At 38.0% G+C, this 72,089-nt stretch overlaps 1 protein-coding gene across 1 annotated transcript; it reads left to right on the forward strand.

Annotated features, from left to right (window-relative positions):
• Positions 1–4,094: 4,094 nt before the first annotated feature.
• LOC149302973 (E3 ubiquitin-protein ligase TRIM36-like) lies at positions 4,095–17,689 on the forward strand. Its single transcript, XM_089481803.1, has 9 exons — positions 4,095–4,323; positions 8,409–8,734; positions 12,352–12,498; positions 12,628–12,723; positions 13,596–13,849; positions 14,933–15,054; positions 15,560–15,850; positions 16,518–16,815; positions 17,335–17,689. The coding sequence occupies exons 1-9, from the start codon at positions 4,212–4,214 to the stop codon at positions 17,687–17,689; spliced, it is 2,001 nt and encodes a 666-aa protein (XP_089337929.1). The 5' UTR covers positions 4,095–4,211.
• The last annotated feature ends 54,400 nt before the right edge of the window (positions 17,690–72,089 follow it).

The raw sequence follows: 72,089 nt of genomic DNA on the forward strand, positions 1-72,089 counted from the left end.
ATCTGATTTGGCAAAAGTGTCGTACGGCCATGCCGCCTCCTGTCAAAGAAGCCAGCGTAGTATGGTGTGAGTCCAAGTGGCCCGATATTAGATTCCTCTAAAAGATACATGAATTCTTTTATTTTATTTATTTTTTTTTGTTTTGTTTATGCTGCTATATATACATATACATTGTTTGCCTGTATTATGTTATCTTCCGTCTATAAAACAGAAGAGTGTTAGCTCTATGGGTCAGGGACCTCCTTTCATACGTAATGTACCTAGATCAGAATATCTATAGACGACTTATAAGGACTCCCTAATTGTACTTCCCCCTACTATCATTCTGTGAAGTGTGAAGTGAATCCAACACATAATAAATAAAAAAAAAAAAAAAAAAATTGGCTGCCGAGTATCTTTCCCACTTTTTCCTGGGTTTAAGTGACATGGTGAGGAGGGTATGTTGATGTAATCACAGAAACTTTTTTTTTAACCTTTTGAAGTAATGGCGCTGGAGTGTAATGGCGCTGGAGTGTAATGGCGCTGGAGTGTAATGGCGCTGGAGTGTAATGGCGCTGGAGTGTAATGGCGCTGGAGTGTAATGGCGCTGGAGTGTAATGGCGCTGGAGTGTAATGGCGCTGGGTTCTGTTTAAATAATGTTTTGTTTTTTTTCCACTAAGTTTTTACAATATTAATGTTCTATCCACTGGGTACCGACAAGCCCCAGTTTCCTGTCGGATCCCATTAACTGCTGGAATGAAACCGGCACGGATGCGCTCCCTTGGTGCTGCTGCGGTCTCTGGCATCCTCACTTCATGAAAATTTTATTATAATTAATGCAAATCTTGGGACAGCGTGGCCGTCCAAGAACAATGCATTACGCCTCATTTCATTTGCATGCTGTGCTTTAAAAGGAAGGCAGGGAGGGCAAGCTTAATAATGACCCCCCATTCCTGCGATCCTCATCGGCCTTTTTTCTCGCATTCTAATACAATTAAGTACGTAGCTTTTTAAGGCTCTAAAAAATCAAATTGGAGACGCTGATAGAACAACAGATTTAAGTCTAATACTGAGCTCCTAAGCGGCCGAGTACCTCTCCTCCGAGCATAGTGTAATTTGGTGGGCATATGTATGGTCTGTATTTGTACGGTTGACTCTGCTCCGTGAATGTGCCCCATCTCCTTCTGGTTTGTAGGAGACGAAGAAGGTGCGTGTTCAGATTTTGGCATGTGTGCCCATTTGATAAGCAGTATCAATAGATAATAGTAATCCATAATACACAGTAGAGTGCTTTTTTTTTTTATATTGTTTTATGTAGCGCCATCATATTCCACAGCATTGTACAAACAGGACATAAGTTGTGTATATAACCTAACAATTTGGCTTACAGAAACAATAGTTGAAGCCTACTCAATTGAGCTTATGTTCTAGAAGAAGCTTTAGCAGTTGAAGTGGCGGAGATTCTCTCCTTGGGTTCCTATGATTTAAGAATTACGGGCGTAATTATAAGTTATATGTCTGTTAAATCCTGGCTCGGAGCGACAGTTTGTGGCATTGGCTCATATCCTCAGGCAGAGGTAGACTGACATCTGCTGCTGTCTCACACTTGTACGTAGTTTTTTCACACCCGGTTCTGGGTGAAGAATGAGAATGTCGTGCTGCTCACTGCTCATTGAACCCTTTTTATAGGTTTATGTAGTGTCATCGTATTCCGGGGAGCTGTACAATGGGTATAAGGGGTTGGCTTGGGTCTATTTACCTCCAGGCCAGATGACATTTTGGGGAAAAAAGGGTCAAGATATTAAATATAAATGTATAGCAGCGTTTATTTTAATGTGGGTGTTTGGTGTCCTCCCTGCGCTCATTCTCTGCTCTGTAAGCTGTTTAAAAGTAAACCCAGCTGAGTTGATGACCCCATATTTACATGTAAGGCTCTGACTGTATGGAGAGTGACTGAGGGGGGGGGCACCCCCATGTGTAACTCAATTTTTCCTCTTTTGTTTTATTGTATGTCATTTAAATTCAGATTTGTTTTTGAGCAGGTGACCTAAAAAAACCTTCATAAACCTGGCTAGGCATACTTAGAGCTGTCCAGCATCTGCAGATTAGTCTATTTGACGTCCTACTAATTAATAGCTGTATAGGTGAGGTCTTTGCAGTAAGCCATGTCACACAGCAATATCCCTTCAATCCATACAATCTAAGTGCCCCCCCCCCCCCCCCCCCGACAGCCCATAAGGTTAGCAGCCATGACTGCTTCTTCTTCCCATGGGATTAGATTGGAAGCCATGCGTTGTTCGCCTGTGGCTTTGTGTTTCTAAACCATTGCTTCGTGCTCCCATTAGCCCTCTAGTCGAGTGTTCTGCGCTGTCTGGTATCCTTTTATTAAACCAATATCATCCAGAGGCTGTTGGGGATACAAGGAATGGAGTCATGTTTCTTATAGAAGCATTGGAGAATAAAACTCCTTTTTAAAGCCTATTTTGTGTCTTGGATCACTTATGATTAAAAGCATTTAGGGCAAGTTAAACTCCCCATAACCCGGTATAACTTTGTATTTTTTAAATTTTGACTAAGCCCAAACTTTCCCACAGAAACCTGAAATGTGCAGACAAAACGCCCTTTCCAAGTGATTAACTGCGGTCCCAAGCTTTCTCCTAATTTATTCAGCCAGACGCTAATTCAGTGTGATCGGTACATCTGTGTAATTGCAGGAGACAGTCCGCCTTGCTGCAGCCACTGAGTCATTCGGATTATCACGGCAAGGCTTGGCACTCACAGTCCTGATTGCCCGTAGCATTGTAACGGTTCCTATTGATCAGTAAAAAGAAAAGTCAGTAGCCAATACTGTTGTCATGAATGTGCCATGGAATATATAGGCTGTGGCCAAAATGGGCTTCAAGCCAGAATGGTACTGTTTTATAGATCTTACACACACCCATACCAATGACTCCTGTGCTTTTATCCATCTGACCCACCCATCTACTCTGGAAACCTCTGACATGTTCGTTCCGTCTTAGATGAGGCGCGGTTATAGCCCGTAACTAAGTATTCCAGCCAGAGTTTCATTTCTTGGGTATGCTCTGGAGATTGCCGAAATGCTAGAAAATCTTTAGCTAGCCAATGTCTGTGTAGTAGGGCCTGAAAGGGTTAATGTAGCTTTGGGAAGGAACTTTAATGCCCAATCCCCCTTTATTTATTTTTTTCTTTTCCTAACAGCTGGTATGAAAATGATATCCTATTGTACAAATGCGATCGTGGCCACTTAAGATGAAGTCGTTTTAGGACCTCTCATGAAAAATGCAGACTGTGATGGACCATTATTTAATAGACCATATGCTCTTTTTTTTTTGTTTGTTTTTTTTAGAATTATAGAATATTAATATATACTATTGGGGAAAAAAGTAGTCATTTTTATACAAATGGATTCCGAGATCATTTTATCATTAATATTACTATCTACCCCCCATCTGCAATTCTTAGCTCCCAGATGGTAGACTTTTTTTTTTAGTTTTGTATAAAAGCAGCTATATTCTGGGAGAATGTCTGCTTGTGTACTGGAAGAGCATCATCTGGATGAATAAAACACAAGGGGCCTTCTGAAGACATGACATCAGCCTTTCACCAGCCACCTGTCTTGAAAGATCACATGTAGTTGTAAAAATGCAAAAATATAAACAGAATAATTATAAATCTGCTTATTCATCTCTATGCTGTCTGCCGTAGTTAATATTTATTCATTGTCCTGCCTTATTGTAGAGTTACATTTTTTTTATTGTTTTACAGAATATATTAATGTTAAGCAGAACATAATTTAACCCCTAAGGGACTATCAATGCTGTTAAGGCGATATGGTTAGAGCCCAGCCGACTATATGGCCTTTTAAGGCTGAATTATTACAAGTATTTTTTGATTGCGGATATGTTTAGTTTATTGTGTACAGTTTTCTTACTGCCCATACAAAGTGAAATATTTGTAGAATAGTCTTAACCTTGAAGGCCACCATTTGTTTGTTTGTTCTGTTAATACCATTACTTTGAATTGTATAGAATATCCCTTGGGTAGGTGTACCATTTTTGTTAATTCTCTTTTTTCATCTTTCTTCAAGGTGACTATAAAAAATATAGAACGGGAACTTATTTGTCCTGCTTGCAAGGAGTTATATACGCATCCGCTGATCCTGCCCTGTCAGCACAGTATCTGTCACAAGTGTGTTAAAGAGCTTCTCTTCATGACACTTGAAGACTCGACTGATGTCAGCTCTGAAGCATCTACTCCGGGAAGCCCACGTGGTCGCATACAGTCTCCTAGTGTTGAACGGATTGACCGACTCCTACGATCAGGTTGGTTCTAATAAGAGTGCTTTTTTTAAGGGATTCACTTGTGCTTATATGAAGAGGATGAAATCCCTTTCAAGGTATCTGGAGTTTGCGATGATATATAAAATTATTGTATCGATTCTCCTGAGGTTGCTCCATGTAGCGGCCATGTTTCATTAAATCACGATGCAATCCATTCTTAACCATATCTGTTACTAGGTATTTACGAAAGTTTTCTTTTCTGCAACATGTGAAAGTTAGCCAAGAAAAGTAAAGAATGGCTAATTCCAAGTACACAGTGTTAAAAAATATAATACAATCTTATGTCAATGGCTTCTTGTGTGTTACAAAGTAAATGTTGCTTTAAATCTAATCAAATTTAGATTGTTTTATATTAAAATAAGTTAACCTGAGCAACAAGGTATTATGCCAGTGTGTTAGATGGATTCCGACGGTGTTCAGCCATGAAGAGATTGCTTGTGCTTGTCCAGGAGACCATCAGTTTTGCCTGCAAGTGTCAAGCGGTAACCACTAGTGAAACAGAACAAGCAGTGATCCTGTATGAGATACCACCAAAAGTAGGGCTACAGTAAGAGTTGTTGGTGCCTCTAAAATTGTGATTTGGATACTATGAAATAACTAAGTGTTTACCAAAGAACATGATCATTCAATTAAATTAATCCATGAAATCTAAAACGAGTTATAAAAATACCTCAATAGTTCAGGTCTTGGTTTTGCACATTCTAACATATTTATTGAAAGAATTTCCCCCCAAGAATTGTGTGTTGTGTGAACAGTTCCATTTGTGCTGTAACCCGAGATGTCTAAAATGTAAATGTTGATTACTTGCAGCCTCACAACGGAGGTATTTTCCACCAAGAAGTCGAGGTGATTTATTTGGTGTCTCTCTAGATCTTCTAGTCTGCGTGTGCTTCTGTGTGCAGTTACTTTATTTTAATTTTTTTGTGTGTATATTACAATAAGGATTTCATTCTGTTGGAGAAGCAGTAAAATATGTAAAAAGCCGATGTAAAGAAAAATCGAGCATGTATACTATTAAACAAAAGGGAGAGGGTGAAACATGCTGCAGGTGCACCACTGACAAAACAATGTTTCCTGCTCTTCTGTTGATAAAGGATCCTTCATGAATTACCATATCTGCTCGATTATAAGATGACCCCCTCCCCCAAATCAGAATATAAGACTACCCTATATGAAAAATGTTTTACTAGTAAATAGTTTACACGTGAATTATCTTTCATATTTAATAAAAACTGATTACAATTTGAAAACTTTTATTTCCTTTTATTTGCCAACCTGCCCCCAGATATGTCTTATCCCCCCCCCCCCCCATATGCCACTCTGCCCCCCGACTTACCAATGCTTCCCCAGACTCCCGTACTTCAGACTCCCTGGTGTCTAGTGGGGGCAGCCGGTGGACGTCTGCACGCATTGCGTATACAACCTCTGCTGCCCGTTAGTTCCACCGGGGCTTCTATGATTGAACACCGGAAGGTCACGTCACGCCGGTGCTCAGTCATAGAAGCCCCCAAAGGAAGTGTCAGCAGCAGCGGAGGTTACCAGTGAGGAGGCAGGTCCCCTGCAGCGCTGCGGGGGATCTGGATCTTAGGCTTATAGTGAGACCTCCTATTTAAGGTCTGATTATGGGACGGCCTCTAATATAAGACAAGGAGCGTTTTCTCTGGGGGGGGAACCTTGTCTTCTAATTGAGCAAATATGGTATATTGGCAAGATATTGCCTAATTGAGAAAGGATCTGACTTTGCTTTGTAGGCCTACATTATGGAGTACATATCCTGTAACTGGATATGTAAGGGTACGCCGCTTGTTGGTCCATTTATTACTGATGGTCAAGCCTAGTTTTAAATTTGTCTTTAGTCCTTTACTCTCCCCCACTTCCTAAGGCATCGGTGTGGCATTCTCTGACCCTTCAGTAGCAGTACTTGCAAAAAACAAATCTTTTAAAGATATTTTTTTCCAGCAACCAGAAAGAGTGATGTTTTTAGCAGTAAAATGATTACTGCTATCATATTCCACAGGCCTTATAGTGGGCAAAGAGAACAATAGTTGTACATCACTTTTATTATTGAATTCAATAGCGCCATCATATTCTGCAAAGCTGTACAAAACACGTTGGACTTAAACAAATGTTTAGCAGTTCCCTACTCAAAGGAACTAAAAATGTTATGTTAAAAAAACTTGTATGCGACAGCAGTAGCGTTGGGAGCTTCAGTTCCCTCTAGGGCTTGTGAAGACCTGTATTAAAATGTTTGATACACATGTGCTTAGCCACTTAACCCTTGTGTAGCATGTTATATTTTTTGCTTTGGTTTTTTTTTTTTTTTTTTTTATGTCTTTGTTTTATGTGTACATGGTTTGGGGGAACATAAGATTTCACAGAGCAATCTATAGCTTTTGTCTGTGTATGTTCTCAACATTGTTTGCGTGTTCAAAGAATATAAAATATCGGGGATTTATCCTTTGCAGAGTGCTTTTTGCACATATCCCACGGGGTTTCTAAAATTACATATTATGCACAAAGTTCAAGGAATGTTATCCTGCTTATCACAAGATTCCCACAACCTGTAATTGGTAGCAGACCAACCTTTTTATTCTTAAAAAAAAAAAAAATAAAAAAAAAAAAATAAAAATCGCTAGTTTATCGGTTACTCAGGGTTAGGTCTTTTTAATTTTGTGAAGATACGTGACAGGCGTCTGCTATATTGTCTGGTGTATTGCTTTTAAGAGGAGTATACATGAAGTTAGACTGCCGTTATAGTCGTACTAATTATCCCTTAATTCATAGCATTTCATGTTTTCTGAAAACTTACCTGATGGCGCATCCTCTGTCCTCTCCAATGCCAGTAATTTAAATTATATTATATTCCCATTTTCTTGCACAGATAGCTTTCATTGTTTAAACTGTTCATCATCATTCTCCAGTGTCGGTGGCCATGCTTGCACTTTGTTTCATTTTAAGTCTTCCAACAGAATGAATTGTTCGTTTTTTTTTTTTCACATTTCTTGTGAAATCACTGTGTGTATTTCATAATTTAATTTGCTAAATGCAGTTCTGTTTTTGCTGTGGTTCAAAACTGTATGTAAGCTCTCAGAATGCTATACATGGGATGTTTTAAAATGATTTATTCTAAATTTAATAAAAACATTTTAGTATGAAACTATCCTTTTACACTCAGTGGCCATTTTATTACGTACACCTACTTGTGAGTGGAACCGCCAAATAGTGTAGGGTGCAACTCAATCTATGAAGCACGTGGAGAGCTTTAGATGTTTACTGAACAGTAAGTTGTAGAAGAAGCTTGATAAAAGTGGCCAGTGTCTGGTGTGATGTGGTTGGCACAACATCTAATATACAGCAGGCTTCCGGAGGTTCTTCAGCTCTTCAGTCTCAATGGAGTGTGCCAATAATGGTGTGATCAAAAATTTAGCAAGCGGCATCCCTGTTTATAAAAATGCTTTAATGAGGTGGAGAGCAGAGTGGTTGGACTTGCGTTGAACTCTGGGATTTCAGTAAATTCCTTCTTTCAACACAAGTGACCGGTATTTTATTCTGTTTCAATCATTTTGATTTAGCTATCAGTGCTAAAGCAGGAATATCCAATATTCCTGGCCTGGGGATTACTCTGTAGACCTGAAGTTTTGACAACTGGGTTAGATTTGTTGAAATGACAAGCGCACAAAATTGCAAGTGGATATCTCTGAACACACAATGCATTAAACCTTTAACCCCTTAAGGACAATGGGTGGTCATTGCATTTTGATGCATGTACGGGCTTTGCCATTAAGGGGTTAAAGAAGCAGAAATCCAGGCATTAGATGGGTGTACCTAATAATAAGGTGGTCACTGAGTGTTATTCATTGGAGTATTAAAAGTATCAGTTTTGATTAAATACTGGCTCGTGGCTGGTAATGGTTGTATTTTTTTTTTTTTTTTGGTGGCTATTGAGCATTAGCTTTTTTTATTTTTATTTAACAAAGCTAAACTGTAACTGCAATCCCTACTGTTAGATTGCTGTGTGTGTGAGAATTAATGTGAAGCGCTTAATTAACCTTTTATTATTTCCTTAGGCTCCAAACGCAATTCGTTGACCCCCAAGTTGACCACTTTATCCTGCCCAGGATGCCTGCACGATATAGAGCTCGGGGATCGGGGCATCAGTGGACTTTTCAGGAATTTCACCCTAGAAACAATTGTGGAACGGTACAGACAGGCAGCTCGTGCTGCCACTGCTATCATGTGTGATTATTGCAAACCTCCAGCCCAGGAATCCACCAAAAGCTGCATGGACTGTAATGCCAGCTTCTGCAATGAATGCTTTAAAATCCACCATCCCTGGGGAACCATAAAAGCCCAGCATGAATATGTAGGACCAACTACAAACTTCAGACCAAAGGTAGGTTTCATTCATGTTTCTCGTTAACAAAGTGAATGATATAGGGCTGAAACAACTAATCGATAAAATCAATAATAATCTATTGGTCGAATTGATTTTTATCGATTATAAAAGTTTTTTTTCAGAGGACCTGGATTCCCCTGACTGTTAGCCGGTGGGTGTCCGTGCGATGCGCACAGACAACTTCCGCCCCTCCACTTCCGCTCCTACGATGCAGTGGCAGCATCACATGATGTAGAAGCCCCAGCGGAAGTGAAGGTGAGTAACGGAGGCTGTCTGTGCGGATCGTGCAGACCCCCACTGGCTGACAGAGAATCGAGGTCTCCTGCAGAGCATCATCCTCTGTCAGTCGGTGGGGGTCTGCATCGCACAGACAGCCTCCGTTACTGCCCTTCACTTACGCTGAGGCTTCTATGAAGCTGCAGTGAAAGTGCCTGTCGGCAACGGAGGTTTGCAAGACACCAGGGAGTCGGGAGAGAGGCATAGTGGTGTATGGGAGGGGGGGAGGAGGCAGAGTGGTGTATGGGAGGGGGAGGAGGAGGCAGAGTGGTGTATGGGTGAGTTATAGTGGTGTATGGGGGGTATAATGAATTTCAGGGTAGCAGAGTGGTGTATGGGGGTGCAATGAATTTCAGGGAGGCAGAGTGGTGTATGGGGGTGCAATGAATTTCAGGGAGGCAGAATGGCATATCTGGGGGAGTTAGAGTGGTGTATGGGGGGTATAATGAATTTCAGAGTGGCATATCTGGGGGAGGCAGAGTGGTGAATCAGCGAGTAGAATTTCAGGGTGGTGCAGGGCATTTATGGGGGGCGGAGTGGCATATCGGGGTACACAGTGACATATAGGGAGGTATAAGGCATAAATGGGGGCGAGTGGCATATTGGAAGTTATAAGGCATATCAGGGGGCACAGTGGCATATAGGGGGTATAAGGTATATCAGGGGGCTCAGTTGCATATCACTGGCATATAAGGAGTATAAGGCATATTGGGGGCACAGTGGCATATGGGGCACAGTGGAATCTCTGGCATTTACTTTTAACTTTGTATTAAAACCTAGTTTGAGAAACACTGTTTGGGTTCTTGTAGCTTTTATTATTATGTCAGTAAAATAAGAAGGTGAATAGAGAGAGGCCATTGTGATAAAGAGATGAAAGTGTAAATTGTACGTTTTTTTTTTTTTATTATATATTTTTTTTATCCGATTAATCGGCCAACTAATCGATTTATTAAAATCGTTAGTTGCAGCCCTAGAATGATACGCTCCAAAATCTTCCCATTTGTCTATATCTGGGGGGGGGGGGTTAAAACTATATATATAATTGTCACACTTTGTAAGCTTACAAATCCCTATAGTTTTTGTTCCATCTTTGTCTTTAATCCTTATGTATTGCCCACACTTTTATGGGAGAATTATGATTTGTTTGCTTCCCTGTCTACAAGGCTCTTTGCACTTTCAGTTAACCCCTTCAGGCCTGGGGTTTTTCATAACCAAAGGACCAACAAATGTTTCATAACCCATGACTCCCATCTTCCACATTTGATGAACCCACAACAAATTATACATGATTTTGTTCAGGAGAAGTAGGGAATTCCTTTAAAAATCATAGAAATACATAAAACATAATTGGTGTTAATGTAAGAAGCTTTTTTATTATTAAATCCTGCTTACATTTTCTTGTATACTGTAAGTGCAAAACTACTAGCGAGTGAAAAAGTGAACGTGTTGAGATAGCTAAGCTCTTTATTCTCATGCTACCGTGCATGGAGTTTCTTGGCACTACATGTACAGACACCCACTAGCTGCCATGCTTTTTATTAACTCTGGGGTCAGCGCAGAGACAAAGTATCTGCATACAGAACTTTAATTATAATATTGAATTTATACATTTTTGTAGCACAATGTATAGACATAAGTACCACCATTGTATTTCTTATGACAGATACAGTGTCCAGTACTCATCATTGTTGGCTTTACAGGAGAGGAGAGCATCTAGCAGGCACCGAGCTGCCTTAAAAACGCTTCCTCCCTTCCGGTTTGTCTTTGCCCGTGACTCTAGAGGGCTGTATATGTAAGTTTGCTTGATGGGCCAGATAGGGCTTTTAGCAGTAAGTGGTGTAGAGGAGAGACTTGATCTTGATGAACTTTGAGACAATGAAATGATTGATGGTACAATGCTAGAGAAGGAAACAGAGAATATGTGATTGGATATTTATGGCTTTGGCCAAGTATTGAGCTTTTTCACAGCCATCTTTTTGACCAGTGTGTCAACAATAATGTGGCCATCAGCAGATATTCTAGAAGAATCATCACGGAGGAGTATTCTTTGCAGATGGCAGTTTTTCCGCAGCGCTGTTGTCAGCATGCATAGGTCATTAGGAGATGGAGGACGAATAAAAAAACAAAAAAAAAATCTGGTCTTTTCACTGTGTGGGTAAAAAATATAACGTGTAACAAGTAAACATTTTGTTTGGGTTCTTATAGAGAAAGCAATGTTGAAATATTTTTTATGTTTATCTCTTTGTACCTCCATGATCTGGTGTTGTTGGATATATAGTTCTAAATTGAATGATGTGTTAAGTTAATTAAGAACTCTGTAAAGGTCTCTTTAGTAGAGCGCCGGCGCGGTGTGTATGTTGCAGCACATTCCTGTCTAACCCTCAGCAGAATTGAGGCTAATTTTAGAATGAGGAGCGATGGTATAGATATGCTGAGCCATACATGGCAGTGAAGGAGCATTAACTAATAATGTTCAGGCCATATTGTAACACCTATAAGCTGCAATTGGGAGAAAGACAATCTGGTCACTTTGGGGGTATAAGTATTGCAACTGATTGTTTTTGTAATGAATTATATCATTTTTAAATTATGGGGAAACGGCTTCTTGATCCAAGGAGAAATCTCCCATTCTGGGGTCAAGAAGGAATTTTTTTCCCTAGTTTGTTGTAAAACTGGAAAGGACTGCAAACTGGATTTTTTTTTTGCCTTCTATTGGATCCACAGCAATTAACAGATGTGGGAAAGGCTGGTCTTGATGGACGCATGTCTTTTTTTCAGCCTATGTAACTATGTATTATTACAAACGTATTGCAGACAAAATGTATGCATAAAAACCACATGTGTTGGCTGTTAAGGAGCAGTAATGTGTATATATTTGTTGCTGTGGCTGGCATGCAGCACTCCTGGTTGCCCTGAGTATGATAACTAAATGCATATTCCTTACCTCACTTTTAGGTAGCCAGAATCAGACACCTTTGGGGGGGGGGTGGGGTGTAGGCAGACTAGGGGTTAAAGACTTGGCCATAGGCAAGACCACCTCTTGATGCGTATTCAGAGTACTTTAATATGCATCCTGCGTTAGAGGGGGTCTTTGGGACATTAGACTGTCCCTTTAATCACTCAGACACTGACACACGCAGACACCGAAGGGTTCTTTATCATGGACTTGTATGAAAACACCATTAAATAAAGCCCCCATTGTCTGCAATGCAATTACATTAGTGTATACCACTATTACCATTTAATTCTGAAACCAAAATGTTTTTTTTTTTTTTGTTTTTTTTCCCATGGACCCTTTTTTTTTTTTTTTTTTTTATTCCTGTTCTATTTTCCTCCAGGTACTCATGTGTCCAGAACATGAAACAGAGAAAGTAAACATGTACTGTGAAATCTGCAGGAGGCCCGTGTGTCATCTGTGTAAATTAGCAGGTGCACACGCAAACCACAGAGTGACCACGATGAGTACTGCATATAAAACGCTGAAGGTAACATCATGAGACACTAGCACATTCTTATTTTCTTGCTCGTAAAATATTCGCAGTTTTGTACTCTTGCCCATATTCCCCCCCCCCCCCCATACATGTTTTTCATACATGTCAATTTTATACTTTCAGGAAAAGCTTACAAAGGGTATAAGCTATTTAATTAGTAAAGAAAGTCAAGTAAGGAACCAGATCTGTGAACTGGAACTACTCATTCAACGGACGGAGGTAAGAATGTGCGCCATAAATCTGTGGTGTGATATGTCGTGTGTATTGTGTAGCTGTTACCTGTCACCTGTGGAGTGTAGTAACCTGCTCAGTCCCACTAGTGGATAACCCCCATCCACTGGCACAGCTTGACCCCTTTCCTTTTACTTAAGTCTCTTTTTGCTTTAGGAGGAGATAGTGTCCCGTAAACTGCCCTCTAATATTTGACATTTCTAGATATGCTTATACTCGCTCTGTCTTATCACATATCAGATCCTGGCTTTTTTTTTTAATTTTTTTTTTTTTTTTGTGTTTTTCAGGCGCGTTTAATAGGCTTTGTTTTGTTACCTTTTCTTATTTCTAGTCACTAGCCCTGATTTGACACGAAAAGTGACATAAGGCATCCCACTAGTGACATTGTAGGACCTCTGGAAGCTCCAAATTAGCATGGCATCATTTATTAGCATGGCATCATTATCCATAAACCCAACTGTCCCAAATTCTTCAGAGTTGGAGCACTTTACTTGCAATTTGTGTAAATAACTGGCAAGATATATCCAGGAGAACGTATAAACACCCCTTTATTTTTTTGGTAGGAAGTGGGTGGCAAGCATAACTTCTCATAGATACCAAATTGTGCATTCCATCTCATAATATAACAGTACACTTACAATAAAAACATGTTTTGTTTTCCTCCATGTTCCAAAACTTTAAAAAAAAAAACAAAAAACCTTGTCCCCTCTTAATAATAAATCTTTGCTTCGGCAGAGCTTGATGGAGATTGTGGTCCACAAGCTGATCGAACCTTACAAGCAGTAAGATCAGTTTTTGACTTATGACTGTGATTGCTGTTTTAGGGCATTTTTGGTTATGCTACATTTTAATTGTTTCAGAGCCACAGTGAGAGAGCGAAAGAAGAGGCAACATACAACTTTGAAAAGTTGTATAACATTTTAGAGGACCGGAAATCTTTTGTCTTGAAATCCATAGCGAATTCAAAGACTACAAGACTGGAGAAACTGCAGAATCAGTTGGAGGAGTACCAGGGCCTCTTGGAAAACAATGGCCTTGTTGGCTATGCACAGGAGGTACTAAAGGAAACTGATCAATCCTGCTTTGTGCAAATTGCAAAACAGCTGCATACCAGGTATGTGTGTTTCACCTGATATCTAGTAGGAACAAGCCATTCATCTGATCTTCTGTTGAATCAGTAGTAGCATTTGATTCTTTTATGTAACCGTGGATGTAATGATCTGGGCTACAATACACACTCATGCTTAGTTTAGAAGTACCGTTGTGTGAAATAAAGTACACCCTCTTTGCATTTTATGGTTTTACATACCAGGACATAACAATTATCTGTTCTTTAGCAGGTCTAAAAAATAGTTAAATACAACCTCAGGACATATTACACTGTCATGATCTATTAAACAAGAATAAAGCCAAAATGGAGAAGCCACCCTTACTGCTTCCAAAGGAAATAAGATGCTAAGTAGCAGATAGGTGCTGCTTATCAAATGCCCTTGATTAAGTGATCATCAGCAAGTGTGACCGCCTCTATAAACGTCTCAGCAGTTTGCTGGTCTGGAGCAGAGGCATCCTTAAAAAAACAACAAAAAACAAGCGTTTGCGAGTTTAATGATTCCCAGTAAGGTGGATTAATACTTGGATGATTTAAAATGTGGCTGTTTATTACGTGATCTTATTTATCGGTCTAGCAAATCGAATACTATACTTTTACTTGTCACTTAACTGAGAAGGTGATACCGAAGCCTCCCAGCTGAAATGGTCGAGGTTAAAACAGTTAGGAACTTAAACATGCATAGCGTAGCTTTATGGCTATTTTTTTTTTATCTAAGACGAGACTGTGGAATGATTAAGGTTTGAGTCTTTACAGCAGAAAAACATTCTGAGTTTTTATACAGTTTCTCAACAGTATTTCCCTGAGACCAAAGGTATTGAGTATTATGTCAAGTGGACCTTTTTGTAATATACATTAACTGGCAAAATAAATTAGTTTTCTTACTTTTGGATTATAGCTGATGCGTCTGATGTGGATGTTAAATAAGCGTGTATTCGGGTGACCTCTGTGAAAGGTCCCTTTTCGTAATCGGCCATTGGCTGGTTGTTTAAGGCCCACCTTTTGGAGGAGTGCATTGGTAGTGTGCAGCTGAAGTGTTTTTTCCTCTGTTACTCTTGGCTTTAATATTTTGCTTTTAATTTTTAACAGAATTCAAAAAGCAAGTGAGTCTCTGAAGATATTTTGCCCAGCAGCAGATTGTAGTTTTGAAGAATATTTAATTGATGTCTCTAGGGAAGAAGAGCTACTGAATGATCTTGCCTTCTCCAAAGGTAGGAACAAACTTATACCCTGGCAATAAATAAATAAGCTTGCACCCTGTTCTGCTACTGAGAAAACTGGAAAGGTGCAAAATTGCCTATTACTTCAAGCCATCATCTATTTTGCATAGACCACGAGTCATGATGTAGAACATATTTTTATTGTTTATATAGCGCCATCAAACTCCATAGCACAATACAATGGGTAGACAGGACATAAGTAGTATGTAACGTAACACTTTGACTTACAGAGACAACAGGTGGGGAGGGTCCTGCTCAAATGAGCTTACAACATAATGCAAAGCTTGTCAGATTTGAGAGAATTGTCCGATTTTAGTGCAGTCCAGCTAATCTTGGGAATTGGCCCTTGGGAGAATAGGCATCATGATGTGTTTAATACCCCAACAATATAACAACCTTTATTTGCACTTGATTCCGCCCCCCCCCCCCCCCTACAGTTTTAACATGTAACAACCAATGTTTTATTAAGGCGATTTGGTTCTGTTTATATTTGTAGCTCTTGATGTACCGGAAATCAATACAGAACAGAGCAAGATTTATAACAAAGCCAAGATTTGCTGGCAGCAGCCCAGCGATGCTGGTAGAGCAGACGGATATGTCCTAGAATATCGAAAACTTGACAAGAGTGAGGATCTCTTGTGGAAGGAGGTTGAAACCTCCTCTACTAGCAAAATAATTTCTGACCTTGAAATAAACAGTGCGTATGCATTCAGAGTCCGTGGATATAGAGATTCAGCCTGCAGCGCCCAAAGCAAGGAAGTCCTCCTCCATACACCGCCCGCCCCAGGTAAACCTAAAATGTATTGTCATATCTTGTTTTCTTTTATGCCCACTCCCTAATTATGGTGCACTGAATATTATGGTTTTTTTCTCTATTCTTTAAGGGAAGGGCAATTTTGACCCTCTTGCTGTAAGTGTAGTCCATTGTATTTTGTGATATTAAAGGTTACATATTGACTATGTACTCCTGTCAGGAGTGATTGCTGTGTCTCCCAGTGCTTTTCTCCCTTGCCATGGGGAGTAAGCCCAGTGTTGCCCCTTTATGCCGTCTGTGCAGTAGCGAAAAGATTGGCTTAGGAGCAAAGTCTTAGACGCGTTGTGCAGTATACATGGTTCCTTTCAAACAGTCTGTGTCCCAGAAGAATTAAGTTGTTTATTGGGCTAAAAGAGAAAAACACTTAGAGATTTTTAAACCCATAAAAATATAAACCATTCATATTTACCCAGTTGTCAACAAGTGGGTATTACGATTGTTTGAGTTATGTAGGAGCATCATGTTCTGCAGTGCTGTACAATAAGAAAACAGGGCAAGTATCGTGAACAATTAAGCTTACTGTTAAATGTTTATTCTTAGCTTTTAATTAAATGGTTTTGCTTTGTATTTCAACTTGTATTCCTTTTAAATCACTGACCATTAAGACCCAAATGTAACTTTTTTCTCCCCCCATTTCTAGTGTTTAATTTTCTGTTTGATGACAAATGTGGCTATAACAAAGAACATCTTCAGCTTAATGACAGAAGGGACTCTGTGGAAAGTGTGGCTGGCTTCCCGCTGCTGCTTGGGGCCGAAAGAGTTCAAGTTGGCTGCTACATGTGTCTTGATTACATCATTGGAGATTCTGGGATCACTAAAGGAAGGCATTTCTGGTCCTTTTCTGTTGAGCCCTTTTCATACCTGGTGAAAGTTGGAGTGGCATCAGACATTAAATTGCAGGAATGGCTTCATAACCCCCGTGATATAAGCAGTCCAAGGTACGGTATCAAAGTGCACACTTCACTTTATTAACATACTTTCATTACGTGTAACTTCATTAATATATATATTATATAAAAGATAATCTAAAATGACACCATTTAACATCCCACAAATCTAACTTGTGAACATGTCAACAGCCCTGAACATATTTTTATATATCTGACTGTACTTGGGGAAGGGGTAGTTCTAAAACAAATGTAAATTATTGTGATATACAGGGCAAGTACAATGCTACAAAACCCATATCCAAGCAAGCACTGGATTACTCAAACATTGAATAGCTTTAGTTTACTTGCCCTGTACTGAAGTTTTCTAGGTAGATACTGGTGAGAATGTGTGTGTATGTATATGTATATATAATATATATATATATATATATATATATATATATAATGTATATGTGTGTGTGTGTATGTATATATGTATGTGTTCTTTTAGTTAAACTGTTGGCAGGTAAATATTTGCACACCTCTTACACTGACGGCTATAGAACCATTTGTTTTTGTCCTTTGCAGATATGATCAGGACAGTGGTCATGATAGCGGGAGTGAGGATGTTACGTTTGATTCTTCACAGCCTTTCACTCTGGCTACTATAGGAATGAAAAGTTTTTCATCCCAAAAGCTTCAAAATGTCTTGAGTACCTATAATGAACGGATTCTCCCTCTCCCAACCCGGGTAGGAGTCTGTCTGGACTATGACAAAGGCATAGTTGGTTTCTACGATGCCAATAACATGCAATGTTTGTATGAGCGTGAAGTCGACTGCGTTGGAACAATGTACCCAGCTTTCGCATTAATGGGTGGAGGAGAAATTCGTCTGGAGGAATTCATTACTGCGAATCACCTGGATTATTCTCATGAAATGTAACTGCAGTATCGTGGTCATTTTTGCACTGAGAAGCATGTTCATGGCAATTTCTCATACTACGAAAATTAATACAATGGGTCCTTTTTTTTTTTTTTTTTCTCATCGTCTGTACCCCCCCCCCCCTTTTTTCTTTTTCTCATTTCATGGTCTCATTTAGATGTCGGTTTTCTCGGCGAACCTTTCACAGTTTCCTTGTTTGTGTGTGAGCTTTCTGTGACCCATGAAACATCTTTTCTCTTAAAGGGTTAGCCTGTCTTCGCACAAAAAAGATATCCTTCTCTTTTAATGTCAGTACTTTGGGGCCCTCTGAGCTCGGTTGTAAAGTACTGGTTTATTTTACTGTACAATACAGAAAATAGAATGCATTACCTATGACTACAACCCTTTTAAAGCTACTTAACAAAGGAGTTTGCTGTAATGGTAGACTACATACAGTTTTTTATTTATTTTTGTTTTCTTCTAAAGTGATTAACCTTTAGTGCCATGAAGACTAACAGCAAATGTTCACATCTCCCTGGTTAACAAAGGGTTAAAATGAACCTTTAAGAATGTATTCAGCTCTGGGCTGAACAAATTTTTGCTTTTAAACCCAACGAATAGAAATGTTTTCTGAAGCGTACATTTTGTCATTGTTTGTTTTTACGTAATATTTATGTTGTATGGGGAAAAAAAATACAATAATTACTCCCGGCACAGAAATACTAAACCAAAAAAGCCGCAGAGCACACAGTTTCATTAGTTTTCAACACTGGGTGGCAGTTTTTATGTATTTTAGGTTACAGGCTGAACACTAAAGTCACAATTTGTATTTTAGCAAACACCTCTTACCAACACTGCTCTGGTTTATTTCCATAATCTGTTTAGGGAAGACGTATATTAACACATTTTAACATTTTGGTAGTAAATGCATATTGATGTCTTCACGTCACGCTTAGTCTGGGCATATCCAACATTATAAAATCATACACCTAGGTAATAATATACACGCAGAATTGCTTGGTTTAATACAATGCTGAAATATTGGCGTTGAGGTACACTTTCCACCCCCCCCCATTGGTTATATTGCACTTTATAGTACTTAGACACTTAGCTAAATCCTATGCAATGTTACAATAATTTCAGAATGAAGCTGCTATAAAAAAAATATATTGGGTACTACTGCTATGAAAATAATGTAAACCTTATGTGGTTCTTGATTGACTAGGAAAGCTTTAAGACATATGGGAGTAAAACAATACTGTTTTGTTTGTTTTGTGTGTATGTGTTTGTTTTTTTAAATAAAATATTAAAATTGTGGAATTTTTTTTTTATAAACCTGTTTTTATTATAGACTCCAATAACCCCAATAACAAAATTTATGGCTTATAACACCCGTCATAACACATTTCAACAGCAAGACTTAGGGGTGAATGCAGCTTTGAGACCCTCTTCTCCAGCATCATCCAATAGTACATCCCTGATGGTCAAGAGTATAGATACTGTGTCAAGTGTTTTATTACAGGTCTAGGTATTAAATGGTAATTAAGTAGTAGTTATGCTACTTCCGGACCTATAAGGCCAGAGGCACTGGATAGATGCACTCTAGAACCTTGTGCAATTCAGTCTGAAAGCACTGTTAAGAATTCCTGCAAGCTGGGAGGACTTGGCCCTAGGAAGTGACCTTTCATAACACTCTTAAATAAAACTTCTGTAATATACGTCGTACCCACGTCGTCTGGTTCAAATGAATCACGCAACTCGTCAGAGGTTTGTTGCCAAAAGCTGGCGTTTGCAGGAAAGTAACAGTTTTGACACTGACTTGTTTGTAACTAATTTAACGATGCATGATACGGGCCAATCAAGCACTTTTTGCGTGAAAAAAATGGATGGGTTGGGGTTTCACGATACATAGAGAAGTCGGGGAGCTGAAACTTCATACATCTGCTTTTGTGAATAAACCTTAGCATTTTAGTTGGAAGGGTTACAAAAATAAGACCATGTTACAAAACGGTAAAGTTACAGTTAATCCCTTAATAATGAGTACTATACATTCTACACATTTTTGTAAAATAAATTTCCTCTGTTATAGGAATCTTATTTTGGTTCTCTTTAATTCTATCAGAAGAGGTTCAAACGCTGTATTTATAATCTGCTGTCCTGGGAACATGAAGTGCATGATGTAATCGAGCAAAAATTGTAAATGTCATCCTTGTTTTAGATCCTTGGCGTCTGGCATTGCCGTTTCTGGGAGGCCTGGGGTAGACTAGGGAGGTATGGAATTTCAGGTTTCATACAGCTTATGAACATGTGATGACCTTTTCATACTTTCTAAATGAAAACCTTCCTGTGAAACCCCACTTAGGGGGTCCCATACCACCACTAACTGCCTTCACACACATTCAGGGACTTATGCTATCTATTGCATTATCTGGATATGCTTCTATTTTGGCGTGGAAGGGATTTTTGAATGTATGGTAGCTTTACATTTCAACTATTGGAAAGATGAATTTGAATAACCGCTTGTGACTGATAAGTAAAACAAAAGCGGAAGACCGCGTAAAGTCACTGAATGGGGTCACCGAGTGCTGAGAGGCGCATGGTGTGTAAAAGTCGCCAACGCTCTGCTGATTCCATGGCTGAAAAGTTCCAAGCTTCAGTACCATCAATATCAGCACAAAAACTGTTCGGCAGGAGCTTCATGGACTGGGTTTTTATGGCCGTGCTTCCATGCTGTCTTAACAGCATGTAGAAGTTGGCTTAAGTAGTCTAACTTTTTTCATATGATCTTTTGCAGCCAATTTACTCTGATGAACAACCCCCCCCAGGTCTGTCTATTCTTGAAGCTCAGCATATACTTGTAGTGTTCTGAAACGTTACTATTAAGATAATACTAACTGCAATCAATTCATTTTGAGCCAATAAATTCAGCATTGCAAATTTCTCCGTTTTATGCCTGAATGCAGCCGGTTGACTTTTGTCACTATTTGGTAGTTGTAGTTAAAAACAAGAAGTTACATCATACTTACGGAAGTAGACCAGCCAGCCCATATATGAATAATGCAAGCTTGCGAGCAGGGCTCTCTCCACCTAATGTATCGGTTTGTCTTAGCCTTTCAATTCTCATCTTGTCATACCCCTTGAATATATGTATTGTGTTAAGCGCTGTGTAGATTGTTGGTGCTATGTAAATAAGATAATAATAATGCATGTTGGTGGCCACAACAAAAACTATTTCATTTCCCTGAAAGTCCATTTTAAAGAAATGAAAAAGACCTCATTGTGAGGTCGAAACGTTTTTTTTCTTTTCTTCCTCTAATAAACCTGCCTGATGCTGGAACCCTTGAGTGCCTGGAGCCTTATTTATCTTTTAAAGAAATTTTGTCATAAATAAGTATACCTTTTGCATTTAAGTAGTTTGTATCATAAAAAAGTTTGGTGCATAAATTAGTACTTTTTTTTTTTTTTTCTTACCTTCTAAGTTATCATGGGATCCCTCCTGTCGTCTTCTCTGTACTAAAATCATTAAATCTTATTTTAGGCTTTGCTTTATTTATTTACTTTACAGCTTAAAATATAAACATCTATCAATCTTTGTGGACCTGCAATTGTTAAATGAGTGATGGAAAGAGGCCAGGAAGCCCTGGAGGAAAGCATGGAGACCTGTGCTCCACTGGGAGAACCACCAGGAGTTTCTCTAAACTAGGGGGAACAATATCAAGAATTCTGGTCGTAAAGAGCTGAATATACCTGTGATGTCATGCTTGAAAGTTTATATGAGAATTTTTACATTGTAACAGATTGCTCAGTAGTTTGGAAAATAGAGTTTTTCTAAAATTGCAGCACTGGATGTATGAGTATGAGAGAGCACGAGCTAGCGCCGTCCTGTGTATCATGGGGCAACTGGAATCTATGGCACCTTATGAAATAAGATTTCTGTATAAAGCATTCATACATCTGTATACACTGAGAACAAACCCTGTATGAGGACCAGTATGCATATGCATTATCCTTTACATTAGGAAATGATATTGTACATATCCCATTGAGCATCAAATAAAATCATTGATTTATATAGCGGCATTATATTCTGTGATCTGTACAATGTAAATGTAGGCAAAAAATAGACTTTTTTAAATTTAAAGGATCAACCAGTAACAGGGTCAGCTGCAGATACAGTTGTGTGTCCAGTGCAAAATGTCTGAATTGTATGAAATGTGGAAGATATTTAAAGAATATTAAGGCACAGCATTCTGAATAAAATAGATGTGTGGAGGTGGAGATTAATCTCAAATCAACAGCACTGATCATCAAACATTTTGTGGGCATTCTATGTATTGCACCAACTTTCATTTACTGTCTGTTATTGCGCGCCATACTTCCCTCTAGTGGGAAAATATAAGAAGCCAGGACACAATACTGATAAATGTATTTTTTCCATCTGGAGAATAATATGGCAATATTAACAAAATATCTTGTAATCTAAGTAAATATTAAACCATAACATATATTTTGTTTTTCCTTGATATACAATATTTATTGTTTAACAAACTAACAAGCATTATTAAGAGTTAATGTCAATTTCAATCATGTTAAGGAAATCCCTCTGAAAATGTAATAATAGATGAGCCGATGGAACCATTTATTAAGATGCAAGTGTAATTCACTAGGTGCATACGGCGTTATAAAGGAATATTTTGACACCTGTGGCTTTGATGAACTGATCATTGTAAACTCGGATTTCCCCTCTTCTCTACAATTCAGAAACGTTATATTTTAATATCTCAATGCTATCAGAGAAAATATTTTAAAAAGAAATGAAGTAACACAAACACTGAATTACTAGCAGTCTGTAATCCTAATCAGCTTTGGTTATAAAACAACAGCTTCTTAATTTAGAACATAATAACGTATAGATTAAATCTATCTACAGTCGTAAAAAGGAAAGTACACCCTCTTTGAATTCTATGGTTTTACATATCAGAACATAATAACAATTATCTGTTCCGTAGCAGGTCTAAAAATTAGGTAAATACAACCTCAGATGAACAACACATGATATATTACAGTGTCATGATTTATTCAACATACACTAACCATACACTAACACATGCACACTCACTATAACACAATACACTTACACACACACACACACACACTGTAACACATACTTACACACAATCTGTAACCCAAAGCATTAATGCACACTCATTCTAACACCATTCACTATGACTCTAACCCTTGTTTACCTTAATTCAGAGCAGCTGTATGAGCTATTACCGAAGGGTCACATAACCCACCATTACGTGATCCAACTGGGCACCTTAGTTACCAGGGCTCTGCTACACTTGCCTTAGTGTATCCCTGCACCTATTTCTGATTTACAAGGCTTATTACCGTATTATGAGTTTATCAGTAATATAACAGTAAATGGCATACCTATTTATTATAATATATTAGAAAAACCATGGAATTTGTTCACTATACTGTTGAGATACAGGTGAATTAGGTGAGATAAACAGCCTGCTTTCTACTATCTGAAGCCAAGCTCTAACACAACCTCCTCCACCACCCCTTTGTTCATTTTATTTATACATCCTCTTTTCCACGCTGAAACCATTTCATTACTACTACAAGAGAGCTGCTATGCCCTCTTTTCTCATGACATTTCTCATAAACCCATTCATTCTATCAGCAGTAGGTCAGCATCATGGTCCATATGAATGGCGTATGAATGAAGTTCTCAGGTATGCTCATATTGTATGGTGTAGTGAAATACTAGTAGAACAAAGAAAAAATGATATTGCACATTATGTTATTTTACATTTATATGTTCAGCATTTCAAGCACCCTGTTCATGGAACATTAGTGTATTTAGTAACTCAGACTTCTTAATACAAATATTATCCAACACTAAAATTCCAGTATTTTCACAGATGGTTTGCACATCACATTCATGAAAATGGATTTACAAATGTTCAAATAAAAACAGCATGTATGGAACGCATGGAGATAAAGCAAATTCCGTATAATTACACAGTAAAAAGATCAGACATTTCTGTTTTAGAGTACAGCAGAGTACGGCACATCAACATAGTACAGCCACATTATAGTGTGCAGTTATTATTAAAGGCGCTGTATCACTTAAAGAATTTAACACTTTATAGGCAACACTAAAACAGGCACTGATAGGCTGTTGCCATTAAAACTGAAAAAGTTTATAAGATACCTTATATTTTGTTATATTTTCATATATGCCCCCCCCCTAAATTTTCAGATGCCCGATGTGAGATATCTTCTTTTGGTGGCATTGGTTTGAGTGGCATCTACCTATCTTACCTGTCCAGATGTACTTTTCTTAAAAACATTGTGAATTGTATATGAAGGCACGGGAGAACCTTGAAGAAGCGGCAGTGGCGCATTATGTCCAAGGCCATTTAGACCTAGCATGACACATCCAGAGGACTGCAGCCCCTATGCCTCATAAATGGAGCGGGTCACCAGCCAATCACTGACTGTACCAGTTGGGGTTTTTAGAAATCTACCTTATAGCTAACTTATTGTACTACAGATGTCAGGCCTAATCAGAACAGCCTCTATAGTATGCTGTATCCTGTGCTGTGCATCATCATAAAGTAAGAGGCTGAAATATAACATCATTATAGTGGAGCGTAAGCTTGAGTGGACATAAGCTAGGTAGGTAGAGGGCATGACAAATAGCTACTCCTTAGCCCAGAGGCTGACAATAGTAACCCTGCGCTTCAGGAAAGCAGCATTTCACCCTGAGACTCCATCTGAAACTTGGCAAGAACCCAAGTATGCTTATGCAAGTACCATGGAAGCAGCCATCTTAACTTCCTATTCCCATAGTCTGTATTATTATTCCCATACTTGGGAACTCTCCGGGTTTGACCCAGAGATTGCCGGGGGAGCACTGCCTCGCTGGTTCTCCGGGTCGCGGGAGCTGGGTCTTGACACGCCCAACGACGTCAGAGTGACCGCCCACCGATGTCAGCGGGACCGCCCACCGACGTGTGCAGTCCTGGCCGCAAGGGAAGGCTCCGGGTAGCCGGAGCCCAGAAGTTCCCAGGTATGATTATTCCTCCCTATTCAGTTTATACTCTACTTTTGCCAAGCTGCAAATTGTTGTTCTCTGGTTCAAGTCCTCAAGTTGAGGAAAAGAGAGAAAACATCAGGACAGGAAGTTCATTTGTATGTTAATTGGGACCTTTTACTGCAAATCCCAGGTTCCTTGAGATAAAACCATATTTAAATTTTAAACGATATATATTTTAAGCAACTAAGAAATAAGGAGTACAAGCTACACGTAGGTTTAATAAACAAATGTTATTATTCCAATTTGTTAGTGTAGTTCTCCATAGCCAGTGTTTCTAAAACAACGGCATGCGATTTTCTTTTCTTTTATTACTGTGTAATAGGGCAGGGTGCTGCTTAACTCGTACTCAAAAAACATTTATGATTTCAGCTCTGGCTGTGCTTTAGCAAATTGCTCCTTTGCTATTTATACTATTTAAAAATGACATGAATTACAGAAAATGTCACTATTTAAAGGTTATCACTGTAATAAAGCTAAATCATTAGCATCATAAATGTTTCCTTGGTGGAATATAAGTGATGGCCAATTTCCTCCCATCAGACCATAGGCGACAGAAGTGCTGCTCTTGAGATTCGGAATCTGATAGCAATTCTTTGGGTGGCAGAGAGTTCATTACCTACACTGCTACATGAAAGGCATAAAGTAATTTGAAGATATTTTTCTAACAAATTCAGCTTTATGTCTAAAAAAATATTCTCATTACAGGTTTGCTGACAGTGGTCATACTTGGCCATGTGCTGCTCCACCCTTGGCCACTTTAACCCCTTAAGGACAATGGGCAGTCCCTAAACCCATTGAAAACAATGCATTTTGAGCCCGTACATGTATGGGCTAACAAAAATATATGTCAGAGGTACATAAAATGCTGTTTTATTAGCAGTGTTGCTTTTAGGTTCTGCTGTTATTGTTAAAATTTTAGTTTTTTTAACAAATTGAAGTCTCTAATAGGAAAGCGAAATACTATAACATAGCTGTCAGCAGTATTTTGTCGGGGATCTCATTACATGTGGACAGACCAACGAGGAAAACAACATCAAATTCTCTCTCAAAGAAGGTGAAGGACCCATTTGTTTTGTCATAGCCCGTGTACGCGATTCCCGTAGAGCTCTACCCGCTGCCCGGACTAAGCACCGGGGACAGAGATGCAGGGGACCTGGATCCTCCTGTGTTATCCCCCCCCTAACTTACCGGTGCTTCTGAGTACCCGGTGCTTAGTCCGGACAGCGTGTAGAGCTCTACGCGATTCACGTAGACAACGTCCGCTCAAGCGGAAGTTGTCTATGTGAATCGCGTAGACCTCTACACGCTGCCCCGACTAAGCACCGGGGACTCAGAAGCACCGGTAAGTTTGGAGGAGGGAGGGAGTGTTAAAGCATTAAGGCATTTCTGGAGGCAGAGTGCTCTGTGAAATGCCTTTTAACCCCCTTAATGCCACTCTGCCTCCAGAAATGCCTTTTAACCCTCTATACGCCACTCTGCCTCCTGAAATGCCTTATACCTCCCTATATGCCACTCTGTCCCATAATATGCCTTTTAACCCCCTAAATGCCAGAGTGGCATATAAGGGTATACGTGCAGAGTGGCACATAGGGGGTCAAAAGGCATATCATGGGACACAGTGGCATTTAGAGGGTTAAAAGGCATATCATGGGGCACAGTGGCATATAGAGGGTATAAGGCATTTCTGGAGCAGAGTGGCAAGCCAGAGGGCAGATGTGCATAACTGGGGGGGGCAGGTTGAAAAAAAGGAAATAAAAACAAAATATTTTTCTCAATCATAGCTTTTATTAACAAACAATTGTTCACATAGTTTACATGAATTAACATTTACTGGTAAAACTTTTTTCCTATAGGGTCGTCTTATATTCAGGCTTTTTCTTTTTTTCATAATTTAATATTCAGATTTTGGTGGGTCGTCTTATAATCAGGGTCGTCTTATAATCGAGCAAATACGGTATATGCCTGTCCATACACACATACATTTTACAGAGCCTCATTAAATTTCTACTGTGTCCATGTAATCATGCACTTTGCCCACTAGATCTTACAATCAAGTTGTGGTGGTTGTTACATTATATAGTGTAGCTGAAGTTACATTATGTAGTCTAACTAACCTTCTTTTATAACACTGTATGATAATTAACATCATACCTTTATGTCATGAACAAACTATAGCAAGCAAAGAACTACAAAACACCTTTCATAAACAATACTACAGTGAACACAGACATTTGACTTATGATCCTCTTATTAATCTAGTCCCTTATGTCTAGTCCCTTTTGTCAGGTCATTTATTACATAGTTGCACAGTATCTATCATTTCTTTATAGATATTGTAGAAATAATAAATGCCATGTGTCACTTTAAATATTTCATTTCTCTATTTACCTATTTTTGTTCGGAATATTAAAACATAAGAAAAACATTTTTGTTAATGTGACAGAGGTTACCCTTTGTGGCGATCTAAAGGTGATACTAGCAGCGGAAACTCTTGCTTTTAAAGGTGATTCTAATTAGGGATCTGTGTTAAAATATAACCATGTTAATTTCTTACCAGTGGAGAGTAGATATTGACACAGGTGAAATCTCTACCCCTTCTCAAAAGTTCTTATTACAGTGCAGATTACAGCAGATATGACTAGGAATTGCTCTTTTTTTGAGATATTTGCATAGCTCTAGAAAGACGTTAAATAATGCTCAGGGTTTTCTGAAGGAATCCATAATCCAGACACTTGCCTGGAGAGACAAGAGCTGGGACTCAAGGACTGGGGGCAGCTCTGCAGAAGCAAAATATAGCATGTTGATTTTATATGAAAAAATAAAAAAATAATAATAATAATAAAAAATAAAAAAAATAAATAAATAAATAAATAAATAAATATATATATATATATATATATATATATATATATATATATATACACACACACTTTTAGTATAGCTTCCGCTTTGAGGCCTAATTTAAGCTATCATAGCAAGTGGTGAATGAACATAAAAAGTGTCTTGTAATGTAATACAACTGAACCTTAATTCATATAGGACATAGACTATAAAAGGCCTGAGAAGTCACCAGTCGGTAGGGTTAAACATATTAACCATTTAACAAAGGACAATAATGCATAAGATAATTACTGCCTAACACATTTCTTTTATTTCTTATGGGATTCATTTTCAACTGTCGGTTATAACAGAATTGTAACAAAAAAATGACATGACCCCGGTACAAAATTCTCCATATCCTTAGTCCTTAATACTGTGTATTGCCCCCTTTAGCATCAATGACAGTAGTTGTCTATGAGGCACCAAATTCTTGCAGGTCATATAGCTGCCTATTCGTCATGGGAAAACGTCTCCAGGTCATGCAAAGCCTCCAGGTTATGACCATAAAGCTCTATTTTGGTCTTGTGTCTTGTGCCAGAAGCTGTGAAGCGTGTTAAGGTGATGTCGGGCATATTGTAACCAGGCTTTTTTGTGGCATTGGTGCAGTAAAGGATTCTTTCCGGTAGCTCATTTTTGTTCAAGTATCATCATATTGTGCTCCTTGAAACAACCACACCGTCTTTTTCCAGAGCGGCCTGTATTTCTCCTGAGGTTACCTGTGGGTTTTTCTTTGTATCCTGAACAATTCTTCTGGCAGTTGTAGCTGAAATCTTTCTTGGCCAACTGACCATGGTTTGGTATCAAGACATTTTCCTCTTCTTAATAAGTGAACAGTACTGACTGGCATTTTCAGGCTTTTGGATCTTTTTATATCCTTTTCCATCTTTATAAAGCTCCATTACCTTGTTACGCGGGTCTTTTGACAGTTCTTTTCTGCTCCCCATGGCTCAGTATCTAGCCGGCTCAGTGCATCCACAAGAGAGCCAACAAACTCACTGACTATTTATACACAGACACTAATTGCAATTTAAAAAGCCAGAGGTGTGGGAAATTAATCTTTAATTGCCATTTTAACCATGTGTGTCTCCTTGTGCGTCTATAATAAGGCCAAACATTCAAGAACATGTAAACTTTTGATCAGGGCCATTTGGGTGATATCTGTTATCATTATGATTGATCATAAACAATTGTGTGATAATAAATGGCTTCATATGATCACTAGCCTTAAACACAATGTTTTGTTTTTTTGCATGATCAGTTTTTTTTTCAAAATCAATGCCAACATTTCACAATTATTGCCAGGGTGTACAAACTTTTGAGCACATATATATCATTTTTCTTTTGTTTTTATGTAATGCTTGGCCACTAAAGCTATTAAACTTTCAAGAGCTCTGAGTAAAAGTTTCTAGGTTTTCTCATTCTCATTTTGTGCCACTAGATGACAGTATAACAGTTGCAATGTATAATAATGACACCGCTATGTGACATGCAAGGCAAACAATATAATTGCTTACTCCACCACACCATGTGGCATTGAGATTTCCCTTGAGAAAAAAAATAATATCTCAGCTATTAGAAATAACAGTTTAAATAGGAACTGTCATGGACTCTCTTTTTTTGTTGGTAATATAGTTGTGTAGTCAGTACAGTAATCAGTGGTGTGCGCCTATTAGGCAGGCCTAGATTGGCCATCAGGAAAACCGGGCAAATGCCCAAAAAGCTGTTGGCCAATGGCACCATATACTTACTGTCAGCAAATTACCAGATTTTACTAAATTATGATGTTAAGTCATGATTTTTAGAGACACGGAGGCGAGCATTATGCTTATCTCTTTTCTTTATTCCCTCAGCAGCAAAGAAGGGAAAAGAATGTTAGAAAAAATATAACCGTATATAAACCAACCACAGTACATATAGGTATCCAATGAGAGACCAAGTGCTTGAGCCCATAAACCTTCCTCTTTTCTTTGAACTAGAACCAAAGAACATCAATCATAAACAGTCCATATGGAAAATTTCAACTAATAGAAGAACCATCATTAACCACTGTAACCAAATAGGATAAACACAATCCAATGGACCGTTCGTCATAACGAGACCTCAGGCTGAAAGAAAAAGAGACATCAAGGTAACATCAGAACATATAATAAACAATATGAGTACCCCATCTTGGTGAAACCATACGTATGTTTTAAAGTAAGATCCTAATATACGCATAACAGATAATACATAGTCAACAAATAATACACAACAAATGTAACTTATGGGTGGGAATACAAAAATCCTTATTCAGGGATAATGTACAGAATAAAACCCAGCGTGGGAATAATGCTCACCTCCGTGTCTTTACGTCATCATTTAGTAAAATCTGGCTCCCATTATTCTGGCTCCCATTATTCTAGTTTAAAGCTGAGCAATGACCATAGAAGAAAAATTTATCAGAGGTTTAAAGTAAAACTCCCTAAATGTAGACTTTAGATGTAGCTCTGGAAGCCATGGCCCCTCTCGTGGAATGAGGACCGATGATGGAAGTATCAATGCCCGCAGATTCCAATAACCATATGACCAAACAGGCCAAAGTTGCAGTGGCTACTGGTAAATGAGGTCTGCGAATTGATAAGAACAGTTCTGAATGGGATAGGTCTCTGAAAGGAGCTGTCCTTTCTTCATATACTTTAAGACATGCCACAGAGCATAGTTGTGGTTGATAGTTAGGATAAAACACTGAAGTAATAGATGTTTTGGTACGTTTAGATATGTCGAATTTCACACCTTCCGGTGTAACTGATCTAGCGGTCTAGATATCTAAAGCTCGCACATCAGAGACTTGCTTGCATGAGATCAGACAGCACGACATGACCAATTTTGCGGATAACTGTTTAAGGGACAATGAGGCATTATTAGGCCATTGAACCAGTAAACGGAGAACGATATCAACATCCCACAGGCCTGAATAACGAGGCCAGGGAGGACGATTCAACTTTATGCCTTTCAGTTAATGACATATAATTATCTGTTTCCCCACTGGCACGCCACCAATGCCTACATGCCCAGCAGAAATGGCTGACCTGTATATGTTAATTGTGCAGTATGCTTAACTGTTGTCATATAATTCTTCAGAAAATGTAATATTACTGTTACAGCAGCCAAAATGGGCTCCACACGTGGTTCCATACACCAACATTTCCATGCATCGTCTTGTTCCTGGAGCCCAAGCTCCTGCCAAGAGATCCAGAGTTGATCTCGAAACTCCTTGGATACTGAAATTCTCCAAGCTAGCAGAGGCATTTGACCATGATGAAGTAGAGGATGGGGTGACCCCTCCAAGTCCACTACTAAGTCAAAGCTTGACAAATCCACCAGCATTTCCAGTAGTGTAGGGAACCACGGTTGTGTGGTCTATAGTGGGGCGATGAGGACCAATAAAGTCCTGCATCTGCGGAGATGGAGCAACGTACGCTAGGGCTTCCGGGTCTGGTCTCCAGCTGAAAATTTTGGGAACTTGGGTGTTCAGTCGTGAAGCGAACAGGTCCACTTCCAACGGTCTCCATAGTTCTGAGATCTGGAAAAATAGAGTTTTAGAGAGTTTTTGTCTTGAGACATAATGAGCAAGTCGTCTAAGTATATGATTAGACGCACTCCTTTCTCTCTTAATTTGCCCATCACTGGTTTCAGGAGCTTGGTAAAACACCATGGGACAGATGAGAGGCCGGACGGCAGGCATGTGAATGAAAATGGAGAAAATCTTGGTGTTCTGTTGCTATTGGAACTGTCAGAAAGGTGTGAGAAAGGCACAACCGCCTTCTCCAATATGAGCAAATGGCAGGGCAACAAAATAAGGACCCTGCAACAAGCTAAGTACAAGGAAATAATAAAATGGTAAAGAAAAGAGGAAGGTTTATGGGCAAAAACACTTTTTTCTTACATTCTTTCTCCTTATTTATTTTATTTATATTACATTTTACCTTAAGTTTCTTTGGAAGGTAGAGAAACTTTGTTTCTCCCTTTCCTCCCTCTGATGTGATCAGCAAGCAGGGCTCCATATATGACATTATATATATGCAACAAAATAATTACCTCTCTTAGACTTGCACACCCTTTATGATGGGTTACATTTTATCATCTGTTCTTTTGTAATAGATGCCAAAAAATGTATCTGTACACATAGAACAATTGCATAGTTCCCAACTATACCATGTAATGTGGTGGTGGTGGGGGGTCCATTTAGAACTGTATAAAAAACACCCCTGTATTTTAAATCTTCATATCAGCTGGTTATTTATTATTTAAATAATGATAAAATGAAGTGGGGCACTACTACCAGTATCTGAAAATTCAAACCCCCCAAATGTATAGCAGTCTCCGGTGCATATCAGTATATATCCAAAGCTGATTTTTTCCCCTTTTATTTTCTTGTGTAAACCTCATAGGAGTTTTATTGTACATCCTACACTCCTGAAACACTTATGAATCTACCTTGGTTCACATACAATTCAGAAACACAGTTTCTAATTTATTACTGCAGGAGCTAGACAATAAAAGCTTGTAATAAGAGCAACAATTTTAGCAAACGTATGAAGTAATAAATATTCTACTGTATTGTCAAAATCTAAGAACAAGAATTTCCTTTAAGCTAAAAGAATGGGCAATCATGAACAAAAGGAGATATTGCAGCATTCCAAAAACTTAAGAATACTGATAACATAAAATAAAAAGGTAATTTTAAAATTTAAAACAAAAAGAGAAAATATCCAGTGAATGACAGAAAGTAAACAGTAACTCAAATAAACATTGGTTACAACCAAAGTATGCAGAATACCATCTCTGAACGCACAACACATTGAACCTCAAAGCAGATGGGCTACAGCAGCAGAAGACCATACCGAGTGCCACCAGGTATAATATGCTATCCACAGATAGACTTTCAGAAGGCTTTCCACAAGGTTTTGTAATGTATCTGTCGGAATTAGTGCCCATCTAGCCAAAAGAGCATTTGAAAGTTTAGTCACTGGTCTGGTATGATGGTATAAACAAGTAGAAAACAATAATGAAAAAGTAAAGCAGGAAACAAGGCCACAGAGCGGTCATAAGGTCAGGATTTGGAAAAGCATGGCAAGTTGTGTCACACCTGCACATGCAGCATCCCTTTGCATAGTCACATGGCTGCCCACAATAAGGAAAGCCTCTCACTAATGCAGTAGGGTCATCATGGGGATCTCCTAGAGCCACTTAAGTTATGTCTGACAGGGTCATCTTGGGGTCTTCTGCAGCCATAGAGGTGAGGTCTGACAGTACCCTATTGCCAAGAGCTGTCCAAAGGGTTAAACAAGACAAAGGGAGCTTCATGAAATGGCCGAGCAGCTGCATGCAAGCCTCACATCACCAAGTACAATGAAAACGCCAGATCGAGTGTTGTAAAGCATGCCACCAGTGGATTCTGGAGCAGTGGAAATGCGTGCTGTGGAGTGAGGAATCACGCTTCTCTGTTTGGCAGTCTGATTGGTGAATCTGGGTTTGGTGTGTGCCAGGAGTATGTTGATTACATTGTGCCAATTATAAAGTTTGGTGGAAGAGAGATAATAATATGGGAGGTTTTTCAGGGGTTGGGCTAGGCCCCTTACGTCCAGTAAAGGGAAATCTTAATGCATCTTAAATACAGACTAATGTCTATATATTTAGAATGCAATGTTATAAAAGTCACAGTTGATGTAATGGTCAGGTGTCCCAATATTTTTGTCCATATAGTGTAAACAAGTTTTAATATATTTTTTCAATATTAATCATTGTCAGCACAAGGTGGTATCCTGATCTTATGTAATATAAATATATATATATATATATATATATATATATATATATATATATATATATAGTATATGTATATATATATATATATATATATATATATATATATATATATAAATAAGTAAACCCATTAGAATTTTGAGGTATATTCCTGCCAAACGTGCTCACTAGAACACTGACAGAGAAGCTTTGTCATGAAACACATAACTACATTTATGTACATTTGCTTATCTATATATTCATAAATAATGTATAATCTTTCCTACTTTGCAAATATACTTTAACTGTAAAACATTTAACCTGCGGCAAGTAAGTAATGAATGCAATACTTTTATAGTCTCATTACTTTTTTTTCACATGAGTATACATTTGCTTTTGTCAATAAATTGTTTATACACTAAATTAATACTTCCTGTATATTCTACGAGAAATATATTGATTTTCTTCAGACCTCTCTCTCTCTAAAAGGATACTTAGCCTCTGAGAATTCATGCATATCTATGCTTTCAAAATGAATCATTGTCAGTACATTCTGACAAGGTGGTATCCTGATGTAATGTAAAAACAAAAAGCAAATAAAATAAAATTGTGAAGGCATTCAACTTACAATATATTTTCTATATGAACAAAAAAAATCAATACACTATATGCCTATTGCTCCCACCATTTTTTTACTACTAGTATCAAATAAAAAGAAATAAAGACTCGTGCATTGAAAACATTGGATGATTTAGATTAAAACAGGACTGCTTTAAGAAAGTGTATTTTATTTTGCTGGTTGTGCTCACCATATACATGGCGAATCAGTGGCTTGATTTCCGCACATTCGCATGCCTGAGAAAATTCGCTGGGATTGGCACTATGTCTCAGACTGAAGGGCTGATTTTCGGGTCAGTTTCTTCTTTCGTGCACAAGAGAAGAGTAAAAGCAATCACTTGCTGGCATCACCCACCCAGCAATAACACAATAAACAAATTCGGACCAGAGGACAAATAAGCAAATATTAAAACTCTCAAATTATAATAGAAATATTTAAATAAGAAATGGAAAGTGCCTCCCTTAAAATATGAAAATAAACCAATATTACATGAATATCTAGTGAGATAACGAAATAGTATCAATATGCAGAGTGATCAAACATTGAATTGCAATAATAAAAAATGCTAAATTACATAGTAGCACAAAAATATTATAAACCGACAGTACTGCAAAGTATAAATCACAGGATATTTTTTGGCCAAAAATGCAAAATAAACCGACTTCAAAACATTTATATGTTTGTAAGTACTGTACTGTGTCCCTCTTAGTACTTAAAGAAGAAACAATAAATCATGACAACAGTAAAACATTAAACAGAAACACAAAAATAGTGATATTGTAGCAGGAACGTCAGCTTGGGATATGAGAGGGATAGCTGTAAAGAGATATCACAAAGGTTCAAGGGTTGAGGCGACCAAGAAGGAGAAGGAGATGATTATTCCCTCTTCTCCTCGAGCTACTGTTTAGAAAGCATTTCCAATAATGTATTTTATGTACACAATATAATATATAGCATAGACACATTTTCTGTTTACTTACATATTATTGTGACTTTTGGGGCCATAGAACACTATGATAGACTCATGTCCACCCTGAGCTCCTGGACAAGAGGGACATCAGTGCAAAAGAGAAGAGGGATTTAAGTCCAATAGAAGCACTTCCTCTTCTAAAGAGGTACACTTGGGTGGTATGAGAATGCAAATAGTAACTTATTGGCTTAACCCAATCAATATTAAACAAACAAATTAAATTAGTACTTAAATTATCCCTGTGAGACATGGCTGTTCAAGATCCTGACAATTCCAGTGTAAAAGATAAAGAGCCATGATTGACTTTATTCACGGATAAGAAAAACAGGGAGGAAATTAGCTCTGCATGAATGAGTCACATCAATAATGGGAAGCACAGTTACAATGGGGGCAGTTACTATAATCAAAGCTGTTGTTATAAGTAAACATAAAATGTGACCAGAAGAGAACAAGTAGGGTGGTAACAATCTGTGGTAAATGGAGAAGTATAAATAATACAATTTCTCGTGAAAAAAACTAATGAAAACAATGTACTGTAAGAATCAGCTGCATATTCTGGCTTAGGAGGCGGCATCTCCTTTCCTGTATAACATGGAGTCAATCTCCATACTGAGCAATCAGGCTCCCTGTAGCGCTCAATGGGCAGGTTAAAAGGGAGATCACTGATCTCCCCAACAAGCCTTTTAACACTATGGAGGACTGTGTCAACACAGCCGCCCATTGTTCCTTCTGCCCTGTGCCCCGCATTCTTAAAAAGTGGAGCCCTGATATAAGAGACCAAGGACTGTGACCAATAGTGTGGTTCGATGACCAAGGTAGAGGCAATTACGGTATATCTGATTTGAAGGATAGCAACGTGAGAGTCGTGGGTCCAGATACCTGTAGATAGGAGATGCCACAGGTAATATATGAACAGGTAGCCCCAAGATGCCAGGACGGGTGGTCAGCAAATGTTGGGTACGGTACTCTAATTGTGTCAGACAGAGTCCAGTTTCGGCACACAGAGCAGGTAGTCAGGTATAGCCAGATTCGGTACAAAGATCAGATCAGCAGTATACCAAATCACTAGGCAGAGAGTAGTCAAAATAGGCCAGGGTCATATACAATTATATGATCCAATTAACCATGAAATAGGTTCAGAAATCTAGCATATCAGGGCATTTAAATCAGGGCGCCACACTTGCTCCGTCCCTCGGCCTCGCATCAAGCATGCCCACCAGTGCATCACAGATTCTTCCCCTGTTCTGCTTGTGACCTGATGTGACTTAGCAGATGACAGGTAAGCATGAGAAATGCCTATTGTATTTCTACACAATTTATTTACCAAGGTGAATAGATGAGGCATAATTACAGCCCAAGAGCACCATGTAGAGGTGTCAAAGGGCCAAAAGAGTCAATGAAGATGTGCAAAGCCATTGCTTCCAATCTAAACATAAACCCCTTACTGTGTATACATATTACAGTATCTCACAAAAGTGAGTACACCTATCACAGTTTTGTAAAATATTTATTATATATTTTCATATGACACTGAAGAAATTACACTCTGCTACAATGTAAAGTAGTGAGTGTACAGCCCGTATAACAGTGTAAATTTGCTGTCCCCTCAAAATAACTCAACACACAGCCATTAATGTCTAAAACCTTCGCAACAAAAGTGAGTACAGCCAGTGTTCCCTCTAATAGCTTTAAGAGGGAGCGCACACGAACAAAAATTGTGCGCACAACCAGTAGGGTACCGGGGGGGGTCCGCTACTGGTTGTGTGCACAGTACCCCTCCAGAGATGGACAGTAATGTCCGCCGCTAGAGGTGCAGGTCTTAAAAAAAATCAAGGGAGCGGGAGGTCTGTTAATGCAGACCTCCGATCCTGCTCCCTTGCGATGCGCGCGGCAACTGATGTTGTGCGTCGTGATTTGATGTCATATCCCAGCGCACAGCACTGAAGCCACGCCCCCACCGCCTCCACTGCACCGGAAGGAGAGGACACAGAAGAGGAAGAACGAAGAGGAGGAAAAGTGACAGTGACAGAGAAAAGGTAGGAAAACATTCTGTGAGAGTGAATTAGTAAGTGTGTGAGAGTGATGGGTGTTATGGTGTAGTTTAAACTGAATGTTTGTGAATGAGTGTGTGTGTGATAGCATGGATGTGTAAGTGTGTGGGGGGTGTCACACCAACTTGTGTAGTGCATACATGGACTTGCTACCTGGTAGAGATGGTATGGTCAATTTCAGTATGAGAGGGGTTAATTTGATTGTACAGGCATGTGGTGCCAAAAGGTCTTATAAGATAAATTTGTCCTTTGAAGCTCGGACTCCAACCAGGGCCTTCTACAAGGTGTGAAATCCTACAGTGGACCTGCCACTTTGTCTAGGTTCAAATGTAGACGGCCATATGCCTGTATCCCCTCATAGATACTGGTTTCTTTGATATGCTAAGTGACCACTAGCAGTCAGGAAAACCATCTCATATCCAGGTCATATCCAACACATATCAATAAAAACTCATATATTCATTATCCTACCTCCTTGTGTGCATACCTAGAACGGGGAAAGCGCACCCTACAAAAAAAGTACAAACATGGCGGCGCAACGTAAACGGTTTGGAAGGAATTGTGAAGTCTATGATGTTCAGTCATAAGTAGCAAGTGTGACATATCTATGGACTTCACAATTTACAAGAAATTCATAAACGCATGAATTATTACTGTGGCGAGCACAGGAGAGACGATAAAATGAAAATAAGTTATTTGGACTGATATATTTCCACCACACAAGGGGGAGGTCACTTATGGTACACCTTCCCTCCGCTTATACCACCTCTGGGCCGGCTTGGAAACTCGAGATGAACTGAGAAAGAGTATAAAGTTAATGAGAGAAGATTGGTCAGTGTTCTTACTAGGTGCCAAGATCTAATTTTGAGTAAGTCGCCATCTTTCCTTGCCGGAGCCCTACGGACAGAAAAACTGTTACTTTGCCATTCAAGTGAGTAGTTAGGCTTTCTGTAATTTTCTCCTTTTTATTTTATCTGTTTGGTGTAAATCTGTTTATCATCTTTTTTGTATGCACTGTGATTTTTTTTGTTCATAATAAATATTCCTTTATTAAGTTCTGCCTTTGTCTGGTAAAGACTCACGTTACCTGATTAGACCATTTTATCGGAAATCACATAATTATTGTGTTAAAATATATTGTGTGGCTGTAATCATATTCTTATCATGCTCAGGTTCCAGCATGTACTGGCTGCCTGAGCATGATAGGAGTGAGATTACTGTTAGCAATTATATTTTTTTTGTTCAATTTTGGTGTGTTAACCATGTCCATGCCCAAGCAACCAGTACATGCTAGAACCTGGACATGATAGGAGTGTGATTGCTGTTTATCATATATATATATATATATATATATATATATATATATATATATATATTGTTGTTGATTTTTTTGTCTAATTTTGGTGTGTTACTTTTCATAAAAGTGTTTTTTTTTTGTTTTTGTTTTTAAAGGTGTGTGTGGGGGGTCATTTTCGGTTTCAGTCAAGTGAATGCTAACTTTTCAGGTCCAGAATTTTCATTTCGGTGCATATATATATATATATATATATATAGATACTAGGCCAGACACTAAAGTGGTAGGCCTACACCACATCAATGTTTGGCTTAGTATATAGTGATTGGGGTTATGCTGCATTATTGTCAATGTCTGGCTCAATGTATAGTGATAGGTGTTGTGCTGTACCACCGTCAGTGCATGCCTCAGTATATAGTGATAGATGTTCCGCTGTACCACTGACAGTGTTTGCCTCAGTATATAATGATAGCAGTTATGCTGTACCACCCTCAATGTTTTCCTCAGTATATAGTGATAGCAGTTATTCTGTACCACTGTCAATGTTTGCCTCACTATATAATGTTAGCAGTTATGCTGTACCACCGTCAATGTTTGCCTTAGTATATAATGATAGCAGTTATGCTGTACCACCGTCAATGTTTGCCTTAGTATATAATGATAGCAGTTATGCTGTACCACCGTCAATGTTTGCCTCAGTATATAATGATAGCAGTTATGCTGTAACACGGTCAATGTCTGCTTCAGTATATAGTGATAGGTGTTATGTTGTACCACCGTCAATGTCTGCCTTAGTAAATAATCATAACAGTTATGCTGTACCCCTGTCAATGTTTGCCTAACGATAGAAGCTATGCTGTTTTAAAGTGTGTGTGTGTGTGGGGGGGGTCCCACGTACAGGATCCACCCCAGGTGCCAAATACTCTAGGTACGCCTACAGTACAACAGTTTTTCCCAATTTTTTTTTATCCTTTATGCGGCCTGGAGCCTCCACTCGTGATTTGCTCATAATTTACTTATGCAGTGAGAATTTCACCTTTAAAAAAACATTACAGTAAGTAATACTGTTGTGTAACTAATACTACATTATCACACTATAATGTAGTATTATTAACCATGAGCGAGCTATACCAAAAATATAGAATAACAATTGAAATGTAACAATTGCAGACACATATTGTGCGCACAAAATTTTGCCTCTGGGAAAATTTTTGCACAAGAGAAAATTTCTGCGCACACCACCTAAGAAAAATTAGAGGGAACATTGAGTACAGCCCTAAATAGAAATGTCCAAATTGAGCCCAATTAGCCATTTCCCCTCCCTGGTGTCATGTGACTCGTTAGTGTTACAAGGTCTCAGGTGTGAATGGGGAGCAGGTGTGTTAAATTTGGTGTTATCGCTCTCACACTCTCTCATACTGGTCACTGGAAGTTCAACATGGCAGCTCACGGCACAGAAATCTCTGAGGATCTGAAAAAAGAATTGTTGCTCTACATAAAGATGGCCTAGGCTATAAGAAGATTGCCAAGACCCTGAAACTGAGCTGCAGCACGGTGAGCAAGACCATACAGTGGTTTCACAGGACAGGTTCCACTCAGAACAGGCCTCACCATGGTTGACCAAAGAAGCTGAGTGTACGTGCTCAGCGTCATATCCAGAGGTTGTCTTTGGGAAAGAGATGTATGAGTGCTGCCAGCATTGCTGCAGAGGTTGAAGGGGTGGACGTTTAGCCTGTCAGTGCTCAGACCATGTCACTGTGTCAAATTGGTCTGCATGGCTGTCATCCCAAAAGGAAGCCTCTTCTAAAGATGATGCATAAGAAAGCCCGCAAACAGTTTGCTGAAGACAAGCAGACTAAGGACACGGATTACTGGAGCCATGTCCTATGGTCAGATGATACCAAGATAAAGTTATTTGGGTCAGATGGTGTCAAGCGTGTGTGGCGGCAACCAGGTGAGGAGTACAAAGACAAGTGTGTCTTGCCTACAGTCAAGCATGGTGGTGGGAGTGTCATTGTATGGACCTGCATGAGTGCTTCCGGCACTGGGGAGCTACAGTTCATTGAGGGAACCATGAATGCCAACGTGTACTGTGACATACTGAAGCAGAGCAGGATCCCCTCCCTTCGGAGACTGGGCCCCAGGACAGTATTCCAACATGATCCAACACAACCCCAAACACACCTCCAAGACGATCACTGCCTTGCTAAAGAAGCTGAGGGTAAAGGTGATGGACTGGCCAAGCATGTCTCCAGACCTAAAACCTATTGAGCATCTGTGGGGCATCCTCAAACGGAAGGTGGGGGAGCACAATGTCTGTAACATCCACCAGCTCTGTGATGTTGTTGTCAGGGTTTTAGACATTAATGGCTGCGTGTTGAGTTATTTTGTGGGGACAGCAAATTTACACTGTTATACAGGCTGCACACTCACTACTTTACATTGTAGCAGAGTATCATTTCTTCAGTGTTGTCACATGAAATGATATAATAAAATATTTACAAAAATGTGAGGTGGTGTACTACCTTTTGTGAGATACTGTATATATATTTGTTTCCATGTTCTTATGATTAAAACAAAATAATTTAAACAGTTAATGGAAACACTGAATGTCACCTAAATATAATTAAAATGTATTAAAATAGTCAACTATGAAAGAGAGGGACCTATATGAGCTCCAATGTTGCAACTGGCACACTGAAATGACGAGTCCATTTTTATTCATTTTTGGCATAACTGGCACCTTACTTCTAATAATGATTATTTTATAGGCAGATACATACTTTTTGGCAAAGATCTTGTTTTTTTCCTAAGTAATATTTTCTACATATCATTCATTAATACAATTGAAACATATCTGCATTAGTGTAACAGCTTTTTGAGGGAACCCTTTCCTTGAATGTTTTTGCCTGACTTATTGGGACATGTTATTAAGAATATGTGAATTTGGCATACACCTACATGTATATTTATATCACAAGATACAAATTCAATGTACCAATTTTTTTAAAATTAAGCCACTTATATCTTAAACATTTTGACTACGCCTGGTAATATATAATTTCATAAACAGCTAGGGGTCCGTATCATACATACTTCCCGTGAATAAAGAGGTGTGAAACAGCTTAAGAATGAGTGAAGCCTTGGCTATATGTTTTAGAATGCCCTAAGTGAAAAGATCTAGGGGCTTTATTTCTAACATAAATTATGGAACCCATCCAACCCCAAGAGCGCTTAGACCAATGGAGGCCCAAAGCAGCCGATTAAATTTTTTCTCTGGTAGCACCACCTATTGGTCTATTCCCTGTGCCTACCATCCACAGCATTGTTAGATGAAGCAACAAAAGTCACTTTAGTTTATTGTACAAGCACTAGAATGTAACATTCACCTCCTCATGTAGGAGTTACAGTTAATTGAATAGAAAGGGTATTTAAGTTCCTTGAAGATCTGCCTGCTCAATAAAGAAAGCTTGATACATGCAAGAAAACTGCTGAAATTTCTACTCCACTGATACTGCAAAGCAAATGATAATCAATTACCTTTTGTTCAAAGTGATTTTGCTTTACATATCAAATACAGTAGATAGAACACTTAATCCACACAGTGAAGGGATAATCCAGACATTACGTTTTTAATTACTGCTCTGCCCTTTTTGTACTCCGTGCTTCCTATCTGTTATTGGAATGTGGATAGACCTGTCCATCATTTATCCCTTTTGTGAAGATGATTATGTCCAAAGAATTGTACTATTTAGGTTGTCACACTGTCACAGGTTAACCTTTGCACGTTATTGGAATTACATGATTGGATCAAAATTTGAAATCCTGGTTGATATTAAGATAAACTGTACTTGACAAAATTACTTTCAAATGGAAGACCTTGGCGCGTTTACAAAATAATAATTTACAAAAAAAAATGTACATTTTGGGATATGTAAAGGTGAAACAGATTAAAAGAATGTAATTCATGTGAACAAACTGTTTCAGATTAATAGGCTAACTCTTACTCCTCTAACTGTATGACCCAAATTTGTCCTCTTATACACCACTGTTCAAAAGTCTGGAGTCACTTAGCTGTTTTCATGGAAAACAAGGAAAGGTCTCCTCTAACAAAATTGCATAATAATCAATTAGCCTTTTAAACTGAAACTTGGATTAGCTAAACACCAATATTAGATGGTTGCTGATAAAGGACCTCTGTACACCTATGAAGATATTCCATTAACCCCTTGACCACAATTGTTCCCAAAAATCGTAGAACGTATTAAATACCAGTATTGTAAATGCTCTGGGGGGTCTAGTTTTTTAAAAAAAATGGTTTGATGGAGGTAAAATGATTTGGGCAGCTTCAAAGATGTCCCAAATAGGACATGGGCACCGTATGAGCAGATCTAAAAAAAATGGTTTTGAAATTGCAATATGCTTAAAAAACATAAACACATTAGGTATTTCTAAACTCAGGTCTACCCCACCAAATTTCCACCCCTTCAACATCTACCTGGGACTAGATGTGCCCCTATACATAAGTATTTTTACCAGGTAGATAATTATAATTAGAATCCGCAGAAATATTTTATTGGCCGCAATTGAATATTTCTGTCATTTGCAAAGTTTTAAATACGCAGGGCACAGTACACTTTTTTATACTTCTACACTATATATATTTTTTTCTGTTTTATTTTTCATTGAATGGAACACACGAGCGCCCCCTAGTGGACTATTTGCAAAGTTTTAACCAGTGTTTTGACACAAATGTTTTGTGCATTTATTAACACAAATGTACTTAATACATTTATATAAAACATGTTTAGTTTCAGTATAGAACTGTACAGTAAATTTGTTTTCTATTACTTTCCTTTATAATATGTCCAGAGTGCTATGCAGAATTAACCACTTGGTGCCTTCTTCTTATTTGCCAGATGCTTTCCTCCAGGTGAACTCAGCATGGGTTTAAGTGAAATTGTAAAAAAATTGATAAGTTTAATGTTTATTTTTATTTTATAGAAGTGTACATAATTTCAAAAGCACATGATTTCCATTAATTAGGAAGTCAAGAATCAATGGTACCTTCCTCAGAAGTGTTGATATCAGAATCTCTATACAAGAGATTGCAAGAGAAAAGCAGCGGCAGAATACAGCCCCCCCTGCTAGACTTACGGTGGGAGCACCCAAGCTTCACATTCACACACACACAGTAACATACATACACAAACATATTTACATACACATACTAAGATAGACACAATAACATAAGTTCTTACATACATATACTAACATACTTACACATACTTACAGACTTACAAACACACAAAGTAACATACCTAAACATATTAAGATACACACAAATACACAAAATAATATACATACACACCGTAACATACTTTCCTAATTCCTCCACATCTATTGATGATATCACTGATTCCGCTGAAGCATAAAGTTTATAGATATTGAAGCAGAACTGCTTCGATATCTATAAACTTTATGCTTCAGTGGAATCAGTGATATCATCAAGCAGGTTGTGTTTTACAACCCAAGCAGATCTAAAAAAAACAACAAACAAAATACTAAATGTAATTTCTTGGTTAATGTTTGCTTTTAAAATATTTTACCCTTGCTCTGGTGAGCTTTAACATTATTTTTACTATAGGATATGCAAAATAAGTACAAAATACAAACATAACAAGTTCAAGGAAATGCACTAAAGAGGAATATTGCAGGCATGTGTGAGAAAAGACCTTGAGGTTTTGCATCAGAATCTTACAACATTGTTCCTTCTGTATTGCTACACATACATTTGAACATTATGTTTCAGGGTCACCTTGACAAACAAGCAATGAATGCTATGATTTGTTGCACAGAGCAGCAACCTTTTTCCAAATTGATGTAAGATATCAAATCACTGGCTGTGGGGCAATCATAGAGAACCATGGTTGAGGAGGTTGTGAGGAGTGGACGGGCATACATGGGAACTCCTGGGGGAAACTAACAAGAGCTACCTCTCTTCTGGAAGTGGCTTTGTCCATGCGTAAGGCAGTGCTAGCCACATATAGGGGCATGGGCTAGCCGCAGACAGCCTTTAGTGGGAGACAAGTGGGCAAGAAGTAGGTGGGAACTGGGAAGTGGTAGAGGGAGTGGGCATAAGCAAACACTGCTCCCTTGTCTGGAGAGGGCTTCACCCTGAGACTCCGAATTGAACCCTGAGAGTTTCCAGTGGCACTGTGCTAGGCCTGACCTAAATACGCCGTTGATGAGAACTAATAATCACCCAATTTCTGTAGTTAGTAATTTACATTACTTTTCTTTTGAAAAGTACTTTATCCAATATTTTTTTTGCTTTGTTATTGTTTTAAATCATTCATGTGTTAAGCCCTTACGAAAAAATTACTGCAGTTTTTCTGAAGTAATACTGCAGTTTTTTGGACGTGAAAAAACTGCAATACTGCACTTTTACTGCAGTATTACTGCAGATTTACTGCAGTTTTACTGCATTTGTACTTCACTGTACTTCAGTTTTACTGCAGTTATTTTTGTACGGAAGTACAAATGCAATAAAGCTGCGGTACATTGAAACACAACTGTAGGTTTGCAATATTAAAAAAAAAGTGCAGTAAATGTGCAGTAATACTGCAGTACAGTGAAGTACAAATGCAGTAAAACTGCAGTAAATGTGCAGTAATACTGCCGTAAAAGTGTAGTATTGCAGTTTTTTCAGAAAAAACTGCAGTAATTTTTCGTAAGGGAGGTATTGAAATATATACTTAAACCGGATTTTCACTCCTTTTAAAAAATATGAAAACCAGCATTCAACCGAGAGACAACATATAGTGGATTCTGAATACAGGGGAAAAATGTTTGCTGCATTGAAACATAATGCGCACTCTCATTGCAAGAATTACATGTTATGTCAATCGGCCAAATTAAAAGATGTAAGGATTAAAAATCCTGTATGAATAATTGTATAATAGTATTCTTATAAAAATAAGCAACACAAATATAATACTTTAATAGTACATTCTAAGTTGAGTATTTTTAACATTTACATGTGTTTAAATATGACTACAGTTCTGTATATAAAAAAAAGTTTGATGAAATCTGCAGAACAATAATGGTGTTAAATAATTATGTTAAATGATGTTTATTGAGTGCTATTTTTAAAATTTGGTATGAATTTGGCTGTCAAGGCCTGTGTCTGTGTATGTAAGAAACTTAAGTAAAGGATAATTGATAAGAGATTTTTAGAAAGGATGATCTGTGAAATAATTTATACATACATTATGATGTAGATAAGAGAAAGTATGCAGCACTGTTGAAATACTAACTCCTATTTATTTCAGAACTGCTGTGCAAAATACCCCACATGGAAACACTATGGCAGAGATACAATGGAATAATAAAACTTCTCTAAGGTTGCAATTAGCGGAAACTAAAATCAAATACATTTCTTTATCACTAGATTCTAGACTCTGCTTACAATCTGCAGGACCAACCATGGTTTATTAGAAAAACCGTAAAAAAATAAATAAATAATGTGACATAGTTTGTATATATTTTACATATTATAATTTATTTTTTTAAATTGACTATTGTGTAATGAATTATGTTATGATGGTTTCAATGAGACGCCATTTTGCATATATAAAATAATTGTCATTTTATTTACATCATTAATATGAGGGACAGGGTAATGTTAGTTCTTAGAAGAAGTAAAAGCAGAAATTATTCTATTACCCACATTCCAAAGCAATAATATAGACTCCAATCGTTTGTAAAAATCATGACCTTATTAGTAGTAGATCCCACAAATGTTCCAAGCAGAAAAAAATGTATACATAAAATGCTTCCACTAATCATGCAAACTCACAGCAGTTTGGTCAAACTTTGAAAAGTAGGAAACAAGAAGAATGCTTATGAGTAAAAGTCACATGGTTTAAGCCTGTATATGCCACTGTTTAAATGTTATATGTTTTGCTTTCCTTAGGTGCAGACATTTTTCGGGATGACATATAATAACCAAGAATCCCACAACATGCTAGATTTTGTTTACTAAAGGCAAGGGATACTATAAGGATCTTTGAGCACTGAACACATTGGACCCAACCTAGTTTTTTTAATCTAGGATCCTGTCTGATGCCCTGATGTGAATTAAGTGTAATGACATAAGCACACATGCCCTGGAGGTATAGTCCCTCTTTGGGACCAAAATCTGTCCCGCTTTCCTCTACTGATGCCTTTCAAGTCTAGATGATCACAAACATTTCACAGAATACCATAAACAATCTGTAGGTTGTAAAGTTTATTTCACCTCCCCAGTGACACCTCTAATTATCCTTCCTAAAATACTGTGTAGTTATATATCCATATGACACCTTAATCTGGCCAAACACACAGTGGACAATATTAAACACTTCAATTTCTATTTTTTTTTTACTATTGACTAAGTATTCCTAAATTCAAATGAACGATACAATGATGCTCTTTAATTTAATATATTAATCGGAATTACATCTCTAAGTATGTTTTTCATCAGACTCTGGATAATTATACAGTAACTAATTTTATTTTCCATCTGTGTCTTTCTTGGAAGCTGCTTTTGTTAATTTGGTTATACTAATATTCAAGCATGACAAAACAAAACAAAATATTCTACATAAAAAAAGTTATGCATTTTTATGCAGAATGTTAGGGGAGTAAATAGGATTCTAACACTGATCCCAATATATGTTTGAGTGAATGTCTCTTTTTGACTATTCTCCTGGTGCATTGCACTAAATAGGACCTCTAAATTAACAGCCTTCTCAATAATATTTTTGTAATAAATGTGACCTACACAGTTTTTGGCATTAATAAGTCAATTACCTACCTATTTTTTGGCTAAACGACACCCTTAGCAAAGCTGTGGTCATCGATTGAATTTGGTTAATCAAAAATTAGACATGTGCAAATGGAACAAAAATGATTCAGGCAATGTTTTGCTCTCTCTCTCTCTCTCTCTCTCTCTCTCTCTCTCTCTCTCGGAAGAGGTAAGGACCAGAAGCAAGAGAAGTGAGACTGGAGTAAAAAGGAGTGGGGGCAGCTAGAACTACCTTTCAGTGTTCAGCTTCGCAAGGAGGCACATGTAGTACCAGGGTATTAGCAAGCCTTTGGCTGCACAGTATGACAACTGACTAAAATGTCATATCCTGGTAGCTGTGGAGTCTGTAGTACACCATGGAGCGCATGTACATAGGGGGAAGAAAGAAAATAAAAACAATAGTGTAATATGTAAACACCAAATGATAATAATGTGATAGCTAATCCACTCACAAACGGGCTGAACAACACGGGCTCATCAACAATTTCAATCAGTAGATTCTGTTTAATATCTTCAATGATCTAAAAGAACAAATAAACCGGAAATGGTGCAATATTTTCCACAGCAAAGATGTCAAATAACGCTGAAATACACTCACAGTTCAACGTGGCACAGCTAAGTCAATAGTGTGCAATAGCGTAAAAGGGTGAAATGATCTGGATCAGCAGGTATTCTGATGTGGATTGCAGATATTCCGGTTAGTTTTCTCTAAAAAGTCACCAATATTTCTCAACGCGTTTCACTGATTGTCCGTCGGCTTCTTCAGGAGAAAATTGAATAATAAAATAATAATAATGTAGATGTGGAGTCTGTGCCAGTCCTCCATAGTGTAAAAGTTATGGATACAATGCTGTGGTAGCCTCTTCTGCCCATAGATTCCAAGGTATTAGCAAGCCATAAGGATAACAAACTACAACCTTTCCACGGTTCTGGAACATGTTTTATTTGCAGGGCAGTGACATGTGCAGTATAACTTTGACTGGAATTGGAGAACTCAAGGCAACAGCATTTGTTTCCAACTATCTGCCAATATAAGACAGTATAAAAGGAAATATATATATATATATATATATATATATATATATATACTGTATTTGCTCGATTATAAGTCGAGGTTTTTTCCAGAGCAAATGCTCTGAAAAATACCCCTCGTCTTATAATCGAGGTCGTCTTCTAATCAGACCCCAAAAAAATGTCTACTGGGGCCATGCTGCTTACCGGGCTTTGGTCGCGAGCAGCGTCTCTGCTACTAGAAGCAGGAGAACAGGAAGTTAGCACATACCGTATTGGCTCGAATATAGGCTGCACTTTTTCCCCCCACTTTAAGTCTTTAAAGTGGGGGTGCGGCCTATATTCGGGGTTTAGCGCCCGACGCCCGGGACTGCAGCGGGGTTAGGATACAGATCCTCCGCAGCGGTGCAGGGGACCTGTATCTTACTCTAAGGTTGTCTAAGCGCATCGTGCGGACGGTCACCGGCTGCGACGATGCGGGTAAACAGCCTCCGCTGCCAGCACGTCTGCACGATGTGCTTTAACAATCTCCCTTTCCAGGAATTCCCACGGGGGGAGTCCCGGCAAGGGAGATTGTTAAACGACATCGTGCAGATGTCCCGGCAGCGGAGGTTGTTTACCCGCATCGCCGCAGCCGGTGACCGTCCGCACGATGCGCTTTACCTCTGCCCTCAAGACTTACCAGAGCAGACTCCTGGGTGTCTTGCGGGGCCGGCGGGGGACATCTACGCAATACGCGTATACAACTTCCGGTGCCGGCACATCCGCTGAGTGGGGGGCCAGAGTGGCAGCATATCTCTGGGGGGGGAGGAGGAGGACAGTGGCAGCATATCTCGGGGGGGAGGAGGACAGTGGCAGCATATCTCGGGTTGGGAGAGTGGCAGCATATCTCGGGGGGGGGCAGAGTGGCACCATGTTTTTTTGGTGCTTTTTTAAAGAAAAAAACTTTTTCTTCAAAAAAGCACCAAACTTTTAGGGTGCGGCCTATATACGGGGACGGCCTATATCCGAGCCAATACGGTAACTCCTCACATAATCTACCTCCCCCTCCTTCCTCTGGGGGCGGGGCCAGAGAAGTTGCTCGCACAGCCGAGCCCCTGAAGAAGTCTGCAAGTGGGAGATCTGCAGTTCAGGTAAGGGGGTTGGGGGGTTTGAGCAAGTATGTGTGATTAATGGAATGAATGAGTATTTAAATGTTTGTGAATGAGTGTGTGTGTGATAGCATGGATGTGTAAGGGGGGTGGGCGTGGTAGCATGGCATAGGGAGGCTGTAATCACACTACTATCACCCCCAGGTTCCAGCATCTACTGGCTGTCTTGACTTAATAGGAGTGTGATTGCTGTTAGCAGTTTATATATATATACCTCCAGAAATGCATTTTAACCCCCTATATGCCACTCAGCCCCATGATATGCCTTTTAACCCCCTATATGCCAGAGTATAAGGCATATCATGGGGCAGAGGGGCATATAGGGGGTTAAAAGGCATATCATGGGGCACAGTGGCATATAGGAGGGTATAAGACATTTCTGGAGGCAGAGTGGTATATAGAGGGTTAAAAGGCACATCATGGGGCAGAGTGGCAAATAGGGGGGTAAAAGGCATTTCTGGGGGCAGAGTGGCAAGTCTGGGGGCAGATGTGCATAACTGGGGGGGCAGGTTGGCAAATAAAAGTAAATAAAAAAATATATATTTTTCTCAATCATAGCTTTTATTAAATATGAAAAAATAGTTTACATGAATTAATATTTACTAGTAAAACTTTTTTCCTATAGGGTAGTCTTATATTCAGGCTTTTTGTTTTTTTCCTAAATTAATATTTTGATTTTGGGGGGTCATCTTATAATCAGGGTCATCTTATAATCGAGCAAATACGGTATATATATATGATAGAGTAACATCCACGGGTACCAGGTCAGATAGGAGTCTCTGTGCAGGGACAGATGCTTGTTAAGTACTTGTTTGAAGGCTGACTCCCCAGACTGTGGATAGCTGTTAGCCTTAGCTCTGTGCTTGAGCACAATCTGCCTACAAGGTTCAACTAAGGGAGATCATAGATCTCCCTCTAATTGGCCCCACACAAAGGGAATTGCGACACCCCCTATAAGCTACTTGTTTGTACACTCATAAATGTGTTATTTCTATTCACTACATTTTACCTTAATTATCAGTTTACATATATTAATGCATTTCGGGTTACAATGGGTAACATAAATCAATGCACACCTATCACAGCTGACTCCCTAAAATCTTCCACATATCACAGCTTGCTCCCATTACAACTATTATTCATCCTATCAAAATATCACTTCATTCACACCTCACTCTCTCACACCTATCACACACCACTACTATCACATATACATGACTCCCAGGCAATGTTCCCTCTAATTTTTCTTAGGTGGTGTGTGCAGAAAATTTCTCTTGTGCAAAAATGTTCCCAGAGCCAAAATTTTGTGCGCACAATATGCTCCTGCAAATGTTAAATTTCAATTGTTATTCTATATTTTTGGTATAGCTCGCTCATGGATAATAACACTACATTATAGTGTGATAATGTAGTATTAGTTACACAACAGTATTACTTACTGTAATGTTTTTTTAAAGGTGAAATTCTCACTGCATAAGTAAATTATGAGAGAATCACGAGCAAAGGCTCCAGGCCGCATTAAGGATAAAAAGAATTGGGAAAAACTTGTCCGCAGGGGTGTACCTACAGTATTCGGCACCTGGGGCGGATTCTGTATGTGGGACCCCCACACACACACTTTAAAACTGCATAGCTTCTATCATTAGGCAAATATTGCTACAGCATAACTGTTATCATTATTTACTAAGGCAGACATTGACGGTGGTACAACATAACACCTATCACTATATACTGAAGCAGACATTGACCGTGTTACAGCATAACTGCTATCATTATATACTGAGGCAAACATTGACGGTGGTACAGCATAACTGCTAACATTATATAGTGAGGCAAACATTGACAGTGGTACAGCATAACTGCTATCACTATATACTGAGGCAAACATTGACGGTGGTACAGCATAACTGCTATCATTATATACTGAGGCAAACACTGACAGTGGTACAGCATAACACCTATCACTATACATTGAGCCAGACATTGACAATAATGCAGCATAACCCCAATCACTATATACTAAGCCAAACATTGATGTGGTGTAGGCCACTATATATACTATATATATCTATATAGGGGTGCACCGAAATGAAAATTCTGGACCTGAAAATTTAGCATTCACTTGACCGCCCCCCACACCTTGAAAAACAAAAAAACACTTTTATTAAAAGTAACACACAAAAATTAGACAAAAAAAATCAATAACAATATATATATATATATATATGATTAACAGCAATCACACTCCTATCATGCCCAGGTTCTAGCATGTACTGGTTGCTTGGGCATGATAGGAGTGGGATTGCTGTTAGCAATCATATATATATATTAATATTGTTATCGAATTTTTCTGTCCAATTTTGGTGTGTTACTTACTTTTAATAAAGGTGTGGTTAACACACCAAAATTGAAGAAAAAAATATATAATTGCTAACAGCAATCCTATCATGCTCAGGCAGCCAGTACATGTTGGAACCTGAGCATGATAGGAATATGATTACAGCCTCCCTATGCCATGCTATCCTCCCCACACACTTACACATCCATGCTATCACACACACACACTCGTTCACAAACATTCAGTTTAAACTACAGCATAACACCCATCACTCTCACACACTTACTAATTCACTCTCACAGAGTGTTTTCCTACCTGTCACTTTTCCTCCTCTTCGTTCTACCTCTTCTGTGTCCTCTCCTTCCTTTGCAGTGGAGGCAGGGGGCGTGGCTTCAGTGCTGTGCGCTGGGATATGACATCAAATCCTGACGCACAGCATCAGTTGCCGTGCGCATCGAAAGGGAGCAGGATCGGAGGTCTGCATTAACAGACCTCCAGCTCCCTTGATTTTTTTAAAGACGGTTAGAGGGAGATCCTTGATCTCCCCAACCGAGCTTGCTCCTCTAGCGGCGGACAGTACTGTCCGTCTCTGGAGGGGTGCCGTGCGCACAACCAGTAGGCGGACCCCCCCCCCCCTTCGGTACGCTACTGGTTGCACGCACAATTTTTGTTCGTGTGAGCTCCCTCTGAAAGCTATGTGCACAAGCGCACAGCTTAGAGGGAGCACTGCTCCCAGGTACCTATCACATATACCAACTCACTCCCTCACACACCACTCCTATCATACATCACTCACACTTAACCTTTCACACATAACACATCACTTGCTCACAACCATCAACTGACTCCCTTACATCTATCACACTTCACTCCCTCATTCCTATCACATGTAACATACTCCCTCACACCCTCACAACTTGCTCCCTCACATATATGCAGGGGCCGCAGGGACCTCTATTACACAAGTGTACCTACCGAAATGCTTATTTCCTTATGCTGCTAAACTGATATGCATTGACACACAAATACACAATGCATACACACAAATATAAATATGCAACCACTGGAGAAATGCAACCACACACATTTGTGCATTGAAATTACTGACTGTAACAAGTAACTAACAATCTTCTTACTGGTTCATCCGTTTCACACTTATATATCTAATAACCAAGTTAGCAAGTTGAAGATACTGGCAAAAGAACAGGCAAAACAACAAAATACCTCATAGTAGCTACTTCATGAGGTACTAGCTAAAATGTGACATTTCCTCTCTCATTGAACCTCGTTGTGTATAGAATGTCTATCGTACAATAGCACCCAAGGGAAGGACTTGGAAAGCTTGTATTCAGAGAGATTTTCGATTTATGATCGCACTAAATATAATTTGTAAAAGATATTGCATCTTGAGAGAAGGAATAATAATTGTCTGACAACTTAAGTATGAATTGGTTTTCCACTTACTATGAATATGCAGGAAAAACCTAATGAAATCCCTGAGGAGACTGATAACTAGGAGAATTGAGCATATTTAACAGTAATTTGTCTTGGTATTGATTTTTGTCACAAATTGATACAATGTGAGTTATATATTTTGTGCAAAAATTACTCTCAATAATATCAATACTCTATAAAATATCATTATAATAATTTGTGGTTAGGTTTATAAAACATGAGTGTGCTTCAAAATAGCCAGAATGCCTACGGAATTTATTAAATGGACATCAATGGTTGCATATTATTGATACACTTCATCTGTTATTGATAAGCATCTAATACATTATATGTACATTCAGTGTTTACCCATAAAACTAGATATCTGATCATCCATCCACTGAAATCTTTTCATTGTCTTTTTTGTATCGACCTACCCATTTGACAGCGAGGAGATATTATTACATCAGGATGTTGCAGAGCTGGCCCTGTTTTACATGATGGTTACTGAAAGCTATCCTCATAGCTTTAGCTAATATCTGGTCTGCGCTTCTAATTGTATAGCATATGGAAGAGCTCCGGCCAAGAGGAGATTGTCCACCTTCTCCTTTCCTTAGAAAATATTGTTTTCGTTTATAATGACAATATATCTTGATGAAGTTGTATAACTTGAATGATAAAAACATAATTTTAAAATATATTTCTTATAAGTATATCTATATGCATTAATTTAAATCATAGGTTATATATATTGTTAATTACTATACTATATTTATCAAGTATAAAGATTTGTAAGGTGTTGCAATGAGCCTCCTGAAGTAAACGTTGAGTTATGATCACTGAAATGTTATCTCTATGATAAATTAAATAAATAAATGTTTATATACAAAAAAAACATGCCTGTAACATCTGGTTTCGGTAGACTTTTCTCTGGCTTTTGCTTGTTTTCGGTGTCTTTGCCCTATTTTCCTGTTGATATGATCCTCACTCATACATACTCCACATATTGATAATTCTGTTGTGTTCACAATGTGCATACACAGTCCCTGGTGCTCAGTGCCAGGACACAAGCATATACCTTTTCATCCCCCATGTTTATGTATTTGAGGGCAGGTAAGAAGTAAGAACCATTTGCCGAGTTATTCTGCCCATTTTTCTTGATGTTATGCTGCTACCACTTGTATTGGGAACCTGTAAGAACAAGGCCAAGTTATTTTTTTTACGGAAAGGATGGTAGATAAATTTAACAGCCATCCTTCAGACGTGGTAGTGGGTAATACAGTTAGGGAGTTTACACATGCATAGGATAGGCATAGGACTATCCCAAATCTAACTGAGGACCAAGAACTGATTAAGATCTTTATATTGAGGAAGACGGGCAGACTAGATGGGCTGGATGGTTCTTACCTGTTGTCAAATTCTGTGTTTCTATATGTTATTATTACCACTGGGAACATATATGAATTAGAAAAGAAGGGCTTCACACAAATCAAGGTAACATTATCTTACTACTGAGATTTAATTAACCACTAACTGTACTACAAAAGCTAGCACTGCAACAATCCATTACTCAGGGACCGAACATTTCAAATATTTTGACAGAAAATCTTAAAGAGGGAGGATAATTGACTTTCACTTCAATATAAGCCCAGGGGACCACTACATATATATTTTTACTAAAACCAACTGACATATATCCTAAGTATGTTTATATTGATCTAGCTCGCAACTACAGCATTTTTGCCAAGCAACTGATTCAGATAAGTACATCTATAGCCTGACCCCTCAAGTAAGTAATTAGAAAATTGCCCACAATGGCTCGTGTGATTAATGCCATCAATGCATTCAATTAGCTGCTTAGATTATTAATGCCACACAGAATGATATTTCTTATTTGTTAATTAAACAACTATAGTGTTAACATTATACAATGAAACACAATAACCTCCACAAACCTTATACAATGTTCATCTATTGGTTTTCATAAGAATATAGCATTATGAAAAACAAGTATTTCCATAGCATTTGCATGTATAATCTCTATGAGGTTGATTCACATAAAATGAACTGATGGTATGTAGATTAGCAAGTATTATTTGTGCAAAGTAGTAGCATAATTAAATATGGGAATGTATACCGGTAGTTAATAGTAATTTTGTACAACACTATAAGCACAGTTTTGTTCCATGTATACAATGTCTTAGCCAGCCATAAATTCACACAATTCTGTACTGGTTAATAAGGACAGGAGCTACTTTCTTATTTATATTTATATATAACACATTAATTAATCTGAATAATGTAGCAAAAAACGAGAAAGCAAAAAAGAAAAACTATGTAACTAGAAAACAATATTTTTCACTTTTGCATGGGATATTTTGCACAAAGTTAAGCACCCCTACACAAGGGTGACCATCGGCCATGTTTTTCCACATACCCTAGAAATTCTTTACAACATGTAACTCTTTATGGGTGGTTTGGTGGGTCCATGTCTCATCTATTCTGGCTTCATAGTGTAACTAGATGCCACAGATGAAAGTGGGATGTATGGTGTTGCAAGAAAATAAGGCTTGGGAAACTGGGCATACAAGCAAGAGCGGAGACAAAGAAAACAGCATACAGCAAACATTTCCGGTCCTCAAAGTGGGAGACCTTCATTGGGCATTAAGGGCAAGGCTGGCAGCAGGACTGTCCACCTTCTTTCTCCATCTAGCCACCAATCAATGTGTTAAAGGAAAACACAGCTTCATTACATCATAAAGTTGAAATATGGAAGGTACAAAGGCACCGGCCTTTATTGATTTTACAGCTTACTGGGACTGTGAGTCCCTCTAATTGTATCTAAATATAGTTCAGAGGAACAGAAAGCAAATGTTTAATTTCATTTACAAAACTAATTAGAACATTAGAACCCAATTGTGATGAGTTTGAAATGTAATAATTTCTCTGATTCTAGCAACTAGTCTTAACTCGTGGTGTGCCAAAGGCATGCATAATCCTTCTGCCTTTTGAATGTTATTGTAGATAAGGAAACAAGGGTAACCTTTTCAAATGGATAGAATAAGAGTCCCATTATTTCCAAAATGCTAATGCTATTTAAAAGGGCAGTATTACTGTCTGTACCATTTAGAATTTGAAATGCAATAGCATAAAGTGACCTTTGTTAAACATGCAGATTCTCCTGCTTCTTTAAAATGCATAAAAGTACTTTATTTTTCTAAAGACTACAAATTGCAATCTATTTGCTGTTGAAGTTTAAAAGGCAAATATTTTATTTGTGGCCAAATTATTTCATCAAGAGTTAATATGATCTTCAATATATATATCAATTATTTACTCTGAAATGGTTTTCTTATAGATTGCGAAGAAGGTTATATAAGGTTGCATCAAACAAACCACGGGGACCTTAAATGTTTCTGTCTCCGTTCAGCTGGCATAAAGCTGTTAATCATTCATCTGTATGCATTTATATGCAACTCTTCATAAAGTCAGAAGTAAATGTAGTATTACAGAGTTTCTAAGGTAACAACATATCATTTATTCATGATTTAATTTTTTGGCTAATGTGCCATACATGTTCTCATTATGATGTTGTTGCAGGGGTGGGCTGGCTTGGAGGACAGGGGGGCAAATGCAAGACTGCTCACACGGTGTGCAAGTAGCCAGAGAGAAAGCTGCTGGTGAGGTATGCGGGTCAGAGAGGGAGGGAGTATGTATGAATGTATGTATGTTAGAAGTGTGTGTTAATATGAATGTGTAAGTGTATGTGAGCATAAATGTCTATGTGTAGGCATTTGTGTGTAAGCATGAATGTACAAGTATTTCTGTGCTAGCATTGATATCTATCTGTAAATCTTTATGTGTTAGTATGGATGTGTATATGCAAGTGTTTGTTAGCGTGCATTTGCATGTGTAAGTGTTAGCATCAGTGTGTAAGTTGGTGAGCGGGAGTGTGTGTTACGTGAGTGTGTGTGTTTTTGAGTATGATTAAGAGTATGTTACTGTAAGTATGTGTAAACATGTGTATGTGTGTTAGCATGAGTGCGTACATTTGTGTGTATATGTGTGCCAGTGTGCATGTTGGGATGGGCAAGGGGCCGATGGGGACACTTGGCTTTACTTGCCCCCTCCCCTCGGGCCAGAAGGTACCAGTGCTCTTGCGATGTTTAAAATAATAATATAGTAATTTAGGTTGAAAAAAGACCTAAGTTCATCAAGTTCAACTCTTCTACCTATCCTTCCTGCTTTTGATCCCAAAGAAGGCAAAACTCCCTCCCCCAATTAAGATATTTTTCAGATTTTGCCACTTAAGGAAAAAAATCCTTCTTGACTACGAAAGGCAGTCAGATAAGATTTCTCATTAGATCAAGAAGAATATATTTAAGTTTATTCTATTATTTATAGCACTGTATGCTCTGCTTTTCTAAAATATATACTTGTATGTATATATATATATATATACATATATATCCAGACCCTTTTTGAAGGCATCCATTGCATTTGACAGAACCACCTCTCTTGGCAGTGAATTCCATAACTTTATTGCCTTTACTGTAAAGAACACATTACTTTGTTGTGTATGAAATCTTCGCTCTTCCCAGAGGATGACCTCTTGTTCTTTGGACATTTCTATTAATCCACTGGAGATGTCTTTATATTGGCCCTGCGTATGTTTATACAATGTTATATTAAGACATCGCTTTTCTAGCGTATATGGATACAGCTTTTTTAGTCTCTCTTCATAACTAAAAACGACCAATACCCACATTAATTTTGTAGCCCTCTTTTGCTAATTCCATAATGTTCTTTTTAAGGTCCTTGTCACCTTTCGCCGGCGGGTCTGTCCAGGGGGCTCCGCTGCTGCCGTCCGTCCGTCTCGCGTCCTGCTCCCTCGGGTAGGGGCCTCCTCAATGGTGCCCGCCGTCGGGTCCTCCAGCGCTGCTCACCGCCGGGGATCACCCTCTTCGCCGTCCTCGGCCGTCCTGACGTCTGTCTCTCCTGCCGGGGGTCTGCGGCGGGGGTCCTGGAGAGGTTCTTCTTCCGTCCTCGGTGTGCTGGAAGTGCGCACACGTGCACGCTGTCATGGCGGCCAGGAATCCCATACCCAGCAACTGTGTACGTTACGCTAGGGGGCGGGTCCTCTGATTGGCTGAATATTGGCTGCAGCTGTTTGACACCAAATTTAAACCCCCTGCTCACTCTAATCTGAGCCCTTGTGTGATACATACATTATCACTGTCTCAGTGTGTTATATTCTGATTTACTGGTTTCCTGACTCCTGCTTTGTTCCTGACTACTCTCTGATCGCCGCCTGGATTGACTTTGGATTGCTTTTTTGGACTTTGCCTGTTTGCTGCCTGCCTCGACCTTGGACTGTGACCTGTTTATGCTATTGGAACTTTCCTGCTGTTGTCCCACTATTCCTCCTACTACTACTACCCATCCTGATAGCTCACCATTCTGCAAACGGGACCCGTCTCTCGTCGGATTGTTACAGTCCTGTATACAGAATTGCTATATTCAAGGTGAGGTCTTACCATCGACTTATAAAGAGGCAAGATGATATCCTCCTCCTGTGAATCAATATCCCCTTTTATACATGCAATTATCTTATTGGCCTTTGCAGCTGCTGACTGGCATTGTGCACTGTTAAACAACAGTAAACCACCCACAATGATTGAGAACACAACACAAATGCTCCAACCTATTCTTCTGTGGCTGAAGACTAATGTCTAAGGAATCCTGATGCAGTCAGGGCAGGACGGGGAATTAAAAACTGGAAATATTTAAAACAGAGAAAATAGATACCCCTGACCATCATCATATCCCTAACATCCTAATTCATTACAATTCTGTCCCAAATCAAGGGAATCTTCAAAATTCCTCCATGATAATTTAATTGACATAAAAAAGAATATATTGTAACATAGTGCAACCTGTGTATGTAAATTGATTCAGAAAATTCAAGGAATCTCACTCACATGGAGTAGAGCATATAATGCTCAGATATATCACACTTCTCAAGGGTGAATCGGAAGCTTGCAAAGTGCTAACGTATACAGTGTCCCTATTTGCTATATACTCTTCTTGTTCTATTTAAATCATCTGTTTTACTTCACTTCTGATGTCCCTAATAAACTTCATACATTCTATGACTGCATCCTATATACTAAAGTGCATATATATATATATATACACACTTACATAATGTATATATTCTATAAAAAATATATTTTACAGAAAAGTATATATTTGGGACAGGGGATTGTTACTTATAATATCACTTAAGTATCTACAATCATTTTGGTGTTGTCACTTTAATTTATTTTAGCTCATCCTATATTGGTTATTTATTTTTAGGTGCCCCCAAACAGCCTGCCTGTGCCATCTTTGCCCCAATAAGCTTATCAGTGCCCCCAAACAGTCTGCCTGTTCCATCTTTGCAAAACAGCATGTAAGTCCCCCCAAAAGCCTTCCTGTGCTATTGTTCCCCCTCCAAACACCTATGCTAACTCACAACCACATACAAATTCATGGTGACATACACTTACCATCACGGTCCACGCCGCAGTCTGTCTCCAGAGTACCCGCGTCACTGTGGAGGCGACGGGATGCGACGTCATCTATCAGGGACGGGGCTTGGGAGCGCGATAGGTTTAAAAACTGAGCACTGACTGTTGTATTGGCTGGGCTCACTACTCTTGCAGTAGTTTATCCATAATCTGTTGCTGATATTTGCATGTTTGACAGTGATCTCTCCATTCCTGACCCGGCTTGCCTGACTATTCTATTCAACTCCATTGCTGATACATACTTGTTTGACTACGTTTGATCTCTCCATTCCTGACCTGGCTTGTCTGACCATTCTATTGAACCGTTGCTTATCTACTTGTGACCCTCATTGAAATCTCTGCATACTGGGTTCCTTATCTGATTCCCATGTAACACTTTTGTCCGTATTCTGTATGTATAATATATATATATATATATATATATATATATATATATATATACACACATACTTATGCATATATTCTTATTTTAACAAACATGCATACATACTCTTTCGTATTTTTTCACCATACATGGTTACTTTCTTGTTTCCCACTCCCTGTCCAATTCCTTGCCCACCACAAACTTATTTAATGATATATGAGGCTAATGCTTGTCAGGGGATAGCCTCAACCCACTGGAGTCTATTCAATAACAGGAGAGTTATCCTTGACTTCACAATACAATAGGAAGGTCCAACTCTAGTGAGTTTCATATGCAGAAAAAGCTTGGATGCCCTTGTTTAAAGTATAGTTAAATCATTGAGATGTTTTCATCCATTAAGTTATGCATTAAATAAGGCTGGCTTTGCCTTTTTGCTGGAGAAACATGACAGTGATGACACATTATAATGATTATTGTAGAAGCAGAAAGGCAACTCTCCTGCAAACTCTCCTGACAAAGCTCTCTTTAGTGAATAGACCCTATTTTGGAAAGTTTTGAAGAGACTTCCACAATATACGAAGAGCTCCTGTTAGCCTGCCCTGAGAAATTCCCAAGTCAGCTAGTAACTCCACTAGCCTATATACTCACTGTCACGGAGCTGGCTAGTCCGACCGACTACCTCCGCTGTCTTGTGCTCCCTTAGCCTGGGACACCACACTTTCCCCGGTTCCCCAGTCACTAGCCGAGACTCAATGTAGGGTAAAACCAAACGAAGAGCTGGATATACCCAGCAAAATATTAACATAAAACAAGATATTGGGACACAAACCGCCCCCTTAATCTGCCTCCCAGAGACAACAGGGGCAGTAACGAGATTAACAATACAATAGGGGGAGACTGATTTATACATTAAACGGACAGAATGGCGGTCACTCCCTGGTGGCAGATCCTGGCTGTCTGCTGGAGATAATCCCCTCAGCCAGTGATGAGATGATACTGCTGGGGGTAGCCACAGAAGCCTTTACAAACCCAGGGCCCATAGTCAATAGGGAGGAAGCTGGCAGTCAGGCTTCTCCAGTCGTCCCAGTGATGGAGGCTTCCGTCACACTCACCACTACCTGTTGCAACTTTATTTTAAAATATGGTGTGATCTACAGACTTCTGCGTATTCACTACGTCCTCTTCAGTAATCCAGAAAGTGCTGGATATCTTGTACAAACTCTCCTGTGACCTATTTACTGCTGCATATTTCTCTACATAGAAATTGTGATGTATAGACCCTAGCTCTTCAATCAGTATTGCATGGTTCATTCTGCATAGCAGGTGTGATGCTAGTCCTGAGTACTTTACATTAAGGTACTATTAAAAAAAACAAAAGGCTACTGTTGTCTTTATATAGGAAAGCTTTTTAACACAAATTAAAAAAAAACCATTCCATGACGTAATTACTTACAGGCGTACAGAAGGGTAAAGCAATATAATCTGATTAGATAGATGTTCCATAGATTAGGAGTTTTCCTTATCTCTTTCAGGTAATTATTAATGCAGATGGTCTGGGTTTCGAATACCTTCACTGACATCCAAAATTCCTCTTGGGCTGCAACATCAGAACGTACAAGCCAATTTTGTGACCTCATTATTTATTTACATGTGATGACACAAACAGAAACAGATCACTCACAAAATCTGGACCTTTCACTAAAATGCTCTTTATGTTTCAAAAGGATGTTGTAACTAATTGCCATTACTTATTCATTCCATCAGTTCAAATTATGTTCAAGGCCTTTAACACCCAATGCCGTGAGGTAGTTTTCATGGTTAGGAAGCAAACTGGAGTATCAGACTCTGGGGCTTTGGAATATTCCATTACTATAGGCCAATTACTGTAAGTAGGCCACATAATTGTAATAACTTGACGAAAAAGCGATTTAGCATTAATCAAACAAGTATGAAAAGATGTTCACAGTCTGCACTTATCTAGTCTGAAAACTATTGTCTTAGGAGTAGAAGCTTAAAATGTCATGCAGCAGGCGATTGAGGAAGTCACTTAATAATAACTGCAATACGTTTTGCTGGTTTTGTGTTTTTTTTGTTATTTTGCATTCTGTCCATAGCACTATTTTAAACAGTGTAGGCGCTGGTACACTTGAACAATATTGCAATAAGGATAGTATTGCTTGACACCATTGGAGAAAGTACATTTCCAAACAATGTAAAAAGGCCAAACATTAGATTGTATTTGGGAAGTGTTTTCTATTTACATAGTTAAGGGATCAAATAATTTTATTTTTGATACTAGGCTGTCTTTAGATCCAAAAGTTTGGAATTGGCCTTGAGGTCACTCAACTGAATTCGGCTTTCTGCAGTGGGTGTTGGGTGATCAAAAGGAATGGTCTTAGCAGGTCTCATACAAACCATTTACAGAAGAGGGAGTCTGGAGGTACTAAACAGTAGACTAATGTATTTGGATTAATACAAACTTTATTTTTAATAGAAATTTCCCAATTTCGTGGATTCCCACGCACCTTTGATGGCCCCTGAAGAAACACTACAACCCATTTTGGCACTCTTTGATGATGTAAAGTGGTGAGGGTCTTTGTGTAGGACAGCACATATAAATGACTGATAGGTAGAAGTAGCTAAAGAAAAATGGGTGCGATGGTCTCATTAATGGTTATGGCTTTGATTGATGGATCCAATATACTGTTGAGTTTGTTTCTTGCTTTTTTCTCAAATCACGTTTAATAGTTTTTTTGTACTGTAAGTGGGGTGGTGGGGGGAGGTGAAAGGGTAAAGGAGGAGTAGTGTATGTGAGTGTGTGTATGCTGTAGTGTCAGAGTCAGTGTCTATATGTGTAAAGGTATAGTATGAGAGTCAGTATTTCTACTGTATTGTAGTGCCAGATTTATTATGTATGTGTGTATTTTTAAATAGTGTTAGCCAGTGCATGTTGTAAGCTCATCTGAGCAGGGCCCTCCTTACCTGTTGTCTCTGTAAGTGAATTTGTTATGTTACATACTACTTGTTATGTCCTGTCTACCCATTGTACAGCGCAACAGAATTTGATGGCGCTATATAAAACAATAAATAATAATAATAAGACTGAGACTGGGCATCTTTATTAAGAAGGTCATAAAAGTGATACTATTTTAAGTACTCTTTATACATTTCAAAATATCTAATTAGCCTGTCACACTTAATTAATGACACTTTAAACAATTATCTCAAGCTATTCATAGTTTAAAAGTTAATTGCACAGTGTCATATAACTTTGAATTATTTGACCTCATCTAGAAGGGTAATTTTGGGAGATTGAAAAGATATCAAAGTAACTGAAGTCAAGAAAGCTTGGGATGTGCATAAATCTTAAAAGTAAACCATCATTCCAAAAGGGAAGTCTAAATGGGCCAATTAGTACTTTTCTTCTATTACAATGGTATCTTTGATGTTAGACTTAATGTACATTTTTTTAATTAAAATGCAAGTTTACACCATAGGTTCACTTGTCTCAAAAATGCTATAGGAACAAAATAATAATTACTTTATATGTCATGTAGTCTTGTTTTATTTCAGGTAGATTATATGTACATACAATAATAAGGCTCACTCATCCTCTCGTCCTTTCTCATAACTTTACTTCCACCTTCTGTCACCTTAATACTTTCTTCTCCTCTTCCTATTATACACCTTCAGCTCTTTTTTCTCACTTTATCATTTTCTCCTCTTCTTATCTTCTCCTTCTCTTCCCTTCCCTCTCACCGTTTCCTCCCCTCTCTTACTCTTTCCCATACTCACTGCAGCTTGCTTGCTTTCCCTCACTCCTACCTCGCTCATGGAGCTCTCTCTTCACTGCAGCTTGCATTCCCCCCAATAGTTCCCCTGCAGGAGATACGTTTGTTGGCTCATCAAATGCTTTAGGTGAGGGTATGTTACACCCTTAAATTGTCCCTCTAAGATTGTGTAGATACCCATTTGTGTTCTGTTAATGCAAAAAGAACCTCTGAGTTTATTTGTAAGCATAAACCCACTAGCTTGTTTATGTAGGACATAAATCATGCTAAAGGATTTTTATAATTTTTAAATAGATTATTCTGTAAAGATTATTTATCAAGATGGCATATTATGGATAATTTAATTATAGTGCCCCAAGCCAAGAACAGAAAGGAAGGAATGATGATGGTAAACATCTGTGAGAAAAACCTTATCAGCTGTTCTTCACTAATCCCTCAGGAGAGCCATGCACACTCAGCAGTTGTTAAATTGTTTGAATATTGTGCCATTGGAGTTGAGTTGGTAAAAGAAAGTTATATGTATGTTTACAACTATATCAAAGAGGCAAAAGTCAAGCAATGTATCTAGAGAAAGATATTAATGTATTCTATGATTGTACTGTCATTTAATTTTTTTTTTTTAAAAGAAGGTCACTCTGTCTTCACTACTTAATGTGTTCTCTTCTGTATGATGCTGGCCTTCCCTGTAAACAATGCTCTTTCAAAACCAAATTCTTCTGATTAATGGACACTGTTTCAAACCTCAGCCTAACTCTCCTAGAGTTAGGCTAGGGTTTGAAACAGTGTCCATTAATCTTGCCTGCACAATCACAACAGTAAAACAATAAAACACTTGAATACACAGAAATACTGGAAATGAGAATTTCAAGCAAAATATTGCTTTCAATTCGCCATTTCATATTATTGATACATACCTTTAAAAGGTACTCTACTCAAAACGATTTTATTAACTTCAACCCTCTGTATTCTTTTCAACTAATTATCTATTCAAACAGCAATACTTTCTCACAATCTTGTGTGTTCATTTAATATGTTTTTTTTAATTTATATAGAAACCACTTGTGTGTCATGATATTAAGAGCCTTGGCATCTCCCTGTGTGACATTGTCATTTCATAAAAATTAAGCAAATTAGTTTGATACAACCTATTACTTCTAAAACACATAGGCCCCTAATAATATTGTCTCATAGAACAATTTCCTGGATTGCATATCTTAACAATGCTTGAAATAGCTTTCCTGCTGTGGATGGTATGGGTTTACCAGTATCACATTTGTTTTTCACCATTCTAATTGAACATCTCCAGGTGAAACAGAATCCTTGGAAATGAAAATCTGCCAATTGTTTAACTAAACCCCCACAGTACAGGGGATGAAGTGCATCTGTTCCAATTGCTTTTTTAATCTTCAAATGTGCAGTTGTTCTTGAAGTCTGTCCTGGGCCAGTAAAGTAACTAATAATGACAAAGTTATAGTCTACTTTAATTGTGTGATCTTTGTCATTATAGATTTGTTGGAATTTACTAGAAAAGAATGACTTAATCACGATAAACCAGTTTTCAAGGGTGCAATATTTTCAGTTTTTATTCTTTTGCCATTGATAGATTTGAAGAACTCCTTAGATGTGTTTACTTCCTTTTGCAATCATGTAGTCTTTTTGCTTAATAATAGGTTCCTAGTCTTTTGATGCTTCTACCACCCCTAGTACCATCTATTGGAATTCCAAAAAGGTTGTTATGTGCTTTTATTTTTTAGCATAAATACTTTATACCTGTCTTAGTTCAGTAGGTTTTAATGCCTACAGTGTCCCAGTATACTAGTCTGGTAGCCAAGGTCACCACTATTGCTACCACTACAAATACAGCCAATTAAAAATACAAGCAACATTTTAGGTTCATCATTTTCCTCAGCTAAATTATTACTTTATAAACACCTATACATGTTGTAATAAAAATAAAAATCATCATACTTGTGTCTCATCCACAAGGCAGCCTAAGTAGAGATGCTAGCCATAACATTATTACCTACATCAGAGTGTACAGAAAGCATGGGAGGAGAGGTAACTGGGAAAAAAGGACACAAACCCCATTACAGGTGTTGCCATTGCATAACAGCTATATCTGATGAATGATGATGACTATGATTGTGTTAAGTGATCCAACTAATATATGTCACATCAATTAAAAAACATAGATGTCCTATACAAGACTCTGAGGACATGAGCTATGAAGAAGCAAAATTAGTGCACCGACACCATGTCTAGAAAGCCACATGCAGTCTTGCAAATAAAAAAATTGCACCATTCCTGCCAAGTTATTACATCCAAGTAGGAACATCTACACACCAATTGTATAATCAAAGTGGCTGATGAAGGGGGCAAAGAGCTGAAGAGTCAGCTCTATAGATGGTAAGGCTGAGGTTGATGATGATGACGCACACTAGTTCCATTCCAGGCAAAAGACCAGTTGTGGTCACAGTGGTGGTGGCAGGCAGTGCCCCTCAAACACTTACGAGAATACAATCCATTCTAATACATTCAGGTTAATCTAGCTGTTGTTTAAATTGTTCAAATTTTTCCAACCAATGCTTGTGTTTATTTCTTCATTTTTGTGGGAATTTTGTTTGTCAAACTTTTCACCTAGTGTTCCCTAGTTGCCTATGCCTATGTTTTCGATGACATACTCTTGAGTGCAAACAGATGGGGAAGCTGAGTGACTATTTATTATATTGTGGCCATTATCCCAAAAACCACCCTGGGTGGCTCTGATTTTATACAGAAAGTGTAGGTTTAGGCAAATAATTCAGCAGTAATTCTCAATGGAATCTTTTTTCACCCAGCTTTAGCCACACCTGTATTTATGAATATCTATATTTAACTAGGTTTTTTTGTTAGTTATTCCTTCTCTTTGGTATAAGCCTTCGCATCGATGGTCTTAAGATACTTTCATCAGCCAATGAAAATAAAATAGCCTGTTACTCTCCGGTATACAGTAGCTAGGATTACTGCAGAAAAAATGTTGGCTTCAACATTACTATAAACCAGATCAATGTTGCCTGTGGCAGGAAAAAATGTCAAACCCCTAACAAAAATATAGATCAGCAGTTTAGATGAGTCAGTACTTGGCATCAACACAAGGCACATGTGTCACCAAGCATAAGCTTTTACATGTCAGGATCAGGCCCAGACGTGGCATAGAACTAAGTGTAGTGTGAGCCACATTTATCCCCCGACTGGCCACACACACATCATTAATCAGCCGCTGGCTTTAAAGTGTTGATTTTATCCCTAGGCCATTCCAAAACAATATCATCTAAATTTACAGACCCTGTTGGACATATTTTTTATAATTCCATCGCCCTGTTAATACCAGATCTACAGAAATACAGACACATAATGCATTATTATTATTAGTATTAACATTTAATCACATTACCATAATAACATATTGCTGTTATAACATTTTAGATAAGCACTTAGCCTTCATTTCCTTTCAATTTTAACATTAAACATAATTTCGTATTTTTAGTATGCTTGTATTTCATTTGTAGTAACTGTATCCATTAATGTATTTTTGTCTATTCTGGGTATGCCAATTGCAATACAATAAACTGCACTTTGTAACATTTAGTACTGTATCTAAGTACTTTAAATTACAAAATAAAAGAAATATCAGACATGGACAAAGTGGACATTATTTAATTTACTGTAATGATGGCTACGAAAAAGTATCATCATATATTTTTGAATAATGAAAAATAAAACTTAAAATAATGTAGTCCTCTAGCTTTTGGAAGTGAATAGAAGCAGTGCAAAATTATAGCAGGCTGTTGATAATCCAGCACATTCCTGGATTGCCAAATTTTGTTGAATCAAGGTTTTCTTCTAAAAAAAAGACAGATTTATCCATGACATTTAACATTTATGAATGCAACTATGTACATGCATTTGTGTCTATGCAAATATCTTCAAGAACATTTTATACAGACAGAAATAAAGTATTACAAATGACCATAGAATATATCGATTTTATAGCCAGTAAAAACAGAATATCTCAACAAAAACAGCCAGACTGGATGACCCCCTCAGGGACACGGGTGGACATATGTAAGAAAAGACAAAAAAGGACAAAAATAGTGTAATACTGTCTCTTTAAAAAATCTCTGCATATATTTTTTTATAAATAAACTCACAAACAAACATGCACTGAGGACCAGCTCGAGTGACAAAATGTGCATTGATAAAATTAGGGATACCAGACACCTCTAAGATAAAGTGCTCTTCTGGAAGTAGTACAGAATCAGGTGTTTTCTGTGAAGTGCTCAGGTATTCCCCTCTGTTCCAGAGTGCGGTAAAAAGGTGTGGTAAGTCACTATTTTTAAGACTCTCCTCCCGGTAACTCCGTTAACGCAAATTAATAATAAACTAATATTCAATATATGCAGTGGTGTAGTTTTCGTCCTACGCGTTTCCTTAAAACTTAACTTCCTCAGGGGGTCTGTGAAACAACGCCATATGGGTCATCCAGTCCGGCTTTACCAAGAGAGCTATTTTTGTTGAGATATTCTGTTTTTTACTGGCTGTATTTCTTGGGATGTGAGGAGTCCTTGCAGATATCCACTTTAAGGAGCGTATTTAGTTTTGGTCTATTTTTTTTTTTACTATAGTTTATACTATATTTATTTTATAATTGTACTTAATCTCATCTGAGTTTGTCAAACCTGGAATTACAGGTAATTGGAAAACATTAAAAAAAGAGGTATTTCAGAAACTATACATTAACATTCATGTGTGAACTAAGTCTACGAGCAGACAAAGATATCACCAATATGTTTTCCTTCAGCTGTTTTTTTGTCAATGGCCTAAGTAAGTTGACCAACTGCATATTTTGATATGATTGATTTGTAGGGTGATATATTTAGAGTGTAGATAGAGTGTATGACCAGGGCACAATAAACCATCCTACTAAGCTTATCCAGTTAGAAGACCTAGGAGGAAAAGGTTCAAGTAAGGTAGCCTGTTATATCACACTTCTACTTCTCCATCCATTACCAATATATCATGAAATATCTGTGTCTGTCTTTTAATTTATTTATAAATATATTTCAAAATGTCAAACATTTATTGCACTGAATTTAAAGGAAGTTTGGATTTTGGGACATGCTGTGTCGGTCTTTTAATTTATTTATAAATATATCTCAAAATGTCAAACATTTATTGCACTCGATTTAAAGTTTGAATTTCGGGACTTGCTCTCCTGTGAAGTCTACATATCTGTGGTCAAGTTTATTTTATGTGTGTGTAGGTATTGCTCTCTTCATATAATTATAGAGTGGCTTCATAAAAAAATGTGATCTGATTAGGGGAAAACCATTGCTATTAACTTCTGAAAGCTGTCTCTCTAGCAACGTGGGGACACTCATTGTTCAATGCTTTACCAAGCTCTCTCTGCTTTGGCGTGGTAATTCTTTTAACACACATGTTAAGGCACAACAATGTGCAGTGACATGGCAATGTGGTGGTATGGTAAGTCTCTGAGAAGAAATGCCGGCGATGCGTACTTTTGTGTTAAATAAAGGCATATATAGATATATAAATATATCTATATATAAATCTTAAATATTAGATCTAGCCATTTTGAAGCCTTTATTTAGAATTGCTTTTTCTTTTAGAGCCTAGGGAATTTTCAATGTAAATTCTATAGGTTCACTATAATGAAAAGCTAAATTGAAGTAGGAATACTTCAAACTTTATTCTCCTGGGTAATGGATTAAAGTTAGTTACAAATAATACATTCCCCCCCTTTGCTTCTTCTTTTTTTTATTTTAACATTTAATTCTATCATCGAATTGGGCACTTGTTATAAGGAGGTCATGGAGACCTTCATTTTCAAACTTTCTGCTTTTTAAAGCACAATTTATTGATAAATGATTATCAATGTAAAAACATAAGGGATTCAATTTAATAAAAGTTAATATGAGAATCATTTCCTCAAACATTTACAATATATTTAAATATGATTCTGTTCTAAACAAGAATGCAACTACAAACTACTTTGCTCATTCAAATGAATTTTTATATTATGTTTTTAAGTTAAAATATTTACAGGGCTCGTCTTATTGAATATAACTAAAAAAAATCATCCTGCTAATGTCTCGAAATCATTAACAATAAATATTAAAGTATGATACCAATAAGTAAGGGATTAGAAAAGAATGACAATGCATCTGCATTATAACACTAGAATGCTTGTAATGTTATTCCCTCCTGCTGATTTTTATGGGAGGCATGTTGTTGTATGCCTAACATTGTGGTTTGATTGAAGATGTTGGAGATAATGTAATTATAATTTTTTTCTTGTGTAACTTCAGTTATAAAAATGGTGAAAACACTAGTCCCCACTACCCAGAGAAACAAAACATAAAAATATTTAAAATGTCATTTTTTAATTACAAGTGTTCTACTGCTCCTCTTCAGTACACTTAAAATTCAGCAATATATTTGTATTTTATATTTCATAATTATCCGGCAATCTAAAACATATTACAACTCTCAGATTAAATTTTTTTTTAAAAATATTGTGTTTGACTTTTTAAAAATAGTTCTAGTTATTGCATAATGTTTTCAGGCATCTGCATAGTTTCTATTTGTATGTGTGCTAGCACTGTTATCTTAGCACCCTGACTCCTTATGACAAACAACAAATGTCATTTTTAATCATCCAGCCAGACACTCTGACTATTAAAAGTCTAAGAGGGAATAGACTTTGTTAACGTTGGTATAAAGAATCAACTATAAACTATATTACAATATACAAAACCATATTTAAAGGGTCTTTTCCTAATGTTCTCCTGTTGATAATATAATTTGGACTCCCCAACTTAGAGTCTTCAATTCCTGGTCTTCGTGGTAGCACCCTGTAAGGTCCGCGTCCCAGCCTTTCAGAGTTCAGCTAACTCTCTATTGTAGAAGTAAGAGAAATGGAAGTTGGAATAGTACAACTCTAACTTTCTGATCAAGTTCTTAATAATGTTGTCACATACTAACGTACTCATAGCCAACCAAAGGCAAGCACATACTAAGACCCTGGTTGATGACGGTATGATCAGGCAGTTTTCAAATGTTTCAAATCATCATGTCAACAAACATGTATCTGTAAATTATGTGAAATACTAGCAAATTATTACCTTAATCCTGCTTTAGCGAACAGTGCAAGCATTTAATAATCAGTAAAGATTAATATAGTGTTTAAAACATTTTGCAGAATTGCTGCATTACACAATGCTGAGATAATGTGTCATAGTCAATGTCTTAACCTTAATTGGATTAAACAGAGGTGAAAAAGGCAAGGTTTTTACAGCAGGAAAGAGACAGGCAGACTACATGGGTCAGATGGTTTATACCTGCTATCACAGTGTGACATTTCTGCAATGAACATACCTTCCAGAGAAATAAGCTAGAAGGTTTACTGCTTTTTGTCCAACCATGTACTGTTACTTTATTGTAAATTAAATAAATCTACTCGAAGTCCTGATTTGGTTTCCATTGGTTTCTCCAGGTCCATAGAAGCACCACTTATGTCTTCTACTTTTCCTCTCTGAAAGTGGCAATCGCTTTTTTTTTATTGTGAGGTTTAACTACCAAAGCAGGCATTAGCAGGTGAGTCGTGATTTCAATTAACTGAATCCACTATAAATTACGAAGGGCAAATCTTCGAGAGCTTCTTCTGCAGAAACAGACTGGCATCAGAACATTTTTTTTCTCAATAACACTGCTTAAGGTAAAAAAAAAGTTGCATTTTTATAATAACTTATAGCATGGTTTAGAGTATAGTGTTCTAATCACGGCGGAGGTATTGGTAAAAAATACCAATAAATGTCAAATACAGAGGTCATAAATTAGAATTTTGCAGACATATTCTGAATTTCAACAATAACAAGATCCTCCATTAGGTCAGTAACCTTGAATGAAATGATAAATCACAACTTAATCATTGTCTCCCTTCACATTTTCTCAAAGGATTAGAGATAATACTTTGACATAATTAAGGATGATGGACGTAGTACCATCAATGTCACTTGGGGACCCCCTACCTGAGATCCAAAGTGGTCTGTAGAGACCCAGATTGGGACTCCTAAAGGGATTCCTGCTTCTGATCAAACTCTCCTGTGTGATCAGGAGATCAGAGCCAAAAATTTTT

The sequence above is a fragment of the Sceloporus occidentalis genome, unplaced genomic scaffold (genome assembly GCF_023333645.1).
Source record: "Sceloporus occidentalis isolate IW3139 unplaced genomic scaffold, rSceOcc1.0.p SCAF_16, whole genome shotgun sequence".
NCBI classification, from domain to species: domain Eukaryota; kingdom Metazoa; phylum Chordata; class Lepidosauria; order Squamata; family Phrynosomatidae; genus Sceloporus; species Sceloporus occidentalis.

What these genes read in the sequence shown, in the direction of transcription:
- LOC149302973 (XM_089481803.1), top strand. Translation starts at nt 4,212, where the DNA reads ATGACACTTGAAGACTCGACTGATGTCAGCTCTGAAGCATCTACTCCG. An exon ending in TGACCGACTCCTACGATCAG is followed by an intron (nt 4,324 to 8,408) that starts GTTGGTTCTAAT and finishes TTATTTCCTTAG; the next exon opens with GCTCCAAACGCAATTCGTTG. An exon ending in CTACAAACTTCAGACCAAAG is followed by an intron (nt 8,735 to 12,351) that starts GTAGGTTTCATT and finishes ATTTTCCTCCAG; the next exon opens with GTACTCATGTGTCCAGAACA.